Source organism: Haemaphysalis longicornis, unplaced genomic scaffold (assembly GCF_048455015.1).
Source record: "Haemaphysalis longicornis isolate Haplotype H1 unplaced genomic scaffold, Haemaphysalis longicornis Haplotype H1 scaffold_2, whole genome shotgun sequence".
Classification (NCBI taxonomy): domain Eukaryota; kingdom Metazoa; phylum Arthropoda; class Arachnida; order Ixodida; family Ixodidae; genus Haemaphysalis; species Haemaphysalis longicornis.
The window spans coordinates 77,100,816-77,172,904 of record NW_027526295.1 but is presented as its reverse complement, the minus strand read 5'-3'; the positions used below and the strand labels follow the sequence as shown (position 1 = coordinate 77,172,904).

The following is a 72,089-nucleotide window of genomic DNA, read 5'->3' as shown; positions in this document are numbered from 1 at the left end:
AGTAATAACCCTAGAAAATTTTGAAGCGTGTAACCCCACGCGACAAGACAACAATGGCCCTGACTGATTCACACAGTAAACCGATACCGGAACGTGAATGTGCTAGTGTACTAAACAATGTGTTTTCCATTTCTTTTTCACGTACATAACCAGTGATACGCCAGAATTTTTGACTTATGAATGCCTGCCCCCTGCCTGTGCTCACCCTGTGAGCCCTCTGCCTGTGCTCACAGATCGCAATGGGTTTTGTAAAATCATCGACAGTATCAAAAACATCGTCCGCTTTTGTATTAACTCAATTATTCCGAAGTTCCTTGAAAGTACTAAACAGTGTTCTATTATGTTATCCAAAATTTTTCAAAAAACATTAAGCGTCGGTGAACTGCCATCGGACTCAAAAACGGGCAAGGTGGTTGCAGAAATTAAATCATGGGACAGACATTCACCTTTCAACTATCGAATCATATAAATCACCAGAGATTCGTGCAAGCACTTTTAACCCATACCTTTTTCTAACATAGCAAATTTCTTGGAATTTAATTCATTTTTCATTGAGCACAACATGATTTTCGGAAGACATTTTCATGCGAAACGCAACTACTGCTGTTCACTCATAAATTGCATAGTATTTTGAGAGTAGTTGGTTTGCCGATTGCATCATATGAGATTTTGCGAAAGCATTCCATAAGGTTTCACATCTGTTACTTCTGCAAAATTCACAAATTTGGGTCTTGATACTAATACGCTAAGATGGATTGAAAATTTCCTCACTAGCCGCCGACAATTTTTAGTTGCTAACGACGAAAGCTCTTCACTTGAGCCTGTGTTATCGGGTGTCCCCAAAGGCACAGTATTGCCGCGAACCCTGTATGGGTTTGTTTATTTATTGTTTGTTTTTACTGCCAGGTGACGCCCGGCTGTGGTATCAGCGTTCCAAGCAAAACGCGTCTTGCATTCTTGATTTTTATGCCGCAAGGGCTATCACAATCAAATAAGCAGACTGTTTCGCCCTAACGTCGCTAGCCCAGAATAATCTTCTGTGATCTACAATGTTCAGCATGTGAATCTACGGTTCCAGAAACACTCGCGCCGAAAGAAAAAAGCCTACAGAGCAGACACCGCGGCATTCGATTCAATGACACGCGCCTGCGCAAAGTACTTTGTTGACCGCTGATTCGCCGCCTCTGTATTCTTTTGAGTAGTTATAGGAGCACAAGTTCGCTCCAATAAACTTGTTTCTCCTTCAAGACAACTCCGCCGCCCTTAGCTTTGTGACAGTATTACGGTCGCTACATTTCCCTCATCTATATTATGGTTTGCCTAGTTGGATTTCTTCCCCAGTCCATTTATTCACTGAAGAGTGCGTTTTTTTCGTGAAATAACCACAAATAATGATGTGCATGCGCAACAGAGTGAAATTCGCGCAATCCCTTCCTTGTGTGGTAAGTGGTAGATGACCTTAAACGCTGACAAGTGCAATCCATGGGAATCTGTCGTTCCGCAACTAAGCTGTTTTTGTATCATAAACAGCACCCCTCTGCAATCTGTTCTTTTTACAAACAGTTAGGCCGTGATATTACATCCTGCCTATGATAAAAACTTCACATCGAATTCATCACCAACCAAGCAAGCCGCATGTTTGTCTATCTAAAACTCAACTTTCATTCCGCCCCGTTGTCTGTAAAACTTCATTTTTATAAAGGCATCATACGGTCGCAACTGGAGTACGCGTCATGCATATGGTATCCTTCCACGGACACTCTTACTCTTTTCCTGGAAGAGGTTCAAAACAACTCGGCACCTTTTACTAACTCAAACTACGAACTCACAGCCGGCGTAACCAGAATGAAAAACAATTTAGGCCCTCCACTACTAAGTTGACGTCGCAAAGTCGCACGTCTCTGCATATTTCATTAAGTTTCTAACCAAAGCACTTTAAAAGATTGTTTATTCACTTCGCCATCATATCAACCATCGCATCTGGATTACACGCGCAAAGTAGGCGTCATCAGTTTACAACCAAGGCTTTCTTAAATTCATTCATTCCGGGTACGCCCATTGACTGGAACCAGCTTCCCCGAGACATTGTTAAAATATAAAATGCCTAGTTGGTTCGCTCTGCATTGTGAAGTTTTACTCAACTGAGTCTTGTTATGCGCACACACAATTTCTTACGTGTGATACGTATTTATATTAGTTTATTACTCCCGAAATGTATACACGCGTACAAATTTGTGTGTGTAGAAGTCTGTTACGTATTTTCTTCTACATTGCTCGAACCAGCTGGGTAGTTCTTTTTAATATTTGCATGATTTTATGCTTTCTTTCCTTAAACCCAGTCCCCTTTGTAATGTACTACCCTGAGGGTACCAATAAATAAATATAAAGGAACTATATGTCCTATAGACGTCTTATGTAGGGCTATTCTTTTCCCTGGCGTTTTAGTGCTGCTGCGGCGGCTACAGTGAGTAGAGATTGAAACGCTTTCTGTTAGTCTATAAATGCCATGTAAAGCGATTTATTGTATTCTGCGGAATTTTCTTTCACATGAATGAAAACATGAATGTGATCCATGGCCGTGTAGCCCTTCCTAATCCGAGCCTGCTCTCTGGGTTTTCTAAAATCAACGCTGTCACCGATGTGGCTAAGTATAACTTCGGTAAACAGCTTGCAAGCCAGTGAAAGTAGGCTGATTAATCTGTAAATCTTACAATTCTTGGGATGTTCCTTCTCAGGCATTTGATAATATTGACGTTTTTTTTAGGCTATAGGCACATGTTGAGTCTTCAAGAATTTTATCGAAAATGGTACAGCGAGCTTTTCCAGTATAATATCTCCTGCCTCCTTCAAAAGATACACGGTTGTGCCGTCGCCACCGGCACCATTTCTTCTTCTCTTGCCTTTGAGAGCCTTTCCTCCCTCCTGTTTAGTTGCTAGTGGAACATTGCAAGTTGAGCTTGTACTCTCAGTAGTTTTCCTTGGTCTAACCTCACTGGCATACAGTTTGTACAAATGTTCTGCTACCTCTATTATTCCGTTTAAGGTGTGCGTTAAGTTGTGCTGCTACACTAGGTTTTGAAATGCCATTTGACTGAAATGACATTCGGGCGAAATGAGCACTGAGAGAGACATTTGGGATTTCAAATGTCATTTCTAGTACTCTCGCACGCAGCGTCTTCGATCGGCAATAAAAAAATATATACCATACGTAAAACAAAAAAAGTATTTTTGTTTGCGGAACTTTGTTCACTGTTCTTTTACTTAAAATATGAAATAAACATATTTCATTTTCATACTTTCAAAACCAGTGGTTCAGTTGCAAAAAAAAATAAAACTATGCAAACAGCCATCCCATTAGAGTTAAAACTGGTGACTCTTCGAAAATATTATTAATTTTCTGCCTTAGACTGCCCCTAAATTTGATTGCTGTATTATTGTACGAAAATCAAACAGGGCGACAACAGCGCCACTACAGCATGGCGAGGGATTGTAAAAGCTTTCAAATGCCATCGAAATTGTAGTGTAGCACGGCGGATTCTGAATGGCATTCGAAGCACCTCATTTGAGTCAAATGACCATTGGGTCAAATGTTCTTTGGGCCCTAGTGTAGCCGGGGTATTAGCACGCTCGTCTCTGAGTGAGTACATCCTGTCTTTGCCGATGGCTAACTTCGTCGTAGTTGCTTTCAAGCTTCCCCAGATTTGCAGCGTTTCCTCTATCCCTCCCATGTTATATGCATGAATGTCGTTTGATTTACTTCTGTTCAGCTTCAAAAGCTCGGCTAATTCATTATGATCTGCCGTACTTGACCCTTTTATGTTGTTGCCTTTGGCAATTTGTTCCTTCATGATCTTAGTTTTTCAGTTTGTTCTGTACATGTTGCATCTCCAACAGCTGCTGCTGATTCACTGATGCTGATGTTAAGTTGCCATTTAGCCTGTCTACACTGACCTCGTTTTCCTCGTTTAGAAGCACGAATTTGTTTCAAAGAGTTATTTTAAACTCCTGGGAACTGGCTGTGACTGACTCAATGCGGGGTTTCTTAGTTATCACCAGCTTCCTCCCTTCTCTTTCGAGATTGAGGCTTAGCTTGCATGTAACCATACTATGATCGCCACTCTGAATCTTACTTAGAATTCGCAATACCGGAATGCCAATTGAATTTAGTTGAAGTTTGTTTGACGTTGAACCATCGGGACTTGTTCAAGTCCATTTTCTATTTTTTTCCTTTGTAAAAGGAGTTGTTCATCGATATCACGTGATTTGTGCCTGCAAATCTAACCAGTGCATCTCCTCGAGTGTTGCGATCTCACTAACCTTTCTCCCATTTGCTTCTTACCGACCTTTGCAATGAAGTCTCTCATCTCAATCATGAACTATTTATTTGAATTCTTCAGCAATCGGTTTCATCAACATTGGTTTTTAAGGCATAGGCCTGTACCATGTTTAAGCTGTATTGCTTATTTATCCTGGTAACAACAGCTGCGACTGCCTAGCTAATGCTGTAAAAGTCCTGCAGGTTTCCTGCTTTTTCTCTGTGAATTCAAAATCACACCCCTTGTTCTGTCTTTTATTGGCGTCCACGTTATCATATAATATGCCTCTAATATCAGACAACAGCTAAGCTTCCCTCGCTGGACAGAATGCGTGCGTTTAACATTGCCGGGGCAACGTTCCGACGGTGGCCCGTCCGTACCTTCAGATTTTTAGCTCCCTCTGCTGTATTGTTGTTCTGACCGCCGCCGTGTACTCGGTGCTGAACAGCGGCTGGGGACTGAGGGCCGAGAGTTCTGTTGGTTTTTCATGGCTTGTGGCGGCCAACTACTACACAGATACTTCTGTGGCGCAAGAGTGCTGTTTGTGTCCCCAACAGCCTCCCTATAGCATGGTTGAACTTTCGTAGTGTATACTCTTAGGTATCCGGTATGATGATTACTTCCGGAGCAGGCAGCACGCCATACCCGCATGCCAAGGTTGGGCTCAGAAAACAAAGTACGCGTGGTGCGCGTGCCGAGTAAAAAAGGAACCTACTTAATGCAGCGAATTATTCACCATGTAGATCCGCAAATGTTCAAGGGGAGCAACACGCGTGCAGCCACGCGGAACTAGTAAAAAACGCATAATCGCTTCTCTGCCGAAGACCGGTGGGAAAATACTTTTTTATCTTTTCTAGTGGCCTCCTAATTGGTGGCCTATAAAAGGCGTACAACTTAAATTTCTGCTTGCACAACAGCTTTTTGCGTGTACAAGCATCACAGCTACAATATACAGGCACCATAAACATACCCAGAAACGCCAAATGTGAAAGGAAGAATAGATAACGTAAAGGTAAACTTCATCAATGCCTTATGTACCACCACCAGCACATTTAAAAATACACAACCCTGGTATAAAACTTGCGAAATGTGTGTAGAGGCATAAAACAAGAAACTGCAACAATGCAGAAAAAGGCAACAGAATATAATTGATTGATTGTAGGGTTTAACGCGCCGACGCAGCGCAGGCGATGAGGCGTGCCGTAGTGGAGGGCTCCGGATTAATTTTGGCCGCCTGGGGATCTTTAACGTGCGCCGAAATCTCGTACACACGGGCGTTTTTGCTTTTCGCCTCCATCAGAAAAGCGGCCGCCACGGTGGCAACAGAATATAACCACAGCATATTGCTATAAAATATACTTATGCAAACACCTATTGAAGTTTAAAAAACGGACTGCGTTATTCCCATACAAATGTAAAAAGATTGTTCCGAGCAAATTGTGTCCCATGTAGAAAATGTAGAAAAAGGCCACAGAATATGATCAAAAGGTAACAATGATGTAAAAGGCAATAGAATATAACCCTAGCATATCACTATGAACTATACTGACGCAAACACCTACGAAATAAAGAAACGCAGCGCGTACTTTCGTTTCAAAGGTAAACAGATTGTTTCGAGCGAATTGTGTGCAAAACACATCATGTGCTTACACGGACAACATGCTCGTTATTTTGATGTTCCGGTTGTTTCATAAAAAAATCTTACGTGATGGCTTTCAAAGAAATGCGCCCAAACACAAAGGCTCTGCGCTTGTCTACAGAGGGAAGCCGCAGTTGTTTCCAATGGAACTTCCTTTAAGAGAAATTCTCATGGTTTAATATCAAAATTAGCGAACTGCAGAAAACATTTAGCTGCATGTTGTAAATGCCTCTCGTGGCAGTTGTAAAGCTTCGTTGGTCTGGGTAGTTTTCTTGTTTTACCTGTTATTTCGCGGATACATTCTTATTGCCTATGTTTTATATTTTGTATCATTGTAAGTGGAAATTTCCTAATTTTAAACATGAAATACCCCTTGGAAAATTGTCGCTGCCAGTATGCGCCATTAATTGGAAGGTGTAAGAGACGAGTGGGTTGAAGGCCACGGTGACTGCAGTAACTGCCCTCCATGCGCTGTACCAAGAAACCAAAAGCACAAGCGTGATACTCAAGCAATCGCTACCGAATATTTTCTATTTACACCCACACGCTCTGCTTGAATTCACGCTGATATTCCCTGAGTCACAAGAGTTGAACCGAAACACAAGGAAACAAATGAGTGAAGGAATAGATATGGTAACTGTATGAAAGAAGCAGTTGTGTTTGAACGAGTGGAAATAAGCTCAATTAGGGTTAGGGTTTCAATGGAAACTTATTGCGGATCTTGTAATTGAGTTAAAACTTTTGCTCTTGTGCAGCTAACTGATTATCGCAATTACTGCACATTGGTACACGGCTTAGAGGTTTTAGCTTGCCAATGTCATTAAATTCTCGCAATAAAAACACAATTATGGCCGCTTTTGCTAAGTTACAGGGATTACCTGATCTAAAGTCATATCAATGACTTAACAGCCAACGCGGCAAAGCTGTTCAGATCTTTGTATACAAGAACGCGGAACCCAGATTAAAATTTTAGAGCTACCTGCAAGTTTTGCAGAGCCGGTAGTTTGTTGTACCAAGATGTACACACTGCGGAAAAAACAACCGCGAAACCGGGAGCAGACGAGAGACGCTGTCCTGATTTTAGGCAAACTCATCAGGTCTTTGTGCGGCGAAAAGTGTGTTTAATAGTCAGTAAGAGCCCCGAACACAATATCGCGCCATTTATTTAAAGAGCTTATTATCGACAGAAAATGTTTGCACATGAATTATGTTTGCGGCCAGGGAGCAAACAAAACCCAGCACGATTTCCGTATGGAGAAATTACTACAGCAGTGACGCATCTCTACAAAACATTGTTTCATGCTGGCAGAATGTTTAGAACCCTCCACAAAACAATGAATACCACGCGTACGCTGCATTCTTTTTGGTGAAGCGTCAGCTGGGAAATGGTTGGGTGGGCATTTTTGGTAAACCGCACAGAATTGCTTTCAGAACAGTTGGCAGAGAGGATGCTCACACAATCATTTTAGATCACTAGCGCAGAGGTATATTTGTTCCTCGCTCTTACCCGGTTTCTAGGTCCTCACCATTTATAAGTTTATTCGGTGCGGAGTATCTTAGGACCGCACAATGTTGTTCGCGTCCGTGTGCATAGAATTTACAATCGCACAAAATCACAAAGGCAAAGGGAGGATTCGACCTTGTGTATTGTAGACCAGACAGAGTTAGTGTCAGTCGTCTTACCCATTGGGCTACGACCGTTTTTTTAATTACCTTTTGCACACACAACACAAGTCAGGGATCAATTAAAAACCACCTGCCAAAATTTAGCTGAAGGAAGGACTTACAATAAACATCAAATCTACACAGCTCTTCCAAAACAGGAAGTCATTCAAATTCGGGTTCCTGTAACTGATACACTTCATACAACAGCCTTTCATTGTGTGCAAAATAATTGATTACAGTGAGCGCATTCGGGTCCGCATGTCGCACAGCCATTCTGGACCTTCAAATGGCATGTAACCTTAGCGCCATGATCAAGTCATACGGGACATAATCTCAGCGCTCAACCGGAAGGAACCGAATGCCATGAGCTGATATTGGCAGGTCTTTCTTTAGCGTTCTCAGTAATACGTCCCCAAAAAATACGGCGTCCCAGCAGTCAGCGAAAACACGTTTCACTTTTGAGGCTTTCGCACACAGCGTAAACATGTTTGAGCAACTAATAAACAGGACTTTCTCCTCCACCCACGTTTTAACTGGTAGCGTTCCTGTATGAAATTAAAAAAAAAAGTTTTCACGGTTGCTGGGACTGCCATTTTTTTCACACGGGATAACACATGCGGCCCACGACCACAACTAAACACTTCACGATAACGTAGTACTGGGAGCAGCACCTCCCTCAAATTATTTGTAAGGATTTTTCTAAAACCAGTGGCTAAATATTATACTGAAACTCTCACTGTAAGAAACAGAAAAGACACAAACGCTTCCTTCATATATCCTTTCACGGCACCACATCTATCATTTACACAAGAAACAATATACGTAGGCAACGCATTTACTAATGCAATCTGCATTAAAGTGGGAAGAATTTGATCACGTGCACCACCCTGAAGCATAAAACGGTTTATAAGTGGGCGAACAAATACGTGACACAGGCCAACACCCCCATGCCTTACTCGGCGAAAAAGCGAAAAAAGTTACTCCAACTGGAACGCTCCGACACCGATGGCCAAATGAAGACTCCGAATACTCTGTGCATTCGCTGTACGTGGACTCGTGAAGAATAATGCACCTGCAGCACACACCACAGCTTTGCCAAAAGAAACAGCTTGCACGCCATGGCTCGTGCGAAAACAGACAATGCGTGACCACCCCACTTTGTTTTGTCTCGCAGCTTCGCTGTCTCGGTTTCCCAGTACTCGCCGCTATCCTGATAGCTATCCAGCAACAGTCCGAGATAACGCTCTGATGTACACGGCCAAGACACGTTTTCAAATACAGATGGTGCTGACCCCCACTCCCCGTGAAAAAAACCCGCACACTTGGCGTAATTGACACAGCCGTTAGCGAGACTGCAAAACGCCTTCGTAATTGATATCGCTGCGCTTACACTCTTTTCATTTTCACAAAAAACCGCCACATCATCCGCGTACGTTAGTAACTTCAATTCGCTTGTGTTTAACTGAAAATCACGTACTCCTATGTCATTACTTGATTGATTGTAGGGTTTAACGCACCGACGCAACGCAGGCGATGAGGCGCACCGTAGTGGAGGGCTCTGGATTAATTTTGACGACCTGGGGATCTTTAACGTGCGCCGAAATCTCGTACTCACGGGTGTTTTTGCTTTTCGCCTCCTTCCGAAAAGCGGCCACCGTGACCGGGCACTCTCATTACTTATTCCTGAAGAAAGAGGTTCCAAAAAATACTGCAAACAGAAGAGGAGATGCTCGACATCCTTGTCGCAGAGAAGACATTACAAGAATACTTCCCGTGACGTTGTTGTTGATTATCAGTTGCGTGCAGCGCCATCCGCAGTTTCTGTGTGATCGCATCACCAACACCTACAGGCTCAAAAATACAAAAAGAAATCTCACATCATACTCGGTTGAATGCTTTCTCGATATCAATTTGAAGCATACGGACCCTTTAAAAAAGTTAGCAGTGGCTTACTTCGGCTATACCAGGATATACTTAGCGGGAGGTAAGGTTCAGCAATCCAATCCGACCCAGTCCAATCCAGTCCAGTCCAGGTTCCATTCCGGTCCTGCTCCTCGCTCATGCGCAGCACGGCTCTCCAGGAGCCACGCGAAACGGCTATCAAGCGGCTCCGGCGCAGCGTCAGAATTGACTACTGCGCAACGGAGGCGCACAGCTTGGAACGGAAGGCGCCAGTCCGTCTGCCGCGGCTATGACGTCACTCCTCTGGAATGCGCAAACCGGCGAATGTGTCGATCCAATTCTCTCACACCCTTAATGAAATTAGATTGAATTTCCAATCCAATCCAATCCAATGTAATCCATTTCAATCCAATCAAATCCAACCCAATGCTCCTCGCGTTTCCGCATCACTGGCCTTCAAGGTCCACGCGAAACTGCTAAACCTTTGGCAGTGTAGCTTTCGCTACAAAACATATCACTACACTCCAGCACACTGCACTCAACATGGACATTTGTTACTCTACAATTACTTTATGCCACAGGTCTGCTGCGGCCCTACTACACTTGTTTTAACACTCTGAAATCGTTGCGCTAAGATATTGATAAGAATTTTATAATCTGCATGGCCGTTGTAATCGGCCAGCACCCAGAAACCGACTGAAGTTTAACATGGTCTTCCGGTTTGGGTATGAGGACAGTGTGTGTGACCAAACGACCGTGGCAATAGCGTGGACAGGTTCGCCTCGCGAAAGACCATTAATAAAAACGGAGTTCCTATGTCGGATAACTTTTTATTAAAATTCGCACCACGCCCGTCAGGTCCCAGTGCCTTCCCTATATTTTAACTCCGATGTTGCTGCCTGAATTTCGCCATATTATATCGGTCGCTCTAACTCCACCCTGACATCATCTTCCAACCTTGGCATGGCTGGAAGGACTTCTCCCTTGAACTGATCCGTTTTTGGAACTGTGGGGTTAAACTAATCTGTGTAATGTTCTCGAAACTAATTTTTATGTTCTTTTTTTCACTGGTATAGGCGCCTCGCCAATATATTTTCTCAGTACTATTGCCTCTCTCGTACCGTACTTCGTCTTCTATCGTTCGATTTGTTGGCGCTTCGCCGGCCAGAAACACTTCGGGCCTCAACCTCATGGTCGCTCCCTGATGTCTTCCTGTATCAAAGGCTTCCAGCCTTTTTTAATGGTTTTGATTTCTTCTTTGTATGCCCCTGGATCTTCGCTTTCGAGTTTTAACATGTATTGCAGATTATGTATGAGTGTGTTTTCCACTTCCCTCTCTTGCCGTTTAAGCACTGTCCCCCTCTCAGTCGCTACCATTTTGCGTTCCTGTTTGAGTATCCCCCACCTTTCCCGCCAGCTGCTTATTACATCGTTTGCTCGTTTTACTGCAATTTGCTCGACTCTATTTCTGAGTGCGGTGTCTTGCATAATTTTACATTAAATGTCCAAATTTCCCAGCTGAATTTCTCACTATCCTCTCTCCTTTCCCCCAGCAAAAATGAAACCAGGCAGTGGTCACTAAAAGAGACACTGTCGACCACGTAGTTCTTGCACGCCGCAGCCTGCTCAAAAGATACGTATGCACGATGCAGCCACGCATGGCTCGTGTCCTGAAAGTACGTGAACCTTAAAGCACTTCTGTTCACCGCACAGTGTGCTGCATTGGCAAGTTCACAGTCTCCAAGAACTTCTGCCAGGACCCTTGCACTCTGATCATTTGTTCGCGACGACACATTTCTGTCTCTTCGTTCACACACACAATTGAAGCCGCCGATGAAGATTTTTCTGGCTGCTTTAATTATTCAGACAACCCTTCAAAAAAACGTCCCTATACCGTGTGACATTTGGTGCATAAATGCGCGCTGAACGAAAATCTACTCCACAGTAGTTAGAATCACAACCCATAGGCCTCCTAGTTTCGCTTGAAATAACTGTTCGTACACATACCAACTGAATTTCTAACCAACATACAATACCCTCCAGAAGTTACATCCAGGCATTACATCCACGCATTTCTACCGAGCCGCATTACCTATTGCCTCCCACATGTGCCCTCTCGGCAAATTTGAGTGGCCCGTGCTAAACGACGACCAGCCAGATCCTGTCCGAAATCCCTGCGCGCGCAATGACAAGCTATCGCAACCCAGCAGCCACCAGCAGAGGTCACCAGCAGCTCCGGAGCCCTGCGCTCGCTTGCCCTAGACAAGCCTGAACCGCACTGTACATCCAATGTTTTTGTTTTCAGATAACTGCCTGTTTAAACCGCCTCGTTGCGTCCAGAAAGCGAGCGGAGAACTGTCTTATGTGACCTGTGCAAAATAAACGCTAAACATTTAAAGGATAAAATCTTCGCTACCACCGTTAGGGGAAAAATTGAAGAAATAGAAAACATGGGTGATACATTTAACACTTGAACAAGGGTGCTCAGACGAGGACAAAAGAATTCACAAACTAGTGCGCTGACTGAATATTATGAAATTGGAGAAAAAAATGGATTTATTTAAAGAGACACTTGTTAAAGCATACAAAGATATAGCTGTATAACGTACGAGAAAATAAAAATGTAACGCAACGCCACACTTTAACGAGATTAACTGTATGGGAAGGTAAAACATGTAATTGATATGTAAACTGAAACAGCATCTTGACTAAACTAAACGAACGACGAGCGCTATCGCGGTGAACTTGTTCGTGTGATTGCCGACCGACTAGTGGTTGGGAGACGCTAACCAAACTCGTGCAGTTGACTGCGTATCTCACGATATACTTCTTGATATACCTTCATGTCAATGTGGGATCTGTGGTTACAAGGGAAGTGGCCCCTGCGCACCCCAGGTGCACCACGTGGTTAATATTAAACAAGTCACTAGCGGCCATCAACGTGCAACCTTTGGTGCATCAGGCCTTACCCTCTGCTTTTTGCTGTTTGGTAATGCATGGAAACGTTGTGTTTAACGAATATGATGAATGACCAGATTATAGATTTTTTTACATAACTATGAAGTGACACTTCTGGAATATGCGGACGATGTTTGTATGTTCTCGCCGAACGAGGAAAGTGCTGTTCGAGTAGTACAATCGTAAAATGGTGGGCTTTGTGACAGGAAGCCTGGTGATTTGGGTTAAGTGCTTCGGGTTCTGACCCGGCACCTGGCTAACAAAACCAAAGACTCTCGCCAGCGCCAATCAGTTCACCTATTCAGCCATGTGCTTGAGCATTCTCTTGGTTCATCGCATGGATGCATGTCATTACATGCCATGCATGTTCTATATTGTTCAGGAGGGGACGTGCAGAAAGTAAAAAACTTCATCGCTTGCTTGCGGTATTTCTGTAGGCCTCAATGTGGTAGAGTAGTAGCCGAACAATTTTTTTTTTTTGGGGGGGGGGGGGTTAAAGGAAGTTTGGCTAGGGTGAACCTGTGTTCAGGCGACAGCTTGTTAGTCGTTTTTTTACTTTTTTGTGATGTACACAACCATTTTTTAGCACTGCATCTCAAGTTCCACTCGGTTGAGCCATGCCGCATTACGTTGTTACGAGTGGCGCCATGAGTGGTGGCCTTAGCGACTCCGTAAGGGATGTGTCCCACGGGATGAAGCTTTTGAGCATGCGGTTTTCAACGGAATATTTGAGTGGTGTTTCAAGGAGAAAATATTATATGTATGTAGCGCTATTCTGTCTGTCCCTATTTACAGAACCTTACACACTAAAGGCTCTCGGCAAAACGTTCTTAAACGTGTTAAGAAAATACCGTTATCACCATGGGGAAGTAATTCTTTTTGATTTTATACTTGGGACAATTTAAATATAGATACATAAATGAAAGAAAGGAGCGTTTTTGTTGTGGGGGCTACGCACTGTAAACTGCGTAAAACGCCCCAAACAGTTTAGCATGTTTTACTACACTCTTGGAAATGTGTTTGTTTCTGATATGTTATCGATAGGACTGTGCGCAAACAGCTCCCTTAAAGCCCATAGACGAATTCGTCACCTGGCAGGGGCTCATGCTGTAGGTATGCCAGTGGACATGTTGTTCGGCATCAAGAGTATTTGGTGTGTACGCTCGGCTTACGTCTACAGCGACGTAGACGCTCCGGAGACGCGGGTGTAGTTCGGCGATTTCATTTTAAGTATACGGAAGTGCAGGAATTGTATGAATGCGTGCCGCAATGGCTTTCATGTGTCTAGCTTTTGGCACCATTAAGAGCAGAGGTCTTTTAAAATTACAACACCAGTACTGCTTTGGTTGGTGGCATTCCCACAGTTCTGATTCGTGCATGTGTTGAACCACGTATGGTATTTTATTTCTAACACGCAAGCCTGGCAGTTAAAAATGCAGAAAGGGTGGAGTAGAAGTACCGAGAAAGAAAAAGCGGAGGCAACGCAGTTGGCAGGGCGTTTGGAGCTACTGTAGAGACACGGGTTCATGCGACGCACGCTAATACATGTGTTTTATTTCTGCGATGTAGACTATAAGTCCCGCCTACCTGGGCATGATCACGGTTTGAGGAAATGTTTGTATCTGAGAGGGGCCACTGCTGTTTTAGCAAGTTTCCGGGAGAGCATATATAGAAGAACTGGATAAAAAAAATTGGAGAAAAAAGCGTGCAGGGGTGCCGAATACTTTGGATACTCTTGCGTGGCTTAAGTTTGAGAAATGCGGACTGCAGGTTTTCGCCTCAAAATGTGGTGCACTATAAAGCTTAGTGGGCAAAATCCGTATACTTTGTTTAAGAATAGTTTCGGTAAAACAGCAGTTGCAGACATTTTCTGTAAGTGTATTTTCTAGTAGACGGCCGTGTATTGATATCCGGAATGAATGTTGCCACGTTTTCGGCATTAGTGTGCCAATAGGAGGTCAATAATGCAGCCCCTCGTAATGATAGAGTTATTTGAGATTCCAAGCTGTGTATGATTTTTCCGAGATTCCTACATTACCCTCTGTACTATAGGGAATTCTCATTGAACTGAGGCCGAAAAAATCGTGGGCCATCTCTACTAGCGTGAAAGCGGGAACTTAAAGATTGCAGTGTGTAAATGTATTCTTGCTGCCTTGGCATTTTTCCCGAAGATGACACCGTTTGGGGGTAAAGGAATACAAGTTTGCTGTTAGTCTTGGGTCTTTGAAGCCCGAACCATTCTAGCGCTAGATGTAGGAAAACGGGTGTCCCTGAGTGTTCTTTTAGTACGCGTTTTTCCCACGTAGATGAAACATTCTAGCGCGAGGCCTTGGAAAACGAATGTCTCAGTCTGCTCTTTTAGTACGCGTTACGTTCTAGCGCGAAGCGTTTGAAAATGAGTGTCCGGGTGTTTTAGTACCGTGACTACATGGTATTACGACTACATGAGATGACGACGACATGAGACGCCGACAGCCGGAGCCCCTAACGGGATCGCCCGTAAAATTATCCGTGCCTCATTAAAGCATAACGAGCGATTGAATGGCGTTGCGCCGTAGTTGAGACGAGCGCTTTTACGAAGTCAGAGGCTACAGGATGTGTTCCCTAAATACACCAAACAAACTTAATAATGCTAAAAACAGAATAACATACGAAGAATGCTTAGTGTAGATGAGATTCTCGACAGTTCTGTATGATAGTTACGTAGCATGTTCATTTTAAATTTGCCGTAAATTCGTATGACTATTTAAATGATAATTCCAGCTTGGAAATATTTCAGGAAACTTGAATATTATCTTCGTGGTTTATTGAAAAGATACTGAAAAATGTCTGAATTCATCTCAGTACTTTGAAGCTGCACTTCTTCATTCCGGGGCCACTCCAACTCCTTTTTTAAAACCATTAGCACATTCAAGCGGTCTTTCTCGAGAAGAACAGAACGCCGGTCCTGCACACCTGTTGCTATACTGATATCCACAAAACAGCGCCTTCTGCATCTTATAGCCCAAATTATCATACACAGATCACTTCATCGTACCCCACCCTTTAATCCTTATTCACCAACAGGCAGCGAGCCCTAAGTACCAGTAAAGGCTTTTGTGTGCCTACCTCTCTGCCCCGTCCCTCTCACGCTTTCTTTGGACCAGTATTGCTTAACTGATTTGATACAGCTACAAATCGTGAACAACAAAAATATGGCGCTGCTGCTGGAAAAACATCAGGGCTGGCGGCCCGTCTCCCTTTGTCAGGGACCCTACATAGATTTCCAAAGTTGCCCCTGAAACGTTTCCGTGACTTGCAGCCCCGGATCATATTGTGCGCAGGCTTTCATGTCTCTCACAATGTGGACCACGTTAGTACGTGCTAGAACCGGCGGCAACTTGGCTTCGCGAACTTTGCGCGAACCTTCGAAGCTGGAGTTAGAGCTGGAGTTAGACCATACCGGGTGCTCTCCACGAAGCGCACGCTCTCGTGCGCTCGGTATTTTTCTTGTTTGTGCTACCGCCTCGCGTCGTGAATGCCCACAGGCAAGACTGAGCGACGTCAGGTGCTCACGGGAGGCACGCTCACGTGCACTCGCTATTCCTGTTCATGGACGGTCCAACCAAGAGCTTAAACACCTCTGCTCTTACATGATTCCTTGGGAAGTCCACGTTGCTTACGTGATTTGAAAAAAGGCCAGTGATTATCCATGATATACTTATACGTCGTGTATCGGTATGTGTTATTTTTCTCCATTTTAAAACAAAGCTTTCTAGCTCTACTAGCCAACGGTTCTTTCTTGGCTTGCGAGGCAACATACTCACAACACGCGGAGGCGGCGGCGCGGAAAGGGGGGTGTGAGGAGCGGAGGGCTTCACGCACGAAGCACACTGTAGATGACGCGGCGAATTCACGAAGCGTTTCCCGCTCGCACGTGCCTGCTAACGGGGGCGGCGTCAGCGGCATGGCTTTGTCGTATGCTTAAGCGATGGTTGTTTTGGGCCTGTTTTGGCGCAGCTTCACGTCCATTGCGCCCTGCCTCCGTATCGGTGTATTGACTTATTCGACAGCGCCTCCAGGGTAACCCACATTCGACGGAACTAAGTGGTCGTACGGCAAACATACGTTAAGGATTGGTTTGCAGGGCGGTAAAAGAAAATGCAGAGAACACATAGAGACAGCTGGCCGCAAAGAAACGTTAACTTTTGGCCACTGCTTGCCACGAATGGGACTGCGCTTTCTAAATTGGTGAATACGAATTCGATTGTGTTTTCAAATGTATTACAAGAGGCGAAAGTAGCAACGGGTTGTGATAACTAGCGATTATAAAAGTTCCCCCCACTTTCTCCCAATTCTCAAACTTCTCAAAAGTAACTAGTTTCTAAATCGGTATAAATGCGGATCAGTAAGCGGACATGCCAAATTATTTCGGTATCTGCGCTTGTGTCGCGCGGTGGTGTAGCCCCAAGCAAGCACATTAGCTATGATGGCTGGGTTCTGCTGTCTCCCGCTTCGAAAGACGCTCTTCTCTGTTTTTTTTTTTCTCCCGACGGAGGCCCGTCTATAGCATCGGCGTCAGCCGCTCTAGCCCGGCCGTGGCCGACGCTGCTGCTGCATTCGGGACGCTCCCGTGAATGGCAGGTAACGGCTGGCAGAACATCTTTTTCCACTCTTTGTAGAGTCAGGTGTGTGAATTCAAGTGACATCGTGTGGGCAGTTGTTGTGGGTGTCGCTTAAAGCTTTGCTTTACAACCACTTTCACAGCGTTTATTGGAGCCATTTTTTTACACGACTAGAACTGCCATAGTCCGGCTGTTGGCAATTCACATTGCAGCTTTGCCACAGCGAGAGCTCGCCTACCTGTGTACCCGTTCTCCGCATGGCTGCGTCTGCAACTGTCGTGGCGCAAGCACGAGGCTAATTCTTGCTCCATTCTTCCAGGATGCTGGGTTAGCACTGTGGTTAGAGCACTTGCCATGGCTGCTGTTTTGATGACCCCGGTGCAAATCCCACACTAACCGAATTTATTTTTCTTTTCTGCTACGGACATTTCGATACCTTTCGAGGTGATGCCAACAATGACAAATAGGATTACCTGTACGATTACGACTACTGTCCCTTTCCGCGTTTGATGAGACAGGTGCCTAAACAAGTGGCTGTGAGGGCAGAAGAACGCAGGCGTGAAGCTACAAGCGCATGGACACTTGGCCGATCACTGCAAAAACGTATATGCAAACCGCAGTTCGAAGAAACAACTGCATTGGAACGCTCCCCCAGCAGAATGACCAGGGAGGTTGTAGAATCCTTCAGTAAGGCATGGGGTTGCCATGACGCATGCGTTAGCCAGCCATCAGTGCTTCTAAATAACACGGAAATTAACCTCTTACAGAACGACGCTACCCTTGTGACAATGAGCTAGAGAGAGGTGAAGGCCGGCGCATGTGGCTAGCTCTGAGTAAGACCGCGAGAACAAGACGTGACAACAACTGTCAAGGATTCGACACAGATAGGGTTTTCTGCGATGGTTTTCTATGTTTGTCTTTCTATGTTCATGTTTCGAATGTTTTCCGATAGGGTCTGGAAAATGAAGGCAAGTTGATTGTTGCGGTTTCTTAAGTGTGCACCTTGTGTTGTGGGGTCCTTCGTCATCGTTAATTTCAATTTAGTGCAGGGTCTTACAAGAAGTAATCTAGCAACTAGCCCAGAAACAAGCTCTTGTCCACTGCAGGAGCCGTGGACTGAGCGCTTCTCCCTCTTTGGAGAGTGAACTTCGTCTCACTAGAGAAAAATGTTTTCCCGGAACCAAGAGCGCACTAAAAACCACTTACGTCGCGCTGCCTTCACACGAAAGGTAAGTCGGGCTGCGAAGCCGCAGCGAAATCTCAGCGTCAGAATGCAAGCACGCCTCATTGAGACACCGGGATAGGCTTGCCGCAGCCGTGTGGACAAGGACAATGTTTCCGAACCAATTAGGCGAAAATATTCATCAGTAAAGCCGTCGTGCATGTCCGTTGCCTAGTCGCTATTGCAATTGCCGGGCCCTTGCGTAAGCAGTGAGTGAGATTTCAGCCGTGTTGCACCTTGAGGAAGATTCAATATCGCTTCTAGGAGCAGCGAGTATTACTTCGTAGGCAGTCACCAAGGTTTTCCGATGAAGGAAGTCGCTACAACAGCCTAACCGAATTTCTCGACGCCTAGTTCCTTTTTGTGTGCGAGGTATTGCGTTTATAGGTGCATTTTGCAAGGCATCTTATCAGCTTGCGAGTGGTCTTACGTCTTTCAAAGATAACGCATTGAAGGTCGCGCACCCTGCCAGGCAGCTTATATTCGCGAGTGTGCGGGTCGGTTCTGTCGTCGTTACAAACTATCGGTATGGCGAGTCGCAGCGTTCGGGCCACAGCGGTCGTCGTTTTTGTCGTCTTCTGCGGAACAACAGGTAGGACTTACAAAATCTTGATTACCATTCCTGCGTACCAATGCTCTATTTGCAGGGTACATAGCGTAGATCTAATTATAGTTTTAATTGCAATATCAAATGTTGCAAAATGAATGTAGTAGCAACAACCCCATTCTTTAATAAACTATGAAAATCATCATCCCTTTCTTAAGAGAAATATCGTTAAAACGCGACGCTTTTTACACGCCACCTGAGTAAAAGCCAAAGTCGAAATTCCCGCCGCCCCATGTCCAAAAATCTAACTGCCGAAGTGCAAAGCAAAATTCCAACTCTGCTCAGAGAATGTATTTCGGTATCATCGCTGCAAACTGTGTCTACTCCCAAACTATATTTCGCGTATTACTAGCGGTCGGTTAAGGGTTCAAAACCATCTTATTGTTATTTAATGCGGTGTGTGATAGATGCACGCTTTGTGAAATCCGTTGCGTGAAGCTGACTTTTCTTCAGCGTGTTTAATGTTGGCTTTCCTGTAGTGTGTTTAGGTCAGACGTGAACGCCATCAGTGAGGCAGAAAAAATACTCTTAAAACATTTAAAAGTTCATTAGGCCATTGTATTCGGAAGTTTCGAAAGAATCTTGGACAGCGTTATTTGGAAGAAACGTGGCCGATTACTTGAGCGAATCGCCGGAGCCTTGGCTCGGTGGCAGTGGCAGAGTGTCTCCGTGCAAGTTTGGGCGGCTGTGTGTGACAATGGTCACTACATTTCGGATGACGTTTAGTGTTCAGTATACAATCTTATGCGGCCAAACTAAACCTTGGTTATCAGGTGAGCCGTATGTAAAGAATACGGTCAACAATTACGGCTTACTGATAGTTTAATTGCATCCCAAAATCCCTACGCATCGTACATATAGTATAAACAAGACACCAACGGCTGTACGTGGCGCATTTCCGCAGGCCTAAGAAAGTTACGGGGAATCCAAAGTGATTTGCAGACCTCTTCTAGAGGGCGCCGAAAAGATGTGGAACCATGTGCGGGCATTTGGGTAACGCACGCGATAATTAGAAGGTGCAAATATAGAAAATGGAGCGGACCGGATGCTCAAGGGAAAGCAGGCATTGGCATAACTTCATGAAATTATCACTGAGAAGTTCTGTAAGGTTGATAGAGCGGCTCTGCAACGCCACAGCGAGATCACGACTGGGAGGCCGAAATGTCTCGAGATTAGAGGGGACAAGCTAAAGTGGGAAAAAGAAGAGGGAAAGGTCCCCGGCCAACAATACCGCTGTGGACACGGGTGGGATACCAATGCAGTTGATCAACCAATAAGGACAAAAGAGCAAGGGAAGGCTTCTACAAGCTATTAGCACAGTGACAGAAAAAAAGGCAATACCGCACACTTGGCGCAGTAGCAGGATGAGCTTAATCTATAAGGGCAAAGGAGACAAGACAGCCAAGCTTGTATAGGCCAGTCACTATCATGTCCGTGCTATTGGCCTCGAGGACATACCGTGGCGCCACCTACGAGTGACGTCATTTGTAGGACGCCGAATCGTGTTGTCTGCTACAGCAGATTTCCCGTGTGTATGCGGAAGCGTGTGTTTTTCTTGTGGCCACCGTGTCGCCCGCTCCTTGTGGATTTGATGCAAATTACCAAAAAAGTTGTCTGTAAACCAAATAATTCGGGTAAGTAATCAGCGACTCGCTTGTTCCCGGCGACACCGCCGCGTTTAGGTAGTTGCTACCATCGCGACCCACAGCTCTTACATACGCAGCCAGCTAACGCCAAGGACGATGCAACTGATGCCGAGAAAAGTACGCTGTGAATTCATTATGAAATACTTGTGACGGGACATGTGTGTGCAAGTAAACACCTTGTAACAGCGACGGAAACGCGTCGCTCACTTATTATCTCACCGCGCGAACTGCCCGTATTTCTGGTACATGAATGACGCGAGAACGCTGATGAGATTGCTTCGCCGCACATGCTTAAAATTATTGTTATGGTCTGCAGTTTGGCTTGATCAGTGCCTATTTCCCCTACAATGTTTTTATAGTCATGCCCGGATTTGATTAACGATCACTGCCGTAGCCTGTACTCTGCACGGCTCATGTTTACTTTTCGCGACTTGTCCGCAATGTATGAACGGTATAAACGCGAGTTTTTAACGCCTTCGAGCGGGTTCGGACAAGGTTATATTTAGTTTTCATTAGGTGCTTGGCGGGGTAATTTATAATTGCAGCGTGTTTTGTATGTTTACAGTAAGCCGGAATTTCTCAAGCATCAATTTCGAAACTCAAGACTGCTCACAGAAGGTGAGGCTGCGTACGAGGAGAAACACGTCGTTAATGATTTCGGGTAATGGGGATATTTAAAACAGGAGACCCGAGCGTTGGGGTCCTCAAGAAGTTAGAGGAACCCAAACGCAACACGCGCGTGTGCGACGGGAGGGCCTTCGCCAACAGCTCGCAGCCGGCTTCGGATGCACGTAATCGGATGTTGGGAACTTTAGGCTTGGCGTCGCAGCAGATATTTCATCGCACTTATAATTGCGAGTGACAGTCTCTAACAGAACGTTTCACCACGCTGGGAACTCTGTAAGCGCGGTGATTTCCGTTGAAGTGATCGACGATCAAGATACCTGCACTGCCTCGGCCGATTCTTGCGCGCAAGCATAGCCATCCTTCGGCCGCTCGCCGCACCGTGCGTGAACGGGCCGGCGCTGCCGGGACCGACCTCCGCGGCCGGTCGGCGTAAATCGCGGCCACGGTGTATAGAATATTTAGGTGTTGACACTGCGCGCGGCGGCACGGCCAGATCTTGTTCGCCGCTCCATGCGCTTCTCCGGAACGCCGCCAGAGTGCGCCCCGCCACGAGGGCCTGTCTGCTCGCCGAGCTACGGCAGCCGTAATGAAGGTGCTGTGGGATCGTTCGGTTGAGCGGCGTGTACGTGAAGTTTTTTAATTGCAGATAGGCACAGACAGATTGAAAATGTTGTCGACACCAAATAATTTTGGGCTACTTTTATTTTTACTCACAGAAACTGCAGCAGTGCGCGGAACAGCAGCGAGAACGCGGTCGTGCGACCCTTTCGAGCTAGTTGTCAAAACGCTTCTATTGCGAATAATTTTTTTTGCTCATCCGCACGACTCCTGAGAGCGTGGTTACTTTACCGCCTTTTAAAATAAAAGGTTGTGTTAAACGCACACGCTCGCTCTTTTGGGCCGAAGAGCCTACGCGTAGCATAAAATGGTGCTTGAGCAGTGTAAATCGCCCAAGGTTGAGGTAGTAATGCCCGCCGTGCAGATAATATGGTAAAATTCGTCCAACTGTGGTTCTTTAACGCGTCCATAGAAGTCAGTGACGCTTTCGTATTTCGCCTGTATCAGAAGTGCTACCTCCATAGCTAGGCACACAACCCGCGTTGTTTTGCTGTGTAGCGTGACGCCTGCGCCGTTGTACGCGTGATGGCCCGGAACGAAGCTAAACCAAGACAATACATACGCGACATTTTAATGGCTAAGCCACTGCAGTGCTGCCTACTCGACGCGAAAATGATCAGTGAAAATTTCCCAGGCGTTTCTCTATCAAGCTCGGCTTTCACGACGATACCGACGGTGCTGAGCGGTTGTCTATCTCACGGAAACACAGGCGTGCACGCCCAGATATAAAATACTGACGCGACTCTAAACTGGGATTGGCGGACATCAGTTTGGAATAATTGCAGTCGGCGTGGTAAGGCTACTTCGTGGACCACAAAATTCTCCACCGAACTTAGTAGGGTCAGGGCAAATTATACAGCTTTGTCAACGTATTATGTTGAACCAAAATGTGCAGCGGGTAAAAACTGGGCCCGCGATGGCTGTATAACCTTAACCGCAGCGCTGCCAGGGCATACGGCGTGTGGTGTGCACGTGTAGATGCTTCTTTGAAAACACATAAAAGATACCGGCATCGGTAGCCTCAATTATTTCTAATAAATTTGGAACTTGGGCTAGCTGGTTCTTTCGCACATTTTGACAAAAAAGACTGCACGTAGACAAGGGCGAATAAAGGAAAATACAAGAGCTCATGTTTCGGTTTCCTTTCTTTGTCCTTATCTATGCACGGTTTTTTTTTTGACAAAAATTTGCGGAAGCCTCAATTATTTCGTTCGGGGACCTTGTGACCCCCAGACTTTTGATATTGTGAGACTTTACTGATCAGGGAGCTCAATCGAACAACATAAGTGTAACACTGACTGCGGCATCAGCGAAAGAATGCAACTGTGCCCGTGTTCTGTACGGTTTGAATAATCCAATTTGGTTTTAATTTGAAGCCTTGCATTGCGGTGTCTATTATTTCCCACAGTGGCGTATCCAGAAATTATTTTCGGGGGTTACTATACGCCACAGGTAAAAAAATAAAAAAAAATAGATCCTGCGGCGAAACAATTTTCGTTTTTCTGCTTTAGTAATGTCTGTGTTATTTGTTTCGTCGACGTAATATCTGCACAAAAATACGGATACGTATAAGAACCATACTTCTGAACAAACCAACATTCTTGTTATCCTTGTTTTTACATTTTAATATAACGATTCGCTGCGCTGCGAGGCATTGCTCTGTCTAGGCCCCTGATTACCCATGTTTTAATTCAATTCAATTCAATTCAATTCAATTCAATTCCATTTCTTTATTTCCTTTGAGAGGAAGGGGCTGGAGCTATAAGCTGTGAGTCCAGCTTGACAAAGGCTCCAGCCCCGTATACAATGGCATCAGTGTCGGCGGTGCGACACTCGTCATAGGTAAAACATAATTGATATAACCATTACACAACAAAAACACTCAACATAACAAAAAAATTCATTATACATATCGTAAGCAGAACTGCCTAAGACTGTTTTTAGGATAATATATAATGTTGCTGACAAACTTTGAAAGGCGTAATATAGGCATATTAAATACTCTTGCTGTTAACTAAAAGTTCGGGTCTTTTTATGCCACAAAAAGTTATTGAGCATCAGAATAAAAATGATTCTGGGAAATCCGAGTTTACATTCAGCATAAGGATAAAAAAATTATTTTTGTTCCACGAAATCCAAAATAACACACATTTTTAACTACAATACGCCTTTCTAGCTGGAGAAACACAATGCATTACAAGTGCCGTTCGCAGAGATTTGCCATCGAAAAGCACATGGGCCGCGATATCCGCGCACTGCGTCGCCTTGCTGTGCCGCATGAGTTCCACAACGCTCACTGCGGCTGGTGCCGCAGTGATCGGTGACGAACACAGCGTGGAAGCTGAATCATAATGTCTACTCCTCACTCTGGCAGCAGAAAACACCGAAACGCCGCGTGAATGACACGGAAAGTCAAGGACGCCGCGCATCCACCGCAGCTGCGCCCGCTACTCCCCCCTAGGGTGCGGGCGCGCATCGAGGCACCATACTCGACCTTACTCCCCCCTCATTCGCAGCGCCCCCGCGCCGCTGCGGTCTGCGCATGTACTAAGGGCGAACACGATCTGGCCACGTTCTCCGCCGCGGCGGCCGGCGAGTGTCAACACCTAAATATTCTTACACCGTGATCGCGGCAGATAATTGAGCATCGCTTTGAAAACCACAGCTGATGACACTACCTATCAGAATTTTTCGTCACACTAACATCGACTTTCACCAATCTGGAACTTCTTTTCCATGACTTGTGTGATTTTAAAAAGCGGCGACAAGTTGTTGCTGCCGCGACCTGCGTCGGCTCGAGCCGCGCCGTCGGCTGTGCGGGCAGGCACGGCGGGTGCGTGGGCTCCTGCGAGCAGTTAACGCTTCATGATTTCCTGCTTCATACATTTCTTGCAAACAAGGGAAATCTAGAAACTTCACTCGGCGATCGTCGTAGTCCACATTGTTGATCGGGGAAACAAGCCGCTGTGTCCGCTTCGGTCGCATGCGTAATACACCACCACGCTCATGGTGTTTCCGGATAATCTACCACAGTTGATACGGTTATACAGTCACCATTAGGTCGCGCTTGACGCACTGAGAATTAACTTCAAACGAAGGAAATTAACACGAAAATCCTTTTAGAACGCGCTTCCTAAGCGAAGTGTCACGCGTTGCAAGCCAACTACGCAGCAAGATAGGAACGGTGATCCTACAAGTGACGTCAAAACGATCGCATCGCAGCGCCGGCCTCTCCAGTGGTGGGCCTCGCGGCCAATACAGATTTGGAACGCAGGCAGTAAGATTTGAACTAGACTAATGGGTAGAAGAGTATAGAAGGCTACGGGAACTTCAAAATGGGTTTCGAAAGGACAGAAGCCTAGATGACAACCTATTTGTAGTAAGCCAATGCATACAGGTGTGGAAGATGCAAAACAGTCCTTTGTGGTTAGCCTTTCTGGACATTAAAGCGCCTTATGATAATGTAGACAGGTAGTGGCTGTGGAGTATCCTGGAGGATGAGGGAGTGGGGGCATAATTCATTAACTTACTCAAAGACCTATACCGGAGAACCAAGTGCAAATATTTGTGGGAAGGGATAACATACCATAGGCCTGTACACAACTTCAAGGGTTTGAATCAAGAATGCCCTCTTTCTCCACTGCTGTTCACCATCTACATGGCGGATTTATAAAGAAAGTTAGAGGGAAGTAGGCTGGGATTCGATTTATTATACATTAAAAACGGACTGGTGGTGAGACAGGGAATGCCAGGTTTACGGAATGGAGACTACATATTGTTGATGGCGGGGGAACGGAGAGGCATGCAGGGCCTGATCGATATATGCGGGGAGGAAGCGACGCACCTTGGGCACCTTGGGCTCAGAACCCAAATCGGTATCAGTACAACTAGAAATACCACGGGTAAAGAAGTATAAATATTTAGGAATATGTCCTAACGATGGCGCACAATACACGCATATTCATGAGGCCCACCTCAAAACAAAAGGAAGACGGAAAGCGCCTATAATGGAAGATAGAGCGCTGTGGGGCTACCAGAAATACGAGGTGGTAAGGGGAGTCTGGAAGGGGGTCATGGTACCAAGATTTACTTTCGGAAATTCGGTTCTGTGCATGAACCCAGAGACCCAAGCGGGACTCGAGGTACATCAGAGGGCGGTAGGTAGGCCGGCTTTACGAATGAATTGGTACAGGGGGATATGGGCTGGTCGTCCTTTGAGGCAAGAGAGGCGCAGAGTAAGGTAAAATTTGAGGACAGACTACGTAACATGAAGGTAGAAAAATGAGCCGCGAGGGTTGTTAGGTACCTGTATATCAGGAGCATCGGCACGCGGTGGAGACGGAGGACCAGACAGGTGACCAAGCGGTACGAAAACTCGGTAGGGGAAGGGGGGTGGACACAGCTGTTAAAAAAGCAGGCAAAATCGGCAGAGACGACGAATTCGGTGCAGAGGATGGAAGAAAAAAAAAACCCTGGAGACTTATAGAACAGAGGAACAAATAATCAGGAAGGAAGGTTTCCGTGGCAATACGTGAGGCAGTGCATTGCTTTTTGAAGCACGGGCGGTATGTCTGAGAACACAGGCGTACACGGCTAACTACAGGCAACAGGACGAAACTTGTGTATGCTGCGGCTGGGATCGGGAAACCGTAGGGCATATTGTCATAGGCTGCACAGAGATACGACTGCGACGAGGCGACGGGGAAGCAACGTTGATGGAGCCTTTGGGATTTGGTGTGAGGGGGAGCCTCAACTTCAGGGCCATAGAGGTGACGAAGAGGTGGTTGGAGTCGTAGTGGAAGAAAAGTAGGGAAGAAAGTGGGACGCAGGATAAGTACTATACCGAAATAGAATCAGAAGGGTGGACGTAAACAGGGCTGCGAGGGCAGGAACGGGGAAGCGATGGGAGTTTAAAACAGGGGGGGGGGGGGGATAGAGAGATAACCCTATAGGTTAGTGAAGAATAGGGGAACAAAGTAGAATAACACAGGCAAGTCGGTTGGTGGCAACCGACGTCGCGATTCAAAGGGAAGGCCTCTAATTATCATCATCATCATCGCCGAACAGAATACTCATCATTCCGGCGAGGCCTGGCTGGTCAAACGGTGGGAGGGATGTGAGAGTGCTGTCGGCGTGTGTTTTGTGTATTAACTTTTTTTTAAGTAAAGCTTTCTACCTCTACCATCCAGCGGTTCTTTCGTGGTGTGCGAGACATGAAACTCCCGACGCGGCTGCGGAGGTGGAGGGCAGTTTTCACTCACGGAGCACAGTGCAGACGGCGCGGCGAATTTACCCACGTTCCGCGCAAGCCACGCCGGCGGACGCTTCGGCGCGACCCGCTTTGTCGTCCGCTTTAGAGACGGTTGTTTTGGGCCTGTTTAGGTGCAGCTTCGCGCCCATTGCGCGCTTCCTTCGCACGGCTTGATTAAATTGTTCGACAGCACCTTCAGGGTAACAAGGACACGACGGAATTAAGTGGTCGTAGGGCAAAGATCCGTTTCCCGCCCGTTTTCAGGGCGGGAAAACAAACTATAGTGACCACATACAAACATCTGGCCACTAGACAAACAATAACTTTTTCTCGCTGCTTGCGACGAAGTGGAATCCGTTTTCAAAATTGGTGAATAAAAATTCGGTTGCTCTTCAACAAACAATTCGAAAGGCGAACGGAGCAACTGGTTCTGTTAAATAGCGATTACAAGAGTTCCCTCGGCTTCCTCGCAATTCTCAAACCTACTAAAAAAACTAGTTTAAATTGGTAATAATTGGAATCACTAAGCTCACATACCGAATTGTTTCGGTAGCCGTGCTTGTGTCACGCGGTGGTGTAGCCCCGAGTTAGCACATCAGGAGGGCTAGGTTCCGCTGTCTTACCCTTCGAATGACGCTCCTCGCCGCTTTCTCTCTGCCGACACACGTCCGGGCTACACCGGTGGCGTCCGCCACTCTAGCCCGGCCGTGGCCGACGCTTCTGTGTTCGGGACGCTTCCCGGGCGAATTTTTGGTAACGGCATGCAGAATTTCTGGTTTCACTCTTTGTAGAGCCATGTGTGTAAACTCAGGTGACGTCGCATGGGAAATTGTTGTGGGTGTCGCTTACGGCTTTGCTTTCCAAACACTTTCCCAGTGTGGAGTGGAACCAGTTTTTTTTTTTTTTTCAATGATCATTATAGGTTATCTTGATCGTGAGAACGGTGGAGAGGTCCAATGGCCACCTAGCGACAAACGAAAGCAGTTTTTCTTCTAAAACAACAAACGGGCATATTTGGTACACAGAATAAGCTTATAGCGCATGCTGGCAGACAAAGGGTAGTTTATATCATACATTCCACGATAAAACGACGCTACCACAAATTATATTTTGTGCGGCAACTGGTTCAGGCAATCTCGCCCAACATGGTTACATCGTTTAAGAAAATTATTTAGTCATGAATGCGTGCTGACCACGAAAGGCATTGTGACCTCGCCTTTAGAAATTATTCTGGGACCACCGGCCATGAGAGAGCTGCAGTAGTCTGTAGACTTGTAGCTCTGAGGATGGAAGCTTCGGGGTTTGTTGTTCATTTATCAATCTATCAGCGCTGCTATTTTAAAACATATTTTTCACACTTATCGGCAGACATACTTCAACATCACAGTAAATCTGATTAGGCCTACTTCAATTCTTTTTGCCCCATTCTGTAAGGACGTCATATGTATGTATGTCTGCTTTGGCGACGTACGCTGACATGATCAGGACCATCTCATCGGATCCGTAGGGCACGTTACCATAAGAAAGATGCGCTATTTCTTGATGTGACGAAACTCCCACCTACCTAAAGTGTGGCAAATTAACGATTCTTTACTGCCAGTGCGGTTTCGATGTAACTGTATGCTTAACATCTTTTGAGCAACCATTCAGGAGATACAAATGGTAAATGTTATTTTTCGTGTACCTTTTTAAGAGACCTACGCATAACTACCATTAAATACAATACAAATGGTGATATGAACAATTCTGGCGAATAAATTTGTCATGAGATAGCAATCACCAAAACGTTAAACCCGAATGTAATTAATAAAGAAACAAATTTGAGAAAATGCGACCTTTTTGCAAAATAGGCAAATGATATATTTCTATGTAAAATTATAACAAATGCCGTAGAAATCACGTATACCTTAGTAGTTCTTAGATTGTATGCTTCAGATTTGTACGCATTATAAGTGTGTGAGGTAGACAAAGGCGTTCGGAAGATCGGTAGTACAGAAAATTGGAGCGCGATCCGGGAAAGAAACCAGCAGCGCTGGAGGAGGATTCTGACAAAGGGCACCCGACCATAGAAAGATGTAGACTGGCTTATAAAGGCGGTGTCGTTGGCTCAGGGATGATTTTCACATGTCAATGTGGGAGACGCACCGCAGTGTAGTCACGGTTGGGGAAGACCCAGAAAGAACGCCAAGGCGGAAGAGCCTTGATCAGCTCAATATGCTACTCGTCATAACCGCCGTTCGGCAGAAAGCGGCCATGATTGAAGCTGCAACCGCCGAGCGTAGGCAGCAAGATGGAATTTGCACAGAAATTCAAGGGAATTCCAACGGAATTGCGTTCAAAATGTAGCGTGCTTCAAGTATCCCCATTTTTTGTTTTGAATAACTCACCAGGCCCTGCATGCGAATGCAGGTGAAATGAGGGACTGAAATGCTACTGCGCCGAAATATCTGATACATCATCTATTTACGATTATGATCGCAGAACCTGACGCTTGAGTGATTATACTGTGAATTACCCCGGCCTATAACGAACAAAATACATACAAAGTTAAAATTCTGCTTGGTAGGCTAGAAAGACATTTATACAAAGCGATCAGTTACCTTTTCCAGCCACGAGGCTAGCTATATCTTTTCCGTACCTGCTAATGCTCCCAACCACTCGGCCCAAATTCATCCAAGCCATTTTAAAATCCATATTAGAAAGAACATATTGTGATTACGGAAGAAGGATATGTAAAGTTTTATTCATGCGTATATTTATACCAGCCTTACTCTCTTACTTGCCTTACACCTCCCTAATTCTAATAATGTGCAAAATTAAACTACGTTCTAGAAAACAGGAATAATAAGGGAAGCACTGACCATAACTTGTATTTTGCTAAATCTAATGACTGCATCGGAAATAATTAGAACCGCAGTATTTCAGGGCCGGTTTAAACACCAGCGCCGAAGAAATGATGCAGAAATAATAGTTGAGAATACAATTCTAGGAGCTGTGGTTGCACGCAGCATTCGGAATAACGTTTGTTTTCATTTCAAATATTGCTTTTATCTATTGCGGTTGTAGGCAACATGTTGTAAAATTGACTTCTGGCTCGTTACTTTTTATTACGGCGGGTAAAAGCCTCCGCTCCCGTGTTTTTGCTTAAGATGTCAAAGAAAGGACCTACAAAGCTGCCTCTGAAATGAGCGATTGGACCGTTTCACGTTGGCGGTGGCTTTGTGATAGTTCAGTGTGAGGTCGTTTCCACGTAGACGCGTTAGTGCTCATGAATGCTCTGTGTCGAGATCCCTGCGACTACGGCGCGCCTGGCTGCCTACACAGAGGTTTCCCGTCACAGAGAACCAGATCTGTTTTGGGGGAGGGGGGTGATGGCGGCCATGTTCGGAACTGACCTTCCGGGAAGCGGCCGGTTTAGATGCGTGTGCCTACATACCATAGGAAACCCGACGAAAGAAAGAATGGGTACACCGCGCGGGGAAACTCTCCTTGCTGAGTATCGGCTAGTAAGGCAGGGCCATTCTCCTGTACTGGGACACCACCGGCAGCGTGAAGACTCCTGTTCCAACGGGTGAGGAAGAGTTACCGAAAGGAGGACACCCAAAAACATCCCACGGGTCGAGACGATACTTCCAAGGAGTTGTCAAGCAAACCTCCGGTACCCGGAGACCGCAAAAGGCATGGAGGTAGCTCAGTAGCAGATGTGTGGAGAAATCTCTTGGCCAATCGGGGAGTACGGACCGAGTTCTGGGCTCACTGTGAGGACGGAAAGTTGTACCGAGTGTTTGTGAAGAGTCCAAAGTCGCCAGCCACTGTTTGTGTTCGTCTCCGACAGCTGCAGCCAGGCAATCAGCACCGGCGTGTGAGTGGCAACCCTATCGGAGGGGCCCACGATGTTTGATTGGCATAGTCTGATGCCCTACTGAGGTGATAGATTAGGCATGAAAAGAAGTCACACCTATAAGGACCAGGGCAAAAACTCGCCGTCCCCATTCCTCTTCCCAGCTCCCAGAAACACCTCCATTTTCTTCCACCCTTTCTGCCACACCCAGACCCCTTCCGCTACGTCTCAGCGAAATTCAGGGCCCGCTCTCCTGGTCTTCTTGTCCATTGAGCAGCTTTCCCCCTTTATTTGATCTCCACACTAGGGTGTATATTCGCCCTTGTCTTGTGGCCAGTTCATTTATGGTTAACTTGTTTTAATTAATGCCCGTTATACTTCAGTGGTTTGAGGCAATTTGGGTAGTGGAAGCAATTTGATTTACTTTCATTTCACAACCCTCAAATATTAAGTGTGGCTCTGATTTGCTTACCTCTAAACTCTCGGCATTTCAAGCATCAATTCGTATAGCATTTTTAGCGAGCCGTGGGTGCATGATAAACTATATTTGCTGCCGTGTCAGTGTAGTTTGCATTGTACGTAAAACAGAAGCTCCGGCAGACTTCAGCAAGTCACCGCTATTTTAATATCAATTGTTACTACCATATCTCCAGATGGCGCTCTTGCACAGAGTGAACACTCATGTAATGAGCTTGATGTTCGGAGGTGTCTGGTTCACAACGCCGACGGTGGCAAGGGGCATGACATCCTTGCTGCTATTCAGAAAGTATGCAGGTAAGTAGTGTTTTTGGTAAGCGTTTAACTCTTCAAGCATGAAATATGGTACTGGCATATATATAGCGAGTTAGAATTGGAAATTAGGGGCTCGTTGAATGAAGACTGAAATAAGGGTAGGCAGTCAAGAAAGCCAAGGAAAGCGAGGGGGAAAATGTGGTAGGTCAGATATATTTCTTGAAAGAAAGTGGAGAATTATTCTGCAACCTTCCTGAACTTTTTCTCAACACCGTGCCGGTAATATAACATTGCTCAGTGTGTAGGAATAAATTATTTATTTAGTATACACGCTAGCTTTGAAGTAATAAAGTTTTTAAAAAGAGTTATTTAGGGGTATTATGACTAATACATTAACCAGAAGTGGGCGTTGACATCCCTACTCTTCACTAAACTGAAGACATTTCCCGTCTTTCTGCAAACACTGCGTGAGGCTATATTCAAAATATTTACTTTTTTCAGCGGGAAAGTTAAGACTTGCACCGAGATCAAGCCTCTTGATAAATGCCCCAAAGAATATAGAACACGTATACTCGCCATGGAAAACTCCCTTCAGAAGGCGGCTGACGCGGTGTGCCAGAAAGGAACCTTTTCCAAAGGTGAGCGACATCGCGCGATGCTTTTGCGCGGAGGGGCTATTAAATGCATAGCATTTTAGTAACTCACAATGTCACGCGGCGTTGGCGTGCGCTGTCGTAGTCCGCATGCGCGCCTTGTCGTAGTCCGCATGCGCGCCCTGTCGTAGTCCGCAGGCGCGTCTTGTCGTAGTCCGCAGCCAGGAAGAAATAACAGTTTCCGGCGCCCGGTTTCGAACCCATGACGACGCGGGCGGAACGCAAGGTGCCCGGCGCACAACCGACCGAGCCACGAAACCGACACAGATTTCAATGCACCGAACGCGCCTTATATCCTTCACTCATTTCTCGTTTGTTTCGAAAGCGCCACAAGTTGTCCCGCGCTTCCAAAAGATGGCGACACGGGTCCCGCGATCAAGAGATACGACTTGCCGGCGCACCCCCTCGGAAATGCTGTGCATTTGATCGTGCCCCTCGCGAGGGGGATGTCTTTTTTTCGAGAACGGCCCTTTAGAACACGAAACAGAATATATCAGGTAGAGGAATGTTATTTATTATTACCGCTATTATAAAATAAACTATTTATTATCCGCGTTCTTGATTAATAAAAGGTAGTATTTTTCTCTGGTGCATCCAGTTAGAGAGATCTGTAGAACGCGAGATTCAAAACCCAGCTTTCCATTTTCTGAGATTCTATGGACCGCTGCAAAATTAGAAGCCATTTCCGTCCGCTTTTCGATTTCAAAGCTGCACTGCCGCCAACCAATAAGGGTGCAGTACGAAAAGACGCAATGGAGTTCTTAAGAGGGCAGGCAGGGTAGTTCATCCGTTTCTGTGGTTGCTGTTTTAGCGCCGCCATTCACGTCGCGTGACTAATTCGCGAAATTGCTGTAGTTGTTTCGGCCGCCACATATGCCGCATGGTATTTTTCTACTTTCAGGCTTTTTGAATTAACCACTGCTTTATCAAACAGACCGCCGCTAAAATGTGTGTCGAAGCGAAACATTCAGCCTCGCATTGATGATGTCTGTGCGTGAAAACGATCTGAAAACAGGCAACTTTCCCTGACGATCACGATGATAGGGGGGTGGGGGTGTATTCAAAGATTTAAGCACTGTCCTGCCAAGCTTGGCGACAGCTCCGTTAGGCCCTCCTCCTCTAATGGTTGATTTGCAGCACAGGGATGAGGGGCGACCTTGCGACGTATATAGGTATAACGCGATGTTCTGAAGTGGACCTCGACAGCCGTAACCTATATCTCGACGTACGATAAGAAGGACGTTACTCGGAACGCCATAAGGCTGTCAGCCGCAGGACGATAGGCTTAGGATGAAATTTTGACGTTTAGGACCTAAGTGCTAACGTCACATTTCTAGGTTCAACACTTTGAACCGGTACCCACTCGAAAAATTGCTCACTCAACGCCTAACAGCAGGTGTACTATTAGGCAAGAAGGACCAAAAGTTCGTCTTTTGGAGACTGTCTCTGTCACAATCACTACACCCTTTCAGAAATAAATATGAGCGGATGAACGATTAGTCCGCCACCCGCTTGGTCCGTTCCATAAGAACGGACCAACGGGGTGGTAAGTTCCTATGGACCAACCGGGTCGTCCGTTCCTATCCCAACACCCCCCCCCCCCCTCCCGGACGAACTGCTGAAAGGCAGTAGGCGAAAAAATTACGAACAGCTCCAGCAGGGATGAAACCATCGACTCCCGCAACAGTACCCGATGAACCCAATACGCTATTACAAGGCCACGCGGCCAGGCAGGAGATTTGGTAGAAAATATGTATTTAAGTGTAAAGCATGCAGTACTTTGCCCAACCCGACGATTCATTGCTGCTGATGCACTCCGATGAAGCGGAAGTGCCAGGAATGCACATATATAAGAATGAATATCACGAGGCAGACGTCCGTGCTGAGGCCCAGGTGTATGCAGCACATTCTTTTGTAGGGGTACGGATTAACGTGATTCTCTGTAGTGCAACTGACGGGCAACGCGAAAAAGGCTGTACATATCTTCAGTTTCTCAAAAAAGCAGAATAACTGTACTCGGGTATGGGTAGCGTAAGAGTTACGTATATCGAACCTTTTTATCAAAGAAAAATGTATGCCAATAAGACATTATATTTCACCAGTTCATTTTAAGTTCAACGCGTCTAGCTTTTTAGTTTCGTAAGACATGTTCGATGGTAAGTGCAAACAAGGTTCATTCACCCTTATGGCGATACCTAGTAGTGTCTTATGATATACTGTACAAGCACCAGCTCATATGGATGGAAGAATATGTATTATGGTATCCTTTCTGGCAGACTCAATAGCTTCATCACTTCATAGGCACCGAAAGGTGTTCAGTGGCTTCTGATTTTGGGTGCTAGCAATGCATGAGCCTCAAAGTAAAAAGTGCACACTAAAGAGCACATTTTGTGTTGTCCTTTCATGTATACGGGGACTTGAGGGGTGCGCCCAGGAACATTGTTTCTGCTTCATCTTCAAAAGAAACTTATTTCTTGAATCTTTGGCGCAGATGTGACCTTGACAATAATTTGCTGGAGATTGTCAGACCTCGAAAGCTGCGTTGGGGCAATAAAGACAGCTACTCCGGAACTCGACCACCTGAAACACAACTGGAGACAACAGGACTGGGAGTAAGAATACTTTTTTTTTATCCCCTTGTCTCGGGCATTTTGTCTTGTGAGTGGTTAGGGGCGAAATGGTTTTTTAAGAACTTTCTTTTAGTGACCATTTATGATGGGGACTTCGTTTCTGTTACAGTGTTTTCGTATTACTAATGAAAATAGACTGCGTAGTTACTCTAACACTGCAGGCAGATCTTAGCCCCCTTGTTTTTTCTTTCGTTGAATAGGAAAATCTTTTTAGCTCGGCAACCTATGTTAGCTGGCTTTTTACCGCAAGTACTTTGTGACGCTACACTCTCCTTTGGGCTTACTTATGCAATGATGAATACAGGTGTATGAGGAGAGGATGCCGAAATATACTTTCAGGCGAAGCCACAACAGAAGATACCCGACCTTTCTTGTCCACAATGTCAATACCGTTCGGACCCAATGTGGCAGCACGTTCGCACTTCATGTGCTGCAATAACGTGCCTGTCTGAACGTGTTGAATATAAACGCGAATATTGTAGTGAGTGGAGCTTGCCGTCAGATGCAATGTGAGCTATTCTACCTTCCTTTGGTGTAGCGGTATCAACTACGACTTCTTTACCGGATTGGCAGAACCTGGCTTGTTTGAAAAGTTCCGTTAGAAGTAAATCTGGGAATGGGAGAGCTTCATTTTATAGCAATGCCAAAGATCGCACTGACGTTTAGTCGTTTTGCTCACTTTTAATATGCTGGCCCTGAAACTGTCATGTCAATACAGTTGAAGTCTGTCTCGATCAGCAACTGGCATCAGTGAATTTGGCTCAGGTATCCGGATTACCATTACCTGAAGTAAAATAGGGCCTAGACACAACTTCAAAGGGCAAAAAGGTAGCATGATCTTTATTCCGGTGCCATATATTTAGCCAGCACAAGACATCTCAGATAATGTGAACCAAATCGATCATAACTAAAACCTTTTTCAAACGGAGTAACAGAATCATAACTAAAAACTTTTTCAAATGGTGTAAAAGGGAAATTCTGCTCCGGCAGCCAAGAAATTATTGAGGCATTCCTGCCACATCATTACTTACGGCTTAATGCGCCGCTCAGTTACACTGCCTAATTGGAAGTTCAGGCCAAAAGTTACTACGTTTACTGCTGCTGCTTTACGTTTACGAACGTAATGTTGCTGCAAATAAGGCCGTTAAAACGTCGTACAGAGACCAGCTTGCGGATTCCTCGTAATCATCGGCGACGCAGCACCCTACCCCTTCCACAGCGCTGTGATTCGCGTATGTCGGATTTAGACTGCGCTTCTTGTGTAGAAGGGTCATCTGTTGAATAACCGGTGAGGCAGCGCCAATGGACGCCGATTGAGAATGATTAACTACATGGCAGCTAAATTGTGTAGTGATTTAATATGAAGGCAGTGGACGGCCTATTCGGTGAAAAAGCCGACGGGGGTTTTGGTGCTGTCGGAAGCGTTTGAAATGAAGAAAATGTACCCACGCGGCTGCGTTGAGTCGCATGCATCAATGTTCGCCAAATGAAAACACAGTGAAAAGAGATCGCACTGCTAGGCACTGCACGGGTCTCCGCCAAACCACGTGGAAACAGAGGATCCTGAGACTGCTGTGAGTGCGGTGATCGGCAGAAGGGGCACGTCATATACCCCAATGGCCACGCTGAGCCCAAACGAAGACGCTGCAATGCAGCGGAAAGATGTAACTTTTATAGCTCTTTCGCATTTCACAGCTGGTAAAAAGTGCCTGCCGAAATTTCCTTTTCGGTGGCGGCTTCCTCATAACGGCGGAGTTTTCGAACAAGGAGCAGAGTACTGCTTTTTGAAGTAATAAAGAGCCGAAAATGTCGGCCTCCTGCCGTGATCTCGTAGCTTGGTGTGCGTTGTGAGAAGTAATAAAATGATTATACTAGACCTATTTTAGGGCACGTGGACTGCATGGTGCTATGTCCACAACAGTTTTGATGATGATGATGATGATAATTAGAGGCCTTCCCTTTGAATCGCGACGTCGGTTGCCACCAACCGACTTGCCTGTGTTATTCTACTTTGTTCCCCTATTCTTCACTAACCTATAGGGTTATCTCTCTATCCCCCCCCCCCCCTGTTTTAAACTCCCATCGCTTCCCCGTTCCTGCCCTCGCAGCCCTGTTTACGTCCACCCTTCTGATTCTATTTCGGTATAGTACTTATCCTGCGTCCCACTTTCTTCCCTACTTTTCTTCCACTACGACTCCAACCACCTCTTCGTCACCTCTATGGCCCTGAAGTTGAGGCTCCCCCTCACACCAAATCCCAAAGGCTCCATCAACGTTGCTTCCCCGTCGCCTCGTCGCGGTCGTATCTCTGTGCAGCCTATGACAATATGCCCTACGGTTTCCCGATCCCAGCCGCAGCATACACAAGTTTCGTCCTGTTGCCTGTAGTTAGCCGTGTACGCCTGTGTTCTCAGACATACCGCCCGTGCTTCAAAAAGCAATGCACTGCCTCACGTATTGCCACGGAAACCTTCCTTCCTGATTATTTGTTCCTCTGTTCTATAAGTCTCCAGGGTTTTTTTTTTCTTCCATCCTCTGCACCGAATTCGTCGTCTCTGCCGATTTTGCCTGCTTTTTTAACAGCTGTGTCCACCCCCCTTCCCCTACCGAGTTTTCGTACCGCTTGGTCATCTGTCTGGTCCTCCGTCTCCACCGCGTGCCGATGCTCCTGATATACAGGTACCTAACAACCCTCGCGGCTCATTTTTCTACCTTCATGTTACGTAGTCTGTCCTCAAATTTTACCTTACTCTGCGCCTCTCTTGCCTCAAAGGACGACCAGCCCATATCCCCCTGTACCAATTCATTCGTAAAGCCGGCATACCTACCGTCCTCTGATGTACCTCGAGTCCCGCTTGGGTCTCTGGGTTCATGCACAGAACCGAATTTCCGAAAGTAAATCTTGGTACCATGACCCCCTTCCAGACTCCCCTTACCACCTCGTATTTCTGGTAGCCCCACAGCGCTCTATCTTCCATTATAGGCGCTTTCCGTCTTCCTTTTGTTTTGAGGTGGGCCTCATGAATATGCGTGTATTGTGCGCCATCGTTAGGGCATATTCCTAAATATTTATACTTCTTTACCCGTGGTATTTCTAGTTGTACTGATACCGATTTGGGTTCTGAGCCCAAGGTGCCCAAGGTGCGTCGCTTCCTCCCCGCATATATCAATCAGGCCCTGCATGCCTCTCCGTTCACCCGCCATCAACGATATGTAGTCTCCATTCCGTAAACCTGGCATTCCCTGTCTCACCACCAGTCCGTTTTTAATGTATAATAAATCGAATCCCAGCCTACTTCCCTCTAACTTTCTTTATAAATCCGCCATGTAGATGGTGAACAGCAGTGGAGAAAGAGGGCATTCTTGATTCAAACCCTTGAAGTTGTGTACAGGCCTATGGTATGTTATCCCTTCCCACAAATATTTGCACTTGGTTCTCCGGTATAGGTCCTTGAGTAAGTTAATGAATTATGCCCCACTCCCTCATCCTCCAGGATACTCCACAGCCACTACCTGTCTACATTATCATAAGGCGCTTTAATGTCCAGAAAGGCTAACCACAAAGGACTGTTTTGCATCTTCCACACCTGTATGCATTGGCTTACTACAAATAGGTTGTCATCTAGGCTTCTGTCCTTTCGAAACCCATTTTGAAGTTCCCGTAGCCTTCTATACTCTTCTACCCATTAGTCTAGTTCAAATCTTACTGCCTGCGTTCCAAATCTGTATTGGCCGCGAGGCCCACCACTGGAGAGGCCGGCGCTGCGATGCGATCGTTTTGACGTCACTTGTAGGATCACCGTTCCTATCTTGCTGCGTAGTTGGCTTGCAACGCGTGACACTTCGCTTAGGAAGCGCGTTCTAAAAGGATTTTCGTGTTAATTTCCTTCGTTTGAAGTTAATTCTCAGTGCGTCAAGCGCGACTTAATGGTGACTGTATAACCGTATCAACTGTGGTAGATTATCCGGAAACACCATGAGCGTGGTGGTGTATTACGCATGCGACCGAAGCGGACGCAGCGGCTTGTTTCCCCGATAAACAATGTGGACTACGACGTTCGCCGAGTGAAGTTTCTAGATTTCCCTTGTTTGCAAGAAATGTATGAAGCAGGAAATCATGAAGCGTTAACTGCTCGCAGGAGCCCACGCACCCGCCGTGCCTGCCCGCACAGCCGACGGCGCGGCTCGAGCCGACGCAGGTCGCGGCAGCAACAACTTGTCGCCGCTTTTTAAAATCACACAAGTCATGGAAAAGAAGTTCCAGATTGGTGAAAGTCGATGTTAGTGTGATGAAAAACGTGCTCGAGTTAGAGATAACGCGTCTTCTTGACCAACGCATTTGGACGTGTAGTAACAACGTGCCTACATTGTGTAAAATTTCCTTGTGCCCAGCAACGCGCCTAATCGCTATGGTTGCCATGAACTCCTGCTCCTTTTGGAGTGGCCTTACAGACAATCAGCCAGCTGACACGACAACTTTTTAACCATGTTCATTGACTAAGCAACGTATTTGGAAGAAGCAAACTTGTCCATACAAAAAACATCCCCCTCGCGAGGGGCACGATCAAATGCAGAGCATTTCTGCGGGGGGGCGCGCCTGCAAGTCGTATGGATTACGTATTGGTTGTTGTTGTTGTAATTGTTGTCTTCCAGCGTAGACATTGTCGATGAAGTCGATGGTGAAACGTGCCGTGAACCCCCTGCCGCGGCTATGACGCAACGTGGAGTGGCTATGACGCAACGTGGCGCGGCTATGACGCAACACAATCCAACACAATCCACTTTAATCAAATCCAATCCAAATCCAAGCAAATAAAAGCCAATCCAATCGAATCCAAGCCAATCCAATCGAATCCAATCCAATGCCCCTCGCGAGAGAGTGTTACAGCGCCGAAATCGCCACCACGCGAACGCGTGATGCTGACGTCACGATCACGCCACAGATGTTAGCGACCGCAGCGCGCACGAACGACATATGTGGTTTAAGCGCGAACCGACCGCGGCCAGAGAGCGCGATGCGAGCGCCCCACCTGTTCTTGCGCTCGAACCTAACGCGTCGAGAGAGGGTGTTGCGCACGTCCCCACCTGTTGTGCGCCCGAACCGAACGCGGCGAGAGAGGGCGTTGCGAGCGGAGAGAAGGCGAGGAGGACGCGGGGGAGAGGGCGCACCTCTGGCCAACGGTTGAATGAGTCAAGGATATAGGCACGTTCGTAACCTTCCGTTCTGTGTCGGCTTTGTGGCTCAGTTGGTAGAGCACCGTGCACCTTGCGTTCCGCCCGCAGAGTCGTAGGATCGAAACCTGGCGCCGGCAAGTATTTATATAGTGTAGGGGGAGCGATGCGGACGCGGACTACGGACGCCAACGCGGGTGACATCGTGAGTTACTAAAATGCTCTGCATTTAAAATACGGTCGCAATAGTTTAAGTGCCTTCACACACGGAAAAGAATGTCTTCAAAGCACAGCAGTGGAGTTAGGTACCCCATAACGAAATGGATCCTATCCAGTGGTGTTCTTGAACACGTGTTTGGTGTATGTAGTGAACAAGGATTGTGGGCAGCGAAAGTGCTAAACTATGTGTTAAAAGAAGCTATCAAGTAGAAATTGCGATAGCCGGGAATGCCATCTAATTCAAGTGAATAAATTAATGAAATACTGGAAAGCATGGTTATAACTGCCTCTGGCGATAAGTGCAACCGGAAAAGACATGGCGACCGCAGTCGCGCGAGGATTAGCTGGCCGCGCGGCAGCAGTGCAACCGTCTGCAGAGGGGTGGCCCGAGACGAAGGGCAGGTACGATTCCTTTCATGGTATCACCAAATATTATAGAAATAGCAGGAGGGTGCTGGAACCGCCTCACCACGAGCTAACCAGGGAGGGAGTGTCCACGTTCAGACAGCTGCAGATGAATTCACCGATGATCCCCGGTATTCATGAAACACATACAGCCAGAACTCTTTACAGACGACACCTGCGTGTTGTGTGACAATGCTAGGGCCTCGACAGCCCACTCGCTGTGGGACTGTGTAGTGCGACGTAACGAGGCGGCAACCAGGTCAGATCTACCGCCGTGGATCCAAGAAGCAGTGCGCAGTTATGACAAGGACACCCTACCATCAGCCGTCCAGCAGGTCCTGGCGGCCCTCGAAAATAAGAACCGTAGTGAAAGATGCGGGGAGACGCCCTCCCTTACGGGGCAGCGGCGTCCAACCCCGTAGCGAGTAGCGAAGGGGTGGTCCAAGTAGGGGTGACATCGGGATCGGCGAGGGGCTACTTCCGGGCGCAGTGTACACACAGTGTCGGTTGCAGGCATTCAACAAAGTCTTTTCCTTCCTTCCTTGCCTACATCCACGAAAGTATAATGTACTTTCCTACGAGCACAATACAGCCTTATCACCTTTCACCAGATCCTTATGTGAACAGTCCCTGTGTAAACGCTTTCGGGGAAACTAAAGCGAATATCACGCATGCGATCCAGATGCAGTTCCACACCACGGGCACTTGTAAGTACCAAGAAAAGTTTAGGCGGATTTTATCTCCGAATATGGTCCTTAAATGTGAGCTATTGTTTGGCTCGGAGTGATTGGTATCATATTCTGATGTAAACACCCAGATATGCTTGGAACTACTTTACATAATTTGTCATCACATCGCTCGCATTACTAAGGATAGGCCAGCCTTCCAAGCAGGCTTTGGTACCCGCATTACTCACAGGCATAGGTGAGAGTGCCTGCGCTTGTGTGTGTCGCTTCATACACCAAGGAAACAAGGAACAGTGGCTGTGAAGAAGTAGAATTGCAGCACGTTGCAATCACACTGTACTTAACAGACAGACAACATACTACATGTAATAAAACAACACTTGGTATGATACACAGCTGACTGACACAACAGAGACACTGATGTTTCCTGAGCAAGGTTGCGAAGAGAGAGCACACATTTTACACACCTCTGAGTCCTCACTGGATCACCAAGACCTATGTGCAGCGGGGGGTAGAGTGTCCATCAGTAATCCACATACTTATTCAATGCAATAGACTTGACACAACACTACGCAAACAGTTCCCGCAACTATACACACGACATATTCCACGATATCCGTCGTACTTTTTAAAGCAAAGCTTTCTAGCTCTACCAAACAATGCTTCTTTCGTGGTGGGGGGGCCAACAAACTCCCAAAGTGTCGGAGGCGGCGACGGGGGGAGGGAGGTGGGGCGGAGTGTTTCACTCACGGAGTGATGGCGCGGCGAATTTACCCAGCGTTCCCCGCGCAGAAATGCCTGCTCGCCGGCGTCAGCGTCTGCGTCGGCGGTGCGCCGTTGTCGTCTGCTTTAGCGACGGAAGTTTTTGGCCTGTTTTGGTGCAGCTTCGCGTCCATTACGCGGTGCCTTCGCACGGCTTGATTAAATTCTTCGACGGCACCTCCAGGGTAACACTAACCCGACGGAATTAAGTGGTCGTGTGGCAAACATGCTTTAAGGATTAGTTTGCAGGGCGGGAAAACAAAATGTAGAGAACACATACAGACATCTTGCCGCTAGAGAAACACCACCTTTTGAGCACTGCTTGCCAAGAATGGGACTTCATTTTCTATATTGGTGATTACCGATTTGAGTGTGTTTTAAGAGGTATGAGAAAAGGCGAAAGTTGCAACTGGTTCTGATAAATAGCGATTAATAAAGTTTCCTCAGCTTTCTCCGAATTCGCAAACTCACTAAACTAACTAGTTTAAACCGGTACGAATAGGAATCACTAAGCTCACATGCCGAACTGTTTAGGTGTCTGCGGTTGTGTAGCGCGGTGGCGTAGCCCCAAGCTAGCAGATCAGGATGGCTAGGTTCCACTGTCACACCCTTCGAAAGACGCCCCTCTTGGTTTGCTTTCTCCCTACGCACGGCCAGCCTACAGAGGCGGCGTCCGCCGCTCTAGCCCAGCCGTGGCCGACGCTGCTGCTGCGTTCGGGACGGCACTCTCGCGAGGGAGTGCCGTCCAACTGCCAACATTGTTGTTTGTTGTTTGGGGTGCGGGGTCAAACTTGTGGAGGTGGGGGCTGCCCGAAGCGCCAGCACTGCCCACCGGAGTCCCACCTGCCGAATCGCAGGGACAGGCCGAACCCATATTCTTCTACTCGGGACACGCAAGGTGGAACGCGCACTTGTACGGCTGCGCAAAGGGCGACTAGCAGTTGAGAACTAGCCTCCAGCAGAGTTCCCACTGCGCGCGCAGTAGTACCCGGAAGCCTTCCGCGTCCACAGGGCGTAGTGTGCGATACAGATACCCACTCGTGCCGTAGTGTTCAGGGCCGGGTAAAACGACTCGCGAACTCTGTCATATCAGACGAGCAACTGGTCTAGGGGGACCGATTGCTCCGGCCGATTGCTCACCGGGGTCCCGGATGGGGCAGAGGTCAGCCCTGACACAGTTTGTGCATGAGCCCCTAGGTGGGTAGGTCGAGTCCGTCGCCACCCCGGCTAGGCCGAAGTGGTTGTCAAGTCGGGGATTACCCGCACCCCAGGTGTGTGGTTGTTGGACGCCGGGCTGAGTTGGCCCGGCGCTCCTGACACATTGAAATCCTTGTTTCTACCACACGGCCGCTTAGGCCGTTTGCCACACACCCCTTTAGCCGTCGGGCTCGTGAGCGCTGACGTTGCCCGTGGGACACCACATGGAAGCGGGTGCGGGCAGGGGGGAGTGTACGCCAACTCCTACTACTCCCCCTGGGGCACATGGTCAATGCTCCAGGTCAGAACTATCAGAAGGCAGAAATACCTCAAATGTTCTAGATCTACAAGCACTTGTTCACAGTGGTCGTGAAGCGAGGGCAAGATAATACCCAGCTAGAAAGAGAGTTCCTGGTGTATCATGCCTACGTTGTGAAGGTAATTAAGGAACCTCTGCAGTTTTGGTGGATGCATACACAAGATTGGCCCACCCTCTCACGTTGCGCACTGGATTTTCTGGGTCGTGCCATATTTAGTGTGAATGTCCAAAGAACATTCTCAAGGTTTCGCGTGGTTAGTCGGAAGGAGCGTGCTGCGATGACAGACACTAAAATTGGAAAATATGCCTGCAAATACTACAAGTTGTAAATGGATGTCACCACGAATGTTGCAAATATGGACTCTGCATAAAAATGTATGTGCTGTTTGATTTCTTTTGTTGCTGTGCATGATATTTTTAAAGACTCATCCATACTGTACGACCCTAATAATCCGAAAAACTCCAAATTCTGCATACTCTGAACGGAAGCTTCGAAAAACTCAAAATTTGCAAAAATAAATAAACTACAAAAAACGGACCTCCGAATTTGCTCAAAAATGAACTCCGAAACGCAGAGCCCTAGATATGTGACAAGAAAGACAGGGCTTTTAGGCAAATATGAATAGGCATGGCAGGATTCGCATGTATATGCCTAAACATTGAATTGGCGCTCTCTGCGTTGTTTTATGTTGCTAGAGATAACTTACAGGACCCAAGTTTCATAATGTGCATTACGACTACCGCAGTCACTTCAACACCGAGCTTTCCAAGTGCATCGAGGGACTCCGTGACGCCTCAGAGGAGTGCCAGGCTGCTGACTTCGGGCCAGTGAAGAAGATCATCGAGATTTTATTCACTCCATCCCCACCGCCCAATAACGGCAGTGGATTGACGTCAGCAGCTTTCATTTTGACGGCATTTGTCTCTCTTCTTGTGTCGTTAGCCTTTTAAAAATTACAGACTTACAGCAGGAGCAAAACTTCCATAAGCATCGCCTCTTCTCCAATTGCGGGTAGCAGGGACTCAATTGTGCGACAGTTGTACTTTGTGTGGGACGTCGGGAGCGCGCATAGTTCGGAAGTACGCTAATTTCGGGAACAAAGCCTTAATTTACGAACACTACTTCTAATGTCCCTTTAGGGACGTAATTCGCGGTTATAACGTTATTACCTCGTGCTTGAAAGGCTAAGAATTCCTTTCAAGCAATCAATACTAGATTATGATTGCTTGAAAGTGCTCTTCCTTGTAAAGCGGCTTGCATGAAAAGGTAGTCTTGCTTGAAAGTCCTGCAGAGAATTGTCTCTGGGCCCCTGGCTGCACACAGATAGGACACGCAGGCTCACATATTTTGATGCGAAGAAAGAATTTTGTACGAGTGTGTACAAGACACAACACAATTTAAAGGGAACTGCATACACACCGTTCCTCTCTTTGTGTTGTTTGCTGTTGTCTGGAGTTCTTGGGTAACAGGCAAAACCAGGGAACGTGCGTTTCTTTGTGTTAGGATGCGCGAAATATAGTTTAAAATGGAGGCAATAATTATGTATGACCCTAAAGATGGCGTATGCATGTAAATCACGTATGACTACTGTAACTGCAGGCCTGAATTTCCTAATATTAGGCTTGAGTTATCGGCCGACGTAATACCTTATTGGGGCTGTATACCAATATATTCCCACTTAGTGATGATGATGTAAAGAAATATTTCGCTTTTGAGTGCTTTACTGCGTCAAAAAGTACTTGCCCTCCAGTGCTGCACCTTCACCATCTATAGTTTTGATGTACACAGATATGAATAAATATTCTTTATCGGCAGTTTTGGTGTAGAAATAAGTGAATAAATTATTAATTAGGCACATGTATAGAAGTTGGCCTGTCGCGTTTGTTCTCATAGTGCGTGGGTGGCAAAAAATTATTCATTTTAAAAGTTAACGTGGTGGCCTTTCTGACTTGACTGCCTTCCCGTTAGAACCAGTGGAGTAGCCTTAAACTGGTTTTCCGGCCTCCAAACCTTTCGGTGAGTAAATATAGCGCACTGTTTCGCCATTAGTAGTAAGTTGGGACATAAAAAATTGCTCGTCTTAAAACGGCATCGACTTGGAAGTTCCTGATCGAAAATAGCAGCATTAATTGTGCTAGAAAATTAGGTTGGCATCCCAAAAAATTAAGTGGTAATGCTGGTCTATACTGGAGAGAGAGAGAACGCTTTTTTGAAAGCTGGAGAGGTCAGCCCCATAACGGTAGGGCTTGCTACTCCAGATTAGGTGAATACAGGGATGTGACAGCGGAAAATGGAGAAAAAAAGAAAAGAAAAGAAGAAAAGGGCAGAGGGGAAATGCAGACATATATAAAATGTATATGTTCAGAGGGTTCACAGAACCTCGTCTAAACCCGTTTCTATTCCAGGGAAAAATGTTGAAGCCCGGAGTAGGTGCCAAATATGCTGGTATGTTAGGTGTATACGGCGGCTATACTGGGCAGTAGTGGCGGCCTTGGTAGTGAACGTTACACCGGAAACATGCTGGTGAATAGACCCTTTTCAGAAAAGTTGCCAACATAGCAGATACGCGAGCTTTCATTATGACAACACTGAGGTGATTCTCAAACGTCGGCCATGATAAAGGAAACGCGGGTGCATCATAGCCCGGCTGCGCGGCGCTCTCTTAGAGGCTCTCGTAGTCACTTCGGCGTTCAGTCTGATCGGATAGGTTTCTGACCTTTTAGATGCGACTGCATCTTATTCACTCGCCTTGTCCCTCCATACGGCGTTGTTGTCCATCCACACCCCTCCCCATACACTATAAAAAAATAATAGTTAGCGGCGCCCGGTTTCGATCCCACGACCCTGTGGGCGGAACGCGAGGTACATGGTGCTTTTCGCACTGCGCCACAAAACCTTTTTTTTTATTGCCTTGCTTTGACAAAAACATGCACCAACAAACATAACCAAAAACAAACGCTACAATGATAAACTGCTAGCCGACAGCTTGCTTGCAGAAAAACGGTTATAATTGCTTCAAGTTTGTGAGCTTCTCTATCACGGGCAGCCAATCAGGCTGGTCGCGCTGAGCTCTCCAAACTTCAGTTATCAACCTCATAGACTCGGCGAAGTATTCTTTAGCACGCTTCGCGTCAAAGTCACGATGGCGTATGGCCATACGTGATTTCCATATTCCGTGCAGAGCCAGAACCATTACGAGGTCGTAAGGTACACCATCGTCGCTCTCGATTGGTAAAAACCTGATTCCGTGAGCGTCCAGTGGGAAATTCTTTTTTAGGGTTCGCTGCAGCACGTCCCAAAAAAAGACGCCGTCCCAACACTCCAAAAATACATGTTCGACCGTTTCGGGCTTTTTACACGGGTAGCAGTCGACCCCCCATTGGACGTACAGGCCTTTTTCTTTCTGCCACGTTTTTACAGGCAAGACTCCAGCGTGAAGTTTGAAGAAGAAGGTCTTCACCCATGGTGGCACAGCCATTCTTTTCACACGCTTTAGGACTACCTGTCCTGGCCCCGCTCGATACCTTACTCTATACAGTGAAATAGGTAGTACTGTGTCTACCAGATCATTACATAATCTCTTGCGTCTCACAGTAGATAGATACTCGAGACTGAAGCGGGCACATAGAAACTTAGTGGCCTGTACCACTTCACTGAAATAACCTCTAGTTCAGCCAACAGAAAAATACACTGACGTGACAACGAAGTTGGTTAGCAGCCTAGACAGCTTCAATTGACAAACAGTGCGCAGAAAAGGGTCCCTCACACCTCGCAGGAACAAAAACCGATCAATAACTTGACTCTAAAACAGATGGGATAAGGAAAGGCCCCCCAGACGCAGGCGCCGAAACAGGTTCGTGCGGCTCGTTCGCTCCCCTGCTGAATCCCAGATCAACACTGCCCAAACGCGGTGCAAGGCCTGTACATTCGTTCGTGAACAGTGCAGAACTTGGAGAACATACCACAATTTGCTGATAAAAAACAAATTACACACAGATGCCTTCGAAAACATTGACAGCCCACTCCCTTTCCATTTTTCAGCTTTTTCGCGCTATTCGACAGCCTGCCTGCGCCAGTATGGATCACTGTCGACATAATTTTCCAATGACTGCGCCACAAAACCGAGACAGAATCAAATACTACGAACTCGCCTTGTATCCTTGACTCATTCAAACTACGTCAAGAAGCTGCTGATACAACGCATGATGGGGCAATGATTAACACTTGCAATAAAAGAAAAGAAGCTCCCACTTACAGCAACAATGATGGAGTAAAGGTCGTTGCGACAGCAAAGCCCCAACCATACCACTTAGAGAGATTGATCAAGATTGGCCAATAAAACATAATATTAATCATAAAGCATAATAATCATACGCGTTCCCGACACGCTTCACGCGATTTCAGAATCAATCCAACGGAAACACCAAGTGAACCCCACGATGCGTCGCATCTACACCGGGTTCCCCTCGCGGGGAGGTGGGCGCAATTTTTGCTTGCTGTTTTGATTTTATCACCACATGCGGTTACGAGTTCTGCAGGAGTCATGCCGACTCACTGCTGCGTCCCCCTCTGACAACATCACGGATGCTCTCGTCGCTCAAACGCGGTATACCAGAGAGGTTGGTGTCCCACCTGGTGATAGGAAAGACCAATCCCCGCGACGCAGACGCCATATCATCCTGTACCCCTGTACTGCGAGCCCGTGAAGTCCGAGCTTAGGCGATGCGCGAGCGACCTGAGCCGAGAAGCCGGTACAAACGCTTTGTTTCCTTCATCATGGCCGCGCGCAATGTTGCTCGACTGGCCTTCCGCTTGTCCGCTATGCCCGATAGTATTTTGCAAAGTGTCTATAGTGTTGACTTCTGCATTTTGGAAGCCGTCTATTTTGGGCTTGCCGATGCCGACCGCAGTTTGCCAATATAAAAAGCGCCCTTGTAAAGGCCATTATGAGCGTTCGAAAAGAGAGGTGAAGACATTCACGGCGCACCATATTTTTTTCAATCAATCAATCAAAGTTTTATTTCCACGAATGTTTTTACACAGGTGAAAAAAGCGGACGGCGAAAAAGCTGCAACAATACAGCTTGACAGGGCACCGTCCGCCGACGCGGCAATGATAGCAATGACGACACAGCAATTTACGGTCACTTACGACGTACATTGAAAAAACGATTATACAAAATAATTAAAACAGTGAAAATCTACAAGTAAAACACCTACAAAAACATATCCAATATGCGGGCTTCGATTAACAGTCACAATGTCAACGTCCTGTCTGTGCAAGTGATTTAGTGTATTTGTAAGTGTATGCTTCAGAATCAGAATATTGTCACGAACAATAGACGACGCAGTTGTGTTCAAGGAAACCAAGTTTATTGGAGCGAACTTTTGCTCTCTCTCCAGAATACACAGGTGGCGAAGCAGCAGTCAACAAAGTGACGTAAGCAAGCGAGCGTCGGCCATCACAATACCGCAGCGTGTGCTCTGCATGCTTTTATCTTCCGGCGCGAGTGTTTATCGAACCGTCGATTAACATCTAGAACATTATAGATCAAACAAGATTATTCGAGGCTAGTGACGTTAGGGCGAAACGCTCTCCGTGTCAGAATGAGATAACCCGTGCGGCATAAAAATAAAGAATGGAACACGCGCTTCTATTGCGACACCGATAACACAGCCGGGCGGCGCGGCCGGGCAGTAAAACCAAAACATAAACCAACCCTATGCCTAGTTCGCGGCATTACTCCCCCTCTAAGAGTGCATCGACCCGATGATAAAGTAAAACGACAGTCCGAACAACCAACAACAAAAAAAGTCCGTCGTCTTGCCCAGTAAGGTTTAGGCGTACCACGTGGACGACTTCGGGTCACGTGCGTCGTCGTGATGTTCCGGTATCACCATCGGGGATCACTTCGTAGGAACATTGGCCAACACCTCGTAGAATCAGGTAGGGTCCTAAATACCGTCGCGGAAGCTTCTCGCTGAGTCAGCGTCGTCGGATGGGAGTTCAAACCCACACATGATCCCCTGGGTGGTACTCGGCGTCTCCACGTCGTAAGTTGTAGCGGGCGGCATCGACCAGCTGCTGGTCCGTTGTACGAACTCGAGCGAGCTGACGTGCCTCCTCGGCACCCCTATCCAAAAGGCAGCGTATTTCAGCGCCATTTTTGTGCTGAAATCCACTGAAAGCGATGCTTTGTGCTGGTGGCGCCGCTGAAAGCCGCTTGCGGTGCTTAGCAGCGCTTCAGCCCCGCTGTCAAGCAGCGTCACGTGCGCCGGAGTGATGTAAATGCGCTGAAATGTGCTGCAGGCGCTTGAGCCTCACTTGTGAACAGTGCTTTCATGCTGCAATTGACGTGTCTCTTGCGGGCGGTACGCTGGACCCAAGCGGTGCTGTCCCTGCAGTGTGCGTGCGCGTGCTATGCGGTGAAGCAAAGAAAAGCTTGGCGTGCAGAAACTTCGAAAAAATGCGTTATTACAAAATCAAGGCAGCTAAGTGACAAAAATTTTCAACTCTGCCATTTTTGCTATCGCAGAAACTGCAACCGCTTACCAAATTAGCGCGTGCGTAGGTGCGTGATTACAATTATAGTGTACTAGAATTCTAGTACACTATAATACGATCGAGGCAGTGGGGTTTGAGGCACTTCGTACGGTTGCACCCCTATCCATACATTTGGTATTGCTAGAACTAAAATTATTCGCTGCAATCAAATGACAGCGCGTCCGCCGCCATACAACGCGCGATGATCAATTTAAGCAATGATTATACCCTAGTTTCACGGGCATAGGCAACCATGGTTAACCAAACTGCGATTAGACAAACCCCAGTTTGCTGCGCACGACAGAGAAAACTGCGGATACCCCGTAACCATAGTTAGCGCAAACTGAGATGGGCCACCTCAGTTCAGTCATGGTAACCGCAGTTTCCGCAGCCGCAGTGTTCAAAATCGCAGAAGTCAGTTCGGGCGCAAATGGCGGCACGCATCAGCGGAGGGGAAAAATTAGCCTAATCTTACCGAAGGGAACGCTGAGTAGATGCGGAGCATCTCGGGTTTCCGTTGTGTTCGTAGAACTTCATCGGAAGAACGGAGTGAAGGGGAGTCAACCGCAGCAAGCGCTGAACTGAACGCGCGCAACCCGCTACCCGATTTACATTCAAGGTTGAAGGAGAGGAGACGAGAGGAGAAGAGATGAGCAAGCGCCGAACATTCGCGCCGACGAAGCTCAGGGTCCGCCGCTCGCTTCAAGCGTTTGCGCTCAGCGTCGCGTGCCTTTCGCTGCGCAGCTTTGTCTTCAGTAGATGTAGCGTTGCTGTTAGTTTGTGGGGTGGTGCTGACGCTACCGATACAGATACCGACCAGAGCAAATAAGTGGCAGTCATTCCCTATGTACATGCGCTGTCGCATCACCTCAAGAAGACAGCTGACAGATTCGGCGTCAAGGTGGTGTTCTCGGCCAGGAACAAGCTGGGCAGTTTATGCGCCATGGTGAGCAACAGGCTCGATTCCCGGGGCGATTCCCCCCCCCCACGAGGTTGTTTGATAAAACACGGGCTCCAATTTGTTCGTTGCATGACCAATGTTGTGTACTGCATTTCCATGTCCTGTGGCCGGGTGTACGTCGGCCACACCGGCCGCTGTCTTAATGTACGCCTGAGGGAGCATCATTCCTCTTTGAAAGGAAATCCCTACACACACCTGGCGCAGCACTGTTCTAAATGCGGTTATCAGCCACGTTGTCAGCCACACTTCACGGACACGGTAGTAGTTTTTAAGCACACAGACCGTGCCACCAGGGAACTTGCAGAAGCCTTCCATATCCGGATTAAGGGTCCCGATTGTATAAGTCACCCGTCGCTGAGTATTTTAGATAAAGAAGTGCAACTTCTCAAGGAGAGGGGGTAGAGGATGAGGGAAAGGAGAAGAGAAACGAGAAGGGAATGGGGCGGTTCTCTTGTACGGCCGTACGCATGTGCGAAGGGCACACGTGCTGGGTTGTTCGGTCTGGGGGTGGTATAAATGTGTATTCGTTTTCATTAAAACTTTCAGTTGATAGTAAGCGCCTGTGTCGTTCCCTTTCTCGTCCCTGTGAAAAATTTTTGCGCTTAAGTTTCACTCATGGAAATTGCGAACCAACTAGCTCGTCTCTCCATTTTGCTTCTGACGCTTGCTTGCGCCAACCCACTAACTGACGGGGCTTTTGCTTTCATCACACTTCATCGGAAGAACGGAGTGAAGTGGACTCAACCGTAGCAAGTGCTGAACTGAACGCGCGCAGCGCGCTAACTGGTTTACATTCAAGGTTGAAGGAGAGGAGACGAGAGGAGGAGAGATGCGCAAGCGCCGAGCATGCGCCGCGAAAGCAGAAGCGAGAACGCGGGAGAAGCGAAAGCGAAGTGCACGCAGCTGGTACGAGAGAAGAAGTGGCGGGAGTTCCGCGCAGCTGTGGGAGAGAGGGAAGGAGGGGAGTTGCGTATGCGCAGTGTGAGTGCGGACGCCGACGCGGGACATGCCCAGACTATAAGATGCTCCGCATCTAAAAAACTCACCTGGGGTTCGGAGGATACGAAAGCCCTCAAATAACCGGCGCCCCAAAGCTGCCCCCAACAGGCGCTTGTGTTCTTTGCGTCTCTCTCACAACCAGCGCGAGTGCCCGTCAGCAGCGGCTCGTTTCCCGATCCATCATCCACCCGATCAACTACGAGAAAAGCCGTGCTATATTTGTAAATTCAGCGCGTCGTCTGCAAAGCAACGGATAAAGCAGGCAATCGTGAAGCGTTTTTAGCACTCGGAAATGGTCGGCGCCCACTTCTGCCGTGCCTGCAAACACGCCGGCCCGTGATCAGGAGTTCGATACACACGCACAACAGTCCTATACTTTTGCATGGGATTTTCAAGGGGATGTTTGCACTGTTCGATATAGACAATAATTCGATATATCCGTGTTCGATATATCCGTGTTCAACTGTATTTAGTTCATTACAGCGCTGATTGCAGTCGAGCTTGACGAATGAGTGAATCGGCGACATCGGTGCGCTCCGCGGTTACCAGGCGTAGCGCTTCGCTGCTCTTATGTGTCATAGAAGCGATGGTCGCGGCCGTCCTTTTCTGTGATCACGCCATAAACTTGTAACATAGCAGCAGACGATGGCGTGGCGGCGGTGGCGGCAGGGAAGGTGATAACGCAACAAAGCTTGCATTGAAGCAGAGAGCCCAGCTATGTTAATAAAAGCGATTGAAAGAAATAAATAGATACGGTAAAAAAATTGTGTGATGTTCTTTAGCTTGACATCCGCCATTCTTTCCTCCATGCATCCGCCTTTCGCTCGCTTTTGGATCAACGTTACTCGATCGCCTTGTGGTGTTGGCGCCAAATTTGACCTCCAGAAATGTTTTTTTTGTCAGCCTCAGCTACCATCTTAATTTTTATAGTACATGCCAAGTGTGTTTATATCTTTCTTGCACAATATTTGATACCTTGGTAGCGATCTTTATGAGTGACTCGTCAAATTACACTGCATGTCGTCATAGCTATAGGTGCAGCACGTCACTGACTGCTTACGTCGTGCTTACGCAAAAAAACATGGGCGAAATGCCGGCAATTTGTGCAGTCGAGAATAGGGCCCACGGTGATTTGTCTCTATCGCGCACGTGCAAGATATTTCACCGCGGAGCAAGTTGGGGTCCCGCGCATTGACTCTTGCTGTGTGTAGTTAAATACATAGATCCGAGCGTTCACACTTTCTTGACCACGCTCGCTTCCGCTGACATCAAATGTGTGCTTCGAGGTCGGTGTAGCAGTGGAAACAACTGCAAATGCGATGGGTTTATTAGGGCCACCGGTCCCGCAAGCCAAAGAGCGGCGCCATGTCAAGCCGCCTGGTGTGTGTATTGCGGGCATAGCCCGGTTGAACACGAAATAATAGGTGTGTCCCTGGATTTCTTCTTTTTTTTTTTTTTCGTGGGGGGGGGGGGGGGGGCGCAGACTGTAAGAATTATTGTTTGCAGACAACTAGTAAGGGCCACGCAGTTATGCCTTTTTTGTCGTCGTAAGAAGCCCACGCCAAAACGGATCTCCAAAACCCGGGGCCGTATACGGTAAATTTAACGTTCTTTATGAGAGGATTCGGTTTCCCTGTGCGGCGGCCGTTTTGGGATCCAGGCGAAAAATGAAACGCTTGCACATGGGAGGTACTTCCGTTGCCGTAATGAGTACCGTGGTGTCATAAAGAAGTTGCATTTTTCAACGCGTTTCATTGTCCAGGTCAAGGCACATAAAACCCAGTTTGAATTTTGTATTTTTCAATATTCTATGGCCACTGCTTGTCATTTTCGGTAGGCGTAGCAAAAAGTTATGTAACGTTTTTTCGTAACTAGGTTTTCGCGTCGTCGTTTCGGCTAGTGACTTTTCGGGCCCGTTGAGTAGTCTGGATTCTGTGGCGATTTGTTAACTTCATTACGGTGCGTTTAAGTGGTAAAGTTTTCACATGATGCAACATTCATGAGTAACACCAGCCCCCATCTTGTTGTCTTCACCACAGCTGTCGTCTGTCTGGGGTGTTAACTTGCGGTTTGCAGAAACACGATAGCGTTGGCAGGGCGAACGCGGCGCGGCGCCGGCGTACAGGTCGCTCGAAGTGGTGGCTTCTAATGTTGTTACAGATGCGCTGGCTGTACCCCGGTGCACGCAGTTTACCTATGCTTTAGCAAAAGATTGCTAGCAATTTTGTTCTATCTTTAATAAAACGTTTTGCGCCATACTATTGGTGGAAATTGTTCCGTAAAAAGAAACTAGGGCCCATTACCCTCCGCATGTAACAGCGAACAGAGTTTCATTCCGACGTCCAATTGACGTGTCTCCGTCAAATAAAATTATGGCAACGTTTTCTCGCACGCCTTTGCACTGGAAAAGCGCTCGGCCTTCCTATGTATATGAAGATAACGTCCTTTTGGAGAGCGTTTGAATCTGCAAGCAGTAAGAAAGAGATAATTGCCTTAACTACAGCGATGCACTTACCTGATTTATGATATTTTCACATATCTGCTAAGGCGTTGGGGATACTTCTGCTGCGCCCCTTCAGGCTATACCGTTATACCGCCGATAAATAATGCTACCATTTTGTACCTGGTCACTTTTTAACCAGACGCTTCTTGTCTTCATGCAGTGCCAACACAAAAGATTGCTACCCGTGACTCAACGTTCGTAAAACGTTTGCAACGCTGTTTACATTCCAGTGCGACGAAATTCCAGAAGAAGCAGCTCCCGGTACAAAGATTGCTTAGGGCGATTCTACAAAGGCCATCTACGTCATCGGAAGTCGTGTCGCTGGACCATAATTGAAGCCCTGAGAAAGTACTCTTTCTTTGTTTGGTAATATATTACGTTAAGGACATGAGATACCCGTCAGCTTTAGGCCAAACGTTGGGCGTTATACAGTCAGTAGCCTGCAAAAAAGACTAGTTTCCTCCCTGTTTTGTAAGCAGCAAGTTGCTGAAAATTCCATAAATGAAAACAATAATTTCATATTGACTGGTCGTTAGTTTCTCTTCCACAAAAAAAGATTTTCATTTGCGTGTTCCATAAGGGCAAACTGCTTATATTTGTATTTGTTATTTTCGTATAGGTATTTTGTGTTCATATTTGTATTTTGGAAATGAAATAAAAAGAAAACATCGTTCCTTCGACATGGTGTCATTTATGTAATTTTAACATCACAGTTGTGCATGCTCATACTCATGAAGAATGACAAAATACCTAACATTTACATACCCAACTCAGTTCTCTGTTCGTGTCCCAAGCTTGTATGAGTAGAATATCACTTCAAGATCCGGATAGGTTTAAGGTATACAGATACTTGCTTTACAGTTTTGCTTGTAACATGGCATTAAGAATACAGGGAGTTTTCTTATTTTGTGGTATGTGCACTGAGGCCTAATAAATGAGGTGGCAAAACACTGACATCATAAAGGTAAAACCTCATTGCATGAAAACACAGGTCATGATGTTCCAGAAGGGCAGAAATTTAAAAAGTTTTAGGGCTATTGCAGCCATTGCAACCCATTTATTTGTGGCATTGTTTTATGTGGCCTAAGCTTTCGATGCACAAGGGTGCGATCATGCCCCAGTGCTGTGGATTTGGTTAGCTGCCTTGAAAATGCTGATCCGTGACCTTGCGCTTTTGCCTGCAATATTAACTCGCTAATAACGGAAGCGCGAATAAAACGAGGCCACTTAAAAAAATCGCATAAATTCAGAGAAATGTCTACTAATGCGCAGCATTATGATGCCGCTTCGCTTGAGTGTGAGTCTTCTAGAGCTAATCATCTTGGTTTTTAAGTCCTGTCCGCCCAATTATCTCCATTTACCCTATTATAATGATCACAGGTGTTACTTGCACCAAATCTGCATTTTTTTGTTAATGAAGGGCGTTACAAGGCTCAGAATTTTCCGTATTTTTTGCACTTTCCTTTTTCTTTAGTTTTTCAAAATTTTGTTCGACCAATTATCTCCATCTGCGCTATGATAGCGATTAAAAGCGGAATTTCCGCTAAATCTGCATTATTGTGGAAATGCAGGGCGTTATACTGTTCGCCATTTTCTGCCATTTTTTATGTTTCTTAATTTTTAGTTTCTCAATATTTCGTTTGACCAATAATCTTCATTTACGATATTAGGACGATTAAAGGTGGAACTTCCGCGAAACCTGCATTTTTCTGGAAATGCAGGGCGTTACAACTTACCCGGCCAAGCGCTTATCCGGTCTGCGCGAGAAAACGCTGATATTCTTTGTGTGCTCGCGATCCATAAAAGAAAACGCAGTATCTGGCCTTCCGACGGCTGTTTACCTGGCCGTCAACGCAGCAATTCTGCAGGCGTCGCGACACAGTGTTATTTAGAGTGTGATTAATTATTGGTTCATTACATTACCGGATGCGTATTTTACTACCGCCCCCCTATTACAAAAACAAAGGTCAAGGCATGTAACCGCACCATCAGAAGAGCTACGACGAGCAGAAAAAATTCAGTACACCATTTCATGCTTGGTATACTTGCCACTCGTGACGAGACAGCTCTTATTTTCAGTGCAACAGTGCGCCTTATGTCTTAGTTATTTGCATGCATTGTCATAGGGGGCACTTTCCGCCAATGTCCAAGTATACTTTTGGTAACAAAGCAGAATAACTTTTATCAATTCCGTTTGCATCGATGGAATAAATCACCGTACGGCGCATCATACTGTTGAAACGGGCACACAGCATGACAAAAGGTTTCCGCTTGTACCAGTGTACTTAAATTCCCTCAAACCGTAGTACTATGCCTCTTTGGTAGAGCGATTCAAAAACGGTGGTCTAAAGACAACCACTCGCCGCCGAATGTGTTATTTAAGACTCCTGCTTGACGTGCAACAGCATGCAGAATACTTCAAAGTCCATGTTTGCGCTCCCCAGCAGCCCGTGGGTCGTGGCGCAGTGGTTGTGATATCCGCCTCTTGATGAGTTGTAGTAGACCCAGGTTCGATTCTCCGTATACGGTTACGTCTATGCGCTAACATGTCTCGCATGATGTTACATGTGTTAGAGCATTCGTCACGGGGTGATGGCGTTTGCCTGTCAAAGCGAGCGAAAAAAACCGGATAAAATCAGTTCTGGCCGAGTGGGTTTTTTTTGGTGAAAAATCAACACGGCCGCTTATTTGAGGGGCCATATGATTTGGGTGCCGCTTCGTAAAGGGAATAGATTAGCGTAATGGGCCGCGTAGAAAAATTGTGGCCAGCGGCCCGCCGAACACACGGCCCGGGGTTTAGGTGGCTCTCTAATTAGGCGGCCCTCAAGAGGTCCGCTTAAACGCCGGGCCGCTTGTTCGGTGGGCCGCGTGTTTGGCGGGCCGCTTGCGCTCGAGGCCACCTGAACCGCCGCTTCATATGCGGCTTTAAATTGACGCGGCGGCCCACCTGCATGCGGGTCGTATAATCGGGAATTGACTAAGAGTTTAGGAACTACTGGCGTTATAGTGCACGGTGAACACGAGAAGCCAGAGAGGAAAAATGGGTCAGAATGATGAAAACTTAGAATTTTCTTGCTTAACGAAATGTTCTGAAGGTTTGAACCAGAATTATGTCCTTGTTTGGAGAACCCACCTCCTGAATATATTCTACGACAAACGTAACAATGTCCTACATAGTTTAAAAGTTATGCAACATACCGATGAAGCCGCTGCCACGTGTATCATGTAGCACGCACCATGAAATGCATACCGCAAGAAATATATAGATATTGTAGAAAACATGATCTCAGAAAAAAGCAAACGCAACATAGGGCACACCAAGCATACGACAGATTTTTTGAACGAGGAAACAGCAGTCTGATTGATTTTGGCATGCACCAAGTAAGCCTTGAACATTTTACTTGCTATTAATACCTGCCTACTTCACGTGATTGATCTTATTTATGATATCATACAAACTTTCCGGGTAATGAACTTAATTATGGCGCTCTTAAAATCTCCATTATCAACACATTCAATATACGTGCAAGAGAAAGTAAAAATGTGAAGCATTTCTTTTGTTTTTGAGACAAAACATTAAAGGTACCGAGCTACCATAAGTGTTGCTCTTAATTGCAGTATGCAACACATGTAGGTGGTTGTAGTGCAGGCACTCCATTTGCTTCAGAGAACAGGAAACATGCCTTGCAAACACATATTTGCTGATTCTTTAAAGATGGGGGCGAGCCGTTTATGCATCTAAGATGTGGACACCTGTAGCGCAGAAGAAGTTCCTAGAAAAGTTCTTAGATGTTAGAAGGAAGTTGTTACTACAGGAGAACAAATCTTATCTGGCAACTGTTTCAAGATGCCGTACAGAAAAAAAACTTATAATTTGTAGTCTCATTTATTGAAAAATTGAAATGTTTTATTGTTAGCCTGCTTTTACTCATTCAATGTATTTAAAGGCTACATAATTAGAACTCAGTCATTTACATGATTCATACTTTTCAGTTATCCACATTGGAAAATATCTACTGCTTTTGCACCACGAGATAAAAATTTGGGCCCATTTTTTATTATAGGAGTAGTAAAACTTAGCATTCAAGAAATGATTTGCGGGTGGTAAACACACAACACAAATCAAGCGAAAGCTTAGTGTAGATCAACTTTCTGAGCCATAAATAGTATTCAGAGGAGACCGTATCCAGAGTGTGGCCATTTTTAAAACACTTATTTTTGACATCGATTCCCTTCATAGGTTGAAAATGACCACTCATGTAGTACAGGCATGTCATGCTGGTTTTGGATCAGCAGTAGACTTCCAATAAACTAGTTGTGGACTTTTCACCTCTGCTCTCTCTATTTTGTGTAGTTGAAGTGTAATGTTGTTTAAAAATGTGATCCACATCCGTGCCCAACCATAACTTGCAGTGACTTCTTTCCTGGAGTCATATAAATCAGAAATTCTGGTCATTCAAATATACTCTCCAGGCCACCTCAAGTTGTAAGTAATGTCAGTATACTGTACGTGCGAGGCAGAATCAACAAGTACAGCATTTTGTTTTCCATGAGCAAAAGTGGAGAAAACTGAGCAGCCGCATTTGTTAGTTACCTTCAACAGTAGTCTAATCTGCTTTCTGCAGCAAGGGCTTGGTATTAAATTGCAATTTGCAAGTCCCCTACATCTTTTTTAATGTGATTATTGCGTACGTCTTTTTTTGGGTGTTGCTGTAATTGTCAGCTGCAACTGCAATGCAAACGGATTGCTTGTAAATAGCTACTGTGTTCTTGTGTTCCTGGGATTTTTTTTTCAGTCGCATCTCTAGGATGTATCGTCCGTGTACATCATCTTTCATTGGTGTTGCTGTGCCGAATACACTCTGCATGCAACTATTGCTTGGAAATTTCAGAGTTTTAGACATCTTTTCGTTTTTTATAGCATCCTCGATAAACCACACCGGTGTTCACCAGGGTACATTGGTGCGTCGTTTTATCCTCGACAAACCGCTCCAGTGTGCACCATCTGCCCTCGATAAACCTGGGTGCACCGCTGCGGGGCAATTTTCGGTTGTTCCGTCTAGCACCGAGAGAGGCGACGGAGTGCCACGGTGCAATCCCAACAGGCATCGCAAATGACGTTCCTGAGACAATGATGAAATGTACTCAGTATGGGACACTAATAACAGCCAGAGATTGCACATGAGTGCCAACATACTGTGCTTTGTAGAAACTTTTTGTACTGCAAGGAAGGCTGCATTGCCAGCCAGTAAAAGTAATTTTGTAGCTTTACATGTGTTTTGTTTGATTGAATTATCACGAACAGTAACTGTAGTGCCTTGACCATGAATGGTCCACATGCTTTGCCGTAGCGGAAGGGGGGAACGTGTAACAACAGGCACTCACGTTCTGGCTGTCAGAAAGATGTGCAGCAGCTTGTAGGCAGCTGTTCAGTAAAAGAGTGGAATTACCTTGTTGCATATGAGTGAGGGATATAAGTTGTAAGTATATATCATCGTTGGCTTTCAATAATGCCAGACTGTTGTCATCTGACGTCATTTTACGTTGTTTTACTAATGCTTTAATGAGTTGATCTAACAGCCCTAGAGCTGGCGCTAGGGTAGAAGCGCTCAGGGTATTTTCCATCAACGCTCCGTGCCGGTGCACACCATCATGGGGTACTGTTCACAGCACCGATTCTGGGAGAAACTCCGGTGCATGATTTTCAAGGATGCTATTATTCATCATTTGTGTTTGAGTCTTCTACTTCCTCAGTCAGTTACCCCCTCTCCTCACTTTACCACACTTGGAAGCACACCAGTCCCCACCCCAGGGCATGACACATTACGCGTGCTGGCACTTGGACAATCTCGTCGATCATTCAGACAGCCATTCTAAAAGCTTAAACACACTTGGCGACGTACACATATAGCCCTCGCGCGCCCAAACGAGGGCTACGGCATCTTCAGGGTTACCGTTGCTGGGCAGGGGCCCTTGCTTTTCATGCGGCCGCTGACCTGCTGGACGGCTCAAAGTTGTTGGTCTTGGTCATGGCTCTTCGCAGCTGCCTGAAGCCGTGGCGCGACCATTCTTGATCTTGCTCCCTCTAGGTATTTCCCCGCACGGGGCACCTTGAGCAATCTTGGTGACGGTACTGGCAATACCGCGGACCCCGAGCCCCCAAACATAAGCTGGATCCAACCGTGGCGATGTGTTTATAGGTGAAGGGTTAGAAACCACGAACGGTGGCCGTCGGAGCCCAGGTCAAGCTCCGGCGGGCAGGCAGGGAGCTCCGGGACCTCTCAGGCTATCAGGGTAAGGTTTGAGAAGAAAGTACCCCCGTCCTCTGCTTCTTTTACATGCCATATGGTAAATCGAAACCCCCCCCCCCCAAACATGATCGGCCCCTGAAAAGGGGCCGCACCGAAGGTTCATTTCTCCCACTCCCAACCCTCAGTCTTCCAAAACCCGATAACTACCCCCGTTTTTTGGTGTTGGAATCCAGTGATCAAGAAAAGCCTCTTGCATCACAGTCCGTGTTCCTAATATCAAAATTTCTGGAGGGCATCATTGGTGACAAATATAAGGCCAAAAAACAAAGAACTGGAGAAATCCTGGTTGAAGTACACAACCAACAGCATGCCAAGATCCTCCTTGAACAAACTCGCATAGCCAATCTTGAAATCAGGGTGACACCCCACCGGAGCCTGAACAGTACTCAAGGTGTCATCTCCGAACTAGACCTGATGAATGAGACAGATGCTGACCTGCTGGAGGGCCTGAGAAATCAGGGCGTGACAGCTGTGAGGCGCATAACTATGAGGAGGGATGACAAAGTAGTTTCGACCAAGCACATCATCCTTACTTTTGACCGGTCCACACTCCCAGAGTAGGTCAATGCAGGTTTTTAACATTGTAATTCCCGGCCCTACATTCCAAACCCGCGCCGCGGCTTTAAGTGCCAGCGGTTCGGGCACGGAACCAACTCCTGCCGTGGTCGTCTGACCTGCGCAAACTGCGCTCAGCATGATCATCCATCTGATAATTGTCCATCATCAACCCTCACCTGCGCCAACTGCCAGGGACCCCATGCCGCCTACTCTCGAAAGTGCGAGAAGTTTAAGCAGGAGAAGGCTATAATTAATGTGAAGGTCACTGAGAACATCACCTTCCCGGAGGCGCGAAAGAGGTTCGCCTCTTTCCCCCTGGGGAGGTACGCCGACGCGGCTCGCCGGGGGGCGGAGCGGCGCCTGGTGTCCACAGGGACGCAGTTCAGCGAGTCTGACCTGGTCCCTTCCCCGCCCCCCACTGGGGTGCCTCAGGCAGCCCAATCCGTCGCCACGCTGCTTGCTGAGGCAGCAGCGGTTGTGGTGACAACCTCTTCTGTCGGGACCGGTGCCGCTCCCGTCCCTGCCTCCCCGACCTCCAGTGCGTTGGAGGGTGCCGATCGGATGGACACCGGGGGCCCCGCATCGGCTCCCACCGCCACCACACCTCCCGTGCCACCTTTGGTGTCCCGGACGCCCTCGGCGGTGGCGGCTCAAACGAAGGGCTCCCGAAAGGGGGCCAAGTCCGAGGGGCCTGGTCCGCCGGGCACCCTTCTGGCATCCGACGAGGAGATGGATGTCGCGCCGTTCCTGCCTGCAACGCAGCGCAAGGAGCGGCCTTCGATGTCCAAGCCGCCAGAAAGGCCTAGAAATCCTAGAATAACAGCCCCGAAAGACGAAACATGAACAAAAACACACACACACTCCAGTTATTGTTAAATTTAAATAATGGGAACTGAAAACATCATCCAATGGAACTGCAGAGGCCTCCTTAAAAATCTTGACGATGTGTATGAGATGCTGCATGCCAATCAGCCAAGTATCATGTGTCTCCAGGAAACCCACCTCAATCCTAAACAAACAAATTTCTTAAATAGGTACATGGTATTCAGAAAGGAGTGGCTTGGCTGCACACACTCTTCAGGAGGTGTGGCAACTGTCGCCCAGAAATCCTTAGCCTGCCACCCTGTCACTCTGAACACTGTCCTTGAGGCCGTAGCAATCCGTACGATAATATTTAAAAGATTGATAACGGTATGCTCCATTTACATCTCTCCTGATCATGCACTTTCGAGCTCTGACTTCGAGGCACTGGTCGACCAGCTGCCCGAGCCATACATACTAACAGGCGACCTTAATGCGCACAACTCTCTTTGGGGCTCCTCTAGAATGGATGCCCGAGGTCGCCTGATAGAGAACTTCCTCACATCTTCAGGACCATGCCTTTTCAACAAAAAACAGCCGACATACTATAACTTAGGACACAATACATACTCGCATCTTGACTTGGCTATTGGCTCTGCAATTCTCTTTCCATGTCTTGAGTGGGGCGTGGGCACGGACCCATATGGTAGTGACCACTTCCCCACTTCCCTAACGTACATAGGTAAAGGCCAATGCAGTCCATCTTCCCAGAACAGGTTTAATGAATCAAAAGCAAACTGGAGTACATTCACAGAAACATCTAAACTACACCACACAACCATAAAACACTTACACGTGGAGGAAACAGCCCAACTCGTCACGGCACACATACTTGACGCCGCCGAAAAGTCCATGCCCCAGGCCTCCAGTGCGTCCCGCAACCCAAGGAGGCCCTGGTGGAACGAGGACTGTAGGCGGGCACGAGAGGCCCAGAACAAGGCGTGGGGTGTCCTTCGCCGGTACCCCACGCCAGATAATCTCATTTCCTTTAAACGGGCAAAGGCTCTTGGGAAGCGTGTGCGTCGTGAGGCGAAACGAGAGAGTTGGCGCGCCTTCCTCACTTCCATCAACTCATACACCGACACTCACAAAGTCTGGACACGGATGCGCAAGCTAAAAGGACAACAGACACACAGCCTGCCCCTGGTTAGCACAACAGGGGACACACTCGAAGACCAGGCCAGCACGCTTGCACAACACTTTGAACACGTGTCCAGCTCAGCACATTACACAAACACTTTCATGAAACACAAAATATCTGCAGAAAAAAAGCCCTTACACGACAAAGACAAATCAAAAACTTTTTACAGCTCTGAATTCACTCTCTATGAGTTGAGGGCTGCCCTGAGCACGTGCAAACCTTCAGCTCCAGGCGCAGATAAGATTACATACACCATGATACAACACCTACACCCAGACACTCTTGAAACACTCCTACATCTATACAACAACATATGGCTTTCGGGGCACATTCCTCGCTCTTGGAGAGAGGCCATAGTAGTGGCTATCCTAAAGGAAGGGAAGGACCCTTCCTCTCCCGCCAGTTATCGTCCCATTGCCCTGACAAGCTGCCTGTGTAAGCTCTTTGAGAAGATGATAAACAGGAGACTCGTGTACTTCTTAGAGTACAATGGTCTTCTCGAGAGCTGCCAGGCAGGCTTCAGGGCGGGGCGATCTACCAACGATCAACTCGTTGCATTAGAGGCGCATATAAAAGATGCTTTCCTCCATAAGCAGTACTGTATGACAGTATTCTTTGATCTAGAAAAAGCGTACGATACCGCGTGGCGGTATGGCATCCTAAGCAACCTCAAGTCCTTCGGCATGGCAGGTAACATGATGAACACACTTGCCAGCTACTTGTCTCAAAGAACCTTTCGTGTGCGAGTAGAAACTGCACTCTAGGGTTCATGTGCAGGAAAATGGAGTGCCGCAAGGTGGAGTTTTAAGTTGCACCCTTTTTATTGTGAAAATGAATTCCCTTAGGAAGGCGCTGCCACCGTCGATTTCCTGTTCAATCTATGTAGACGACGTTCAGCTCTCCTTTAAATCCTGTAACTTGTCTGTCTGTGAGCGCCAGGTCCAGCTTGGAGTTAACAAGCTAGCTGGTTGGGCAGATAGTAACGGTTTTAAATTTAATCCAGGGAAGTGCACTTGTGTCTTGTTTTCCAAGAGGCGTGGCATCCGACCGGATCCAGACATTCAACTCCACGGTGTCTCGATTCCTGTAAAAAAGGAACACAAGTTTTTAGGTATAATCTTTGACGAAAAGCTCACATTCGTCCCACACATAAAACAACTAAAACATAAATGCTTAAAAACAATGAATGTCCTGAAGGTTCTCTCGCACATCTCTTTTGGTGCTGACAAACAGCTTCTGTTGCGTGTTTTTACCAGCTTTATAGGTTCACGATTGGACTATGGCAGCGGTGTCTATGGGTCAGCCACTAAAACATCCCTCAGAATGCTGGACCCTGTGCTTCATCTAGGGCTCCGCTTGTCGTGTGGCGCCTTTCGGACTAGTCCGGTCGAAAGCCTGTATGTAGAGTGCGACAAATGGAACCTACAACGTCAGCGAGCATACACAGACCTCCTTTATGCTTTTAAAATTTCATCCATGCCTCACCATCCTTTTAAATCAGTTTTTCATGATGCCTCCATGACTGAACTCCTTTTAAATCGACCATCGTTCTCTGCGCCCTTCTCTTACAGAGTTAGAGAGGAAGCGTCAGAGCTTGCTGTCTCCTTTTTAGATACCATCCAAAGTTCTGTAACAGATTTCATAGCACCATGGCATCTCCGCCCTGTCTCATGCGACACATCATTCACACATGTAGATAAAAACCGAGCTCCCACTTGCGCAATTCTGCAGCACTTCTTGTATTTGCAGCAGAAGTACCAATGTTCTGAATTTTATACGGACGCCTCTAAAACTTCCACCTCGGTGTCCTGCGCGGCGCATGGGCCCGGCCTTAGTGTCACTAGAACTGTTAACAGTAATACAAGTATCTTTACGGCAGAGGCTTATGGTGTACTTCTGGTTGTTAATCATATCCTTCAAAGCCACATCCCACAATCCATTATATATACAGATTCTCTCAGTGTTGTGCGGGCGTTGTTGTCAACAAAGTATTCTAAAAATCACGTTATAAATTTAATAGTCAAGGGTATTATGTCTGTGTATGTCCACAAATTTGAACTCGTCCTTTGCTGGGTCCCTGGCCACTGTGGTATAGCTGGGAACGAAGCAGCGGACCGAATGGCTGCTGCTGCTACACTCTTGAATGCAGTAGACATAACCACATTACCCTACACCGACGTGAAACCACACATCAGACAACAACTTCGCAAAACATGGAAAACACACTGGAGTGAACAGACAGACAACAAGTTACACGTAATAAAACCACACTTGGGGCCATACACCACCGACACACGTAATAGATACACTGAAGTCGCCTTGGCTAGATTACGGATAGGGCACACTCATGAAACGCACTCGCACCTTCTCACGGAGTCTCCAAGACCTCTGTGCAGCAGGTGCGGAGAGGCCCTATCCGTGATCCACATCCTTATACAATGTAAGGGACTTGACACAACACGACACAAATACTTCCCACAACTACACAGACATATTCCACCACACCCGTCATACTTCTTAGGAGATGAAGCTATGTTTTCAATCAAACGCGTTTTCGAGTTTCTTACCGACGTAAAATTTTTACATCTGATTTCTTATCATGCATGTTGACAACCTGGCCCTTTACACCAGTCATCTTCATTACGTTGTCTTTTACTTGGTTTATTTTTACTGAAATGTTCTACTTTTACTTCCATGCCACTTTCATGTAATCACTATTGTTTGGCGCTCTTTGCCCTTAGTCGGCCTTGCGCCATTAAACTCCAAACATCATCATCATCCTCTAGGTATTTGATGCAGTCCCACAAGATGTGCGTGTGGTCTGCTGGCTCCTTCTGGCAGACCTTGCACTTGTCGGTCGGGTATGCCTCGGGGTACATGCGATGCATCAGTCCCGGGCTCGGTAGCGATCTGGTCTGGAGCTGTTTCAGTAGTACGCCTCCGCTCGAATCAGCCTTGGGTGTGGGGGTGTGAGAGTCCTGCGAGCTATGCGGCAGGCCTTCGTGACGTAATTGTATTCTGTTATATGGTCCTTGGCTTCGAACCACGTCGGATGGTCGGTCATCGGGGCGCGGTTCGTTAGCACTGACGCCATTCGTGTGCCATCTCGCTGCGCGTGGCAATTTGACACATTCGCCGCGTGCGCCGAGAACCCCTTTATTCGCACTTTTCTGTCTCGCACTTTGGCCGCTCGAAATACGCGCTCGGCCTCCCTGCAGATTTGGGCTTCGGCGAAGTTTCGCACTGCACGTCTCGAGCCACTCAGCACCGTGTGGCAGTCTGCGTTGGCGATGGCCACCTCGCCCACTTGTTCTGCTCCGGTGCTTATCACGCTCGCTGCCATCCTCATGGCACCGGTCGACAGCTCGATGACGACCGCCGCAAAGGCATTCGTGTGGCAGCCGTCTGTGGTAGGCTGCAACGTACGTAATGTGGCTGATGATGAAGGATTTTACGAGCCTGATTAGGCTCTCCTCTCTCATTCCTGCCTTCTGGGTGATACTCGGTTGAGAAGTCGCGTCGCGTTGGCCGCCTTTGCTGTGAGGTGGGCAATGGTTATGCCGTTTGTTCTGTGCGTTTTTATGACCCTGCCTAGGATCCCCATTTTGTTGACCTCTGGGATCACGTTGCCGGATTTAGTCATGATTCGGGTCTTTCATATTTGCGTTGCCTGTCCTTGCCTCTGCTGCTGGTGGGTGGGAGTATTACGAGCTCCGATTTGCTCGGTGAATATCTCAGTATGATGCCTTCCAGCTGGTGTTTTATCGCATCGACAAGGGCTTGCATCGCACCCTAGATGTTCCCTGTGAAGTATTTGACTGCATACCACCGCATACGGTAGCATATCCAACAACGTACAATAAGAGGGTGGACGTAGATGTTTGTGTTCTGAGTATTCACACTGCCATTTCAAGATATATTTTGGCTCATACCACAGCAAGCACGGTTCATTGCTGCAGCCTTTGATGCTTTTCGTTGATGACGAACTGAATTGACGATACAGATGTCTTAGAGGGCAAGCTTTAAGCAGACAGGACTTTTTTCAACGATGCCAATGGTTTTTTATGTTGCTAGCATTCCTAGGTTTTTCGTACAGGGCTCGTGCTGTGATGGTGGTAAATATTGTTACGGGGAGCATAGTCACTGTCACATAGTCGGTAATGTCACGGAGCATAGTGGTGGGCAATACCACTATGCTCCGTGAAAGTATTCTTGTCTATTTATTATTTTCCATGTGGTCAATGGTTTCTGGTAACAAGCAGGTTACCTTGTGCATTTTCTATTTCGGTTTCGTTATGTTAACTAAGCAGTGCAATTGCTTCAGGCGTGGCATTAGAAGCACTTTCAATTTCTCGCACTGCACGTTGTTTGGCTCACACTTCTTCACGTAGTTGCCAAATGCAACAATGGTATTGTCAAGCGTAGCTGCTTGTACGGGGGCTGTGCAGCAAGAGTAAATATTTGTTAGGTGGCGTGTGAATCTGGTGCAGCAATTAGGTCAAGTCCCAAGGCAACAAATTGGTAGAAACCCAGAAACAAAAGCAAGGAATGTGGAAATTAATGCCAGAAACAAAAGCAAGAATTGTGGCAATTGCGGCTGCCCTTGTAGGAGTTGAACCAACGAGAATGTCATCTCCGTAATCGCGGAATGCTGCTTTGGTGGCCTTTGCAACATCCCCACACATCTCACAGGATATCACCGGTCTGTACTGCTCTCAGCGATCGTCTTGCACAACTGGTTTGCTGCGCTTGACGTGCCAGAAGTGACATCGCTGGTAGTGATAAATAGGGTGATGCGGCTTGTCTGTAAGAACGGTGCGTGAAAAACAAGCGTTATCAAAGCCAGTGACGCATATTCTATTTCAAACGTGGCTACCGTGGCTTGCAGAGAAGAAATCGGAGATGATCTACGAAAGCTTTTCTTGATTACACACGGTAGTTTTCGCGAAATCACTTGTAGCGCAAGCATATTTGGCCTCGTGTGCAAGGTCGGTGCGTGAGAAACAAGCCTAATAACTGCCATGATTTCTCAAATGCGGACAAAACTACACAAGCGACAACAATCACCGAGGGCGAAAGTAAATGTATGAACTTCTTGCACTCACCATCGCTTTGCGCGATAGCTCAGTGGTTAGGCGCCCGACGTTCCAAATTTCGAATCGCCGCGAAACCTTGTTTTCTTTTTTTTTTTGGCACTGAGCGTTTTATCATTTCTCCCCCCTTCTTTTACCACAGTAACCGCTCCCCACCCCGTACCGAATTTCAGAGTGAAAACGTTCTCTCCCTCAAGAAACTACCGTGAACTAAATAAACAAAAAAGTCAACTTTTTTGTTTAACATCAGCGCAAATTTCTCAGGGTAATTTCGTGTGTATTTACTTTTGCATCTAAAAAATCTCAATTGTGAGATTTAAACCTATTATATCTGTTAAAAATAGAATGAATATTAGCAATATTAGCGTTCGAACACGAATTTCGTTAAAAATAGAGCTGTTAATATTGCAGTCTGGCAACTACCTCTCCCTTTGTCTATGTTTGTTTGTATGTTACAGTCTGTATGTGCGCTGCCTGTTGCTGGCGCGTTTTCTTTAGTTTTTTACCTCGATTTTTATATTAAGCCATCTTTATAGAATTTTCACAAGCTGATGTCTGCTCTTCCGACACACGCGTGTGTTGGACACACGGGGACGGGTAGAACGCAGGTATTACGATCATCGTCTGCTGCCCCACACGTCATAAGTGATGGATAACGTTGCATCCGAACCAAGTGTGCTGTTCGCAAGCTGAAGACTGCAGTAAAGAAGTATTTTGCGTTGGAAACGTCGTTTGTAGTAGGGTAAGTACTACGCGTTTTTGCAATGAGTACTTGTTAGGAAGTTATGTCGGTTATTTGTGGATAAGAGTTCACTAGACCCTGACCCGCCGCGGTGGCTCAGTGGCTAAGGCGTTGCGCTGCTGAGCACGAGGTCGCGGGCTCGATTCCCGGCCGCGGCGGCCGCTTTTCTGATGGAGGCGAAAAGGAAAAACGCCCGTGTGTACGAGATTTCGGCACACGTTAACGATGCCAAGGTGGTCAAAATCAATCCGGAGCCCTCCCCTACGGCGCGCCCCATCGCCTGCGTTGCGTCGGCACGTTAAACCCTGCAATCACAGTTCACTAGACCCCCCACCTCATTTGCTTTGAAGGCTTAGGTGACCCTGCTGGATTTACCGGTTCAGTTTCCGCGACAGCCAGCATCAAATCATAATGGTGGGTGAATACGGGCCACCTAATCAAGGCTCTCAGCCATGAAGTGCTAAAATTTTGGTTGTGTAAAGAAAACAAAGTACTAACTGATGCCCACGTACTCCCTGCTGTGACACGCTGGCTTCCCTCAACAGTGCACGAGTTCAGCGCAGCCGTTTCTCTCCAATTGCAGTGTGCTTATTGGTGTGTCGTTCATAATCCGCTACCCAGCAGGTTTCCTTAATTATGTGTGGCAGTGTGCGTAGCTGAAGCCAATGGTTTGACAGATATGTGAGCACGAAGGGGCCGTTTATGTGTCAAGGAATCATTGAGAGCTGCAGCGACGTTGCTCAGCACAGGATTTCATGGAATGCAAAATTTTCTCTGTAATTTCGCATATTCGAAAAGACACTTAAGGCTTTCACTGCCACGGTTTTCTTATGGCTGGTCAATTATGAGAAATTTTACAGTAATGCAGTATGATTACTTGCAAAACGTGAAAAATCTATTCAATGTGGCACTTAACTAGTTACAGAATAATTATTTGTTAATTAGTATGTCAATATGTTTGGAAAACGTTGTAGTGTAATATTGTTTAAATAATGTACCAATCTAAGTGGCAGCTAGCACACAGATAGCAAGGCTCCCTTTGGTGTTTTGGTCGTATCCGACTCGCCATGGCCAGCGCGGTCATGCCACTGAGATAAGACAAAGTAATACCGGTGCTACACGAGTATTTCGAAAGCCTTCGAGTCGAATGTCATTTGACTCATATGACACCTTTGAGCTCCTACACGACGTTTTTCAAAGGCATTTGGTTAACATGGCATTCGAGTCAAAGGAGCACTACAACCGAACTTTGAGAGTCTCAAATGCCTTTGAAACACCAATGGTGGTTCCCTCGGGGTCAGTTTCTGCAAGCCGTAATAACAAACAATTATTCACGAGTAAAACTTGGTGTTTGTAGTTCAGGATCTTCACCATTGTTCGCTTGTTTTCGTCCGTTGTCACTCGCTCTACGATTACGAGGTAACTTAGTACTCTCAATACCGGCGGTGCGAAAAGAGAAAAAAAGAAACTGACTGCATTGTGCATGTTTTGTGCGCGCTTGTAGATCGTTATCAATTTCATCACGAATAATTGCTTTTTGCCCATTTTAACTCTAAATTTTTGCCAAGAAAGAAACATGGCAGGAAAACGCGAAAACGTTCCACTGCTTTTGAAAATGGTTGTGTAGATCGACAGAACTCCTTCCAGTTCGAATGACATGTCAAATTTCGAAAGTCATTCGTCTGAAATGTCCTTCCAAACGCTCGTGTAGCACAGGTATAATCCAGGTGAAAAAACATCCGATGCAGTTCTTGTCTGAAATTTACATGACACGGTATATGTATTTCTGTGGCATATCAATGAATGGCATGGCATGCCCGCAATAATTTTTAAACGAGTGGTCTAGAAGTTGCATGGACTTAGGTAAAGAGGTAACGTAGGTACACGGGTGTATGTGTGCGTTTGCCGGAATTACATTGGGAGTGGCAGTGAAAGGGTGAGTAGGATGTCCATTGCTAGTTATTGCCAGCGTGGGAATACAGTTTTTTCTAGTACTTCCCACTTGTGCTAGCTCAATCATTAGTATACAATACCGCATCTTTTAGCCCATGTTAAAGAACACCTTAAGGTATCAATAAATCCATAGCACTCTGCAGTACATCATACTGCCCATGTTTATAGCTTCTGTCCACTATCCCAAAATTTGACTTCAAAACCACTGCACTTTGACTTGACTGCAGAATATTACATCACGTGAACACTGATAAGACTGTCATGCTTCAGCGGCTGAGATGGCGCATGCCTTTTGTAAAGCTTATGCAGTGCACTTTCGCGTACTTTCACATCTCTATGCCTGTATTTTTCCTCGGTTTCAGTGATCAACCTGCGGAATAACCTCGAGTGCTGCAATGTGCCACATCAAAAGACACCATGTTGGGCTAGTAACCAGTTGCGTACAATTGAGGACCGTCGAATGTATGTTAAAATGCATCAAAACAGATAACTGGGTGAGTTGGTTTATATTTATTGTCACTGGCACAAAAAGAAAGATGAAAAGAAGGAGGAAAACACAAACAGGCCGCCACTCACAACTGGGATTTACTTTAAAAAGAACGAACATATGTACACATTCTCGGCGCATGTCAGGGGCAGATTCAGGGGACTTTGAATGGGGGTGGGAGGGCACAACCAAATGCCGTGATTCGATCTCACTTGCTCAAGAGGTGCTTTTTGATCAACATATTGCAGACAACCATGTGACGAGT

General features: G+C 46.7%; 1 protein-coding gene across 1 annotated transcript; it reads left to right on the top strand.

The window, feature by feature from the left end:
* The first annotated feature begins 18,788 nt into the window (after positions 1-18,788).
* Positions 18,789-45,479, top strand: LOC144167197 (uncharacterized). Its single transcript, XM_077696544.1, has 5 exons — positions 18,789-18,898; positions 31,550-31,670; positions 32,130-32,266; positions 34,773-34,893; positions 44,418-45,479. The coding sequence occupies exons 1-5, from the start codon at positions 18,835-18,837 to the stop codon at positions 44,620-44,622; spliced, it is 648 nt and encodes a 215-aa protein (XP_077552670.1). The 5' UTR covers positions 18,789-18,834; the 3' UTR covers positions 44,623-45,479.
* The last annotated feature ends 26,610 nt before the right edge of the window (positions 45,480-72,089 follow it).

Excerpts from the sequence above, each read along its gene's own strand:
- LOC144167197 (XM_077696544.1), top strand. The coding sequence starts at position 18,835 with ATGGCGAGTCGCAGCGTTCGGGCCACAGCGGTCGTCGTTTTTGTCGTC. Across the intron at positions 18,899-31,549 it reads CGTCTTCTGCGGAACAACAG|ATGGCGCTCTTGCACAGAGT; the intron begins GTAGGACTTACA and ends CCATATCTCCAG. Across the intron at positions 32,267-34,772 it reads GAAAGGAACCTTTTCCAAAG|ATGTGACCTTGACAATAATT; the intron begins GTGAGCGACATC and ends TCTTTGGCGCAG.